This window comes from Schistocerca nitens, chromosome 7 (assembly GCF_023898315.1).
Source record: "Schistocerca nitens isolate TAMUIC-IGC-003100 chromosome 7, iqSchNite1.1, whole genome shotgun sequence".
Lineage (NCBI taxonomy): Eukaryota > Metazoa > Arthropoda > Insecta > Orthoptera > Acrididae > Schistocerca > Schistocerca nitens.
This window is the reverse complement of record NC_064620.1, coordinates 333,178,786-333,250,874: the sequence shown is the minus strand read 5'-3', so window position 1 is coordinate 333,250,874 and position 72,089 is coordinate 333,178,786.

Genomic DNA, 72,089 nt, shown 5'->3' with positions numbered 1-72,089 from the left:
ATCATTGTTGGTACTGTTTTTTGTAGTTAAATGTCAGGTATTGACACACTTGTGGTTAAAGTCTTTAGGACGTACACTGTCCAATCACATTACTGTGAGCACCTGTCAGAAATCTGAATAACCAACTTTTGCAGCACGGAACGCTGCGACGCGTGTAGGAGCAGAGTAAAAATGAGATTCCGGAAGGTACCGACAGGGGTGTGGAGCCATACCGACTCCAGTTGCATGACCAGCTTCACTATGTTTCTCGATTGAGGTTCCATGGCATGAAGAGCCCAGTTGACGTGGCCCTTTTCCATTGGGTACAAATCCTGGGAGTTTGGTGGCCAGGGGAGTGTGGTAAATCAGGCTGGTGCTCTTGGGACCACAAACGTACACTGAAAGCTATCTGATGTGTTGCATTGTCCTGCTGGTACATCCCACTGTGCCGAGGAAAACCATTCTGTATGTAGGGTTGGCATGGTCCTCAAGGACAAATGTATACGTGTGTTGATCCATTACGCTTTCCAGAACGACGATGTCACCCAGGGAATGCCACGAAAACGTTCTCCACACCATAGCGCTCCCTCCTACGACGATTGTTGCAGGATGTTTGCTTTCAGACGCATCACGCCGATGGAGCGTAAAACGTGATTCATCTGAGAAGGCCACCCGCTCAGTGGACGTCAAACTGCTGTGTTGACGCTCAAATTGTAGCCTTCGTCGCCGAAGAACGTCAATCGGCTCTCTTATGTAGGTGCCTGCTGCAGAGGCCCCATACGCAGCAATATTCGCTGAACGGTCGTTGAAGATGCGCCGTTTGTAGCCCCTCAGTTCATTTGGGCGGTCGGTTGCTCAACTGCACGTCTATTCGCCCGCACACATCTCTACAGCCGTCGTTTACTCCTGTCATCTATGACCCGTGGTGCACCATCATTGGCTGAGCGGAAGTTTTCGATAGCGCCATTTTGCTATGTCCGGTGTACTTTAACCACAGCGCCACGCGAGCAATTTACATACTTATCCGCTTCGCAAATGCTCTCATTGTTGGCCCTTCTGAACGTCAGATAAATCTCCCCGTTTCCGCACTACAACGACTGCACAGTTTCTCTACATCCCCTGGTCACACTTCATGTACCATCCACTGCTCGTGCTGCCACCTGCCGTCTGTGAGTGGTTATTGCACGTTGACGTCGAACATAGGCTGTAGTCACATTAACGTAACTGACCCTTTAGTGTGTTGTAAGATAGTCTCATATAATGTACCTCGAGTGTAAAGTAGTCGGCAGAATTGAGAGATTGCCTGGTTCGTTTATCTTGATATTTTCTAAGTGATCCCGTGACATTCTAATTAATTTAATTCTTTTTTCCCTTGTCTTATTCCATGTCCTCACAGGCTCTTCATGTTAGTCTGGATTTGGCAATGTTAGTAGTAGATTGGTCAGATGCCCCTCCTGTCGCCACCCCTTGGGACGGAACTTGTATATCTTGTCTGTTTGTGTGTAGTGTTCTGACGTGTGAACACTTTTTGCAACGTTTGCATATCGTATAAGTGAGGGAAGTACGTTGATACCAGTCCTGTATTCACCTAGTCTGATGGGGTAACTGCCTGAAAATCAGATCCAGGCCGATCGGCATACTGTGTTCAGTTTGCTAATCCGCCAGGAATTGAAGTGGAATGATCATATAAAATTAATTGTTGGTAAGGCGGGTACCAGGTTGAGATTCATTGGGAGAGTGCTTAGAAAATGTAGTCCATCAACAAAGGAGGTGGCTTACAAAACACTCGTTCGGCCTATACTTGAGTATTGCTCATTAGTGTGGGATCCGTACCAGATCGGGTTGACCGAGGAGATAGAGAAGATCCAAAGAAGAGCGGCGCGTTTCATCACAGGGTTATTTGGTAACCGTGATAGCGTTACGGAGATGTTTAGCAAACTCATGTGGCAGACTCTGCAAGAGAGGCGCTCTGCATCGCGGTGTAGCTTGCTCGCCAGGTTTCGAGAGGGTGCGTTTCTGGATGAGGAATATATTGCTTCCCCCTACTTATACCTCCCGAGGAGATCACGAATGTAAAATTAGAGAGATTCGAGCGCGCACGGAGGCTTTCAGACAGTCGTTCTTCCCGCGAACCATACGCGACTGGAACAGGAAAGGGAGGTAATGACAGTGGCACGTAAAGTGCCCTCCGCCACACACCGTTGGGTGGCTTGCGGAGTATAAATGTAGATGTAGATGTAGAAGGACCTGGAGCAGGCGTACCTCCTCAAATCACAGAAGCGTTGTGCTATCTGGATGAGTCTAATGCATTATGAGGATGTTATGGAATATTTGACAATGTGTATTAATTATGTCACTCACTATTGAGGTGTTAGTTTGTTCGATTTTGTGAACATGCTAGTGGACATGGACCAATGAATTGCTACGTCTCTGGCTGATTTGTCACAATGCAGCTGGCAATGTTCCGAACATATGACTACAACTAGGGTGGCCTGTAGTGTCACTGGGCTTTATTTTAGCTTTAAGCACATTGACAACGATTCTACTATTGAGGGGCTGTGTGAGTACGTATGTGGGGGGAGGGGGGGGGGAAGGGAGGTCTTGTAAAGCCTTGGTTCTGTTTAATCTTAAGCAGGTAAGTATATGAGATTATTACCCAATATCTGTTATATATCCTCCCAAACCTCTGGGTCGATTTCAAACAAATTTAGCACAGAAACAACAGTATAAGCACTGTGGTATTTATAACCTCCTAGCTCCAACGGGAGTAGAGACATGGGCAGAAACATGTTTGTCCAGTCCCTAAAGTAGAGGCTATCATGCACGACAGGCATGTTGTTTTGGAACAACAATGGTCTTCCAAATCAACCTAATTTGCAGGGCAGCGTACATGACAGGGGCAAGAAACAGTTTTTCTGGGCCCTGACATGCAGGCTGCCCTGCATGATAAGCATTTTGTGTTAGTGTAGTATCGGCCTATTTTATAGATCTGCATTGAATGGTGTTCTGTATTTCAGTGGCAAATAAATGGTTTTCAAGGGGCTGATGTGTATCCTGCCATGCATGACAGGTATGTTGTGGGAGTTAATGGTGACATGCTTAACTGAAATGTATTGAAGGGCTCATGTACTGATGAGTATGGTTGGTGACTGTTTGAGATGGACAGAGGAGGGGATGGACAGAGTGTGGGAAAGAGGAAATAGATGGAGAGAGGGGGCAGGTGGGGAGATGCAAGAGTCAGGTGGACGGTGTAGAGAGATAGTGGGCAAGTGGGAAAAGAAGAGGGGGAGATGGAGATGGAAAGAGACTGGAACTGGAAGATATGATGAGAGGGGTTGGGAGGTAGATATGGTCAGAGAGAGGGGTTGGAGAAAAAGGGCAAAGAGATGGGGAGGAGATGGAGAGAGAGAGAGAGAAAAAGAGAGGGAGAGAGAGAGAGAGAGAGAGAGAGAGACAGACAGACAGACAGACAGACAGAGGTACATCTACATCTGCATCTACATCCATACTCCGCAAGCCACCTGACGGTGTGTGGCGGAGGGTACCCTGAGTACCTCTATCGGTTCTCCCTTCTATTCCAGTCTCGTATTGTTCGTGGAAAGAAGGATTGTTGGTATGCTTCTGTGTGGGCTCTAATCTCTCTGATTTTATCCTCATGGTCTCTTCGCGAGATATACGTAGGAGGCAGCAATATACTGCTTGACTCTTTGGTGAAGGTATGTTCTCGAAACTTTAACAAAAGCCCGTACCGAGCTACTGAGCGTCTCTCCTGCAGAGTCTTCCACTGGAGTTTATCTATCATCTCCGTAACGCTTTCGCGATTACTAAATGATCCTGTAACGAAGCGCGCTGCTCTCCGTTGGATCTTCTCTATCTCTTCTATCAACCCTATCAGGTACGGATCCCACACTGCTGAGCAGTATTCAAGCAGTGGGCGAACAAGCGTACTGTAACCTACTTCCTTTGTTTGTCTGCAAGGCTTTGGCTATGTTTATGTTTGCTGTGAAGTTCCCTTTGCTTCCGCAGCAGTTTCCTAACTCGGTTGTTGTACCACGGTGGCTCTTTTCCATCTCTTACGATCTTGCTTGGCACATACTCATCTAACGCATATTGTACGATGGTTTTGAACTTCGTCCACTGATCCTCCACACTATCTGTACTTGAGACAAAACTTTTGTGTTGAGCCGTCAGGTACTCTGTAATCCGCTTTTTGTCACTTTTGCTAAACAGAGAAATCTTCCTACGTTTTTTAATATTTCTATTTACGGCTGAAATCATCGATGCAGTAACCACTTTATGATCGCTGATTCCCTGTTCTGCGTTAACTGTTTCAAATAGTTCGGGTCTGTTTGTCACTAGAATATGTTATCGCCACGAGTCGGTTCTCTGTTTAACTGCTCAAGGTAGTTTTCAGATAAAGCACTTAAAAAAATTTCACTGGATTCTTGGTCCCTGCCACCCGTTATGACCGTTTGAGTCTCCCAGTCTATATCCGGCAAATTAAAATCTCCACCCAGAACTATACCATGGTGGGGAAATCTACTCGAAATATTTTCCAAATTACCCTTCAGGTGCTCAGCCACAACAGCTGTTGAGCCAGGGGGCCTATGGAGACATCCAATTACCAAGTCTGAGCCTGCTTTAACCGTGACCTTCACCCAAATTATTTCACATTTCGGATCTCCGTCAATTTCCTTCGATACTGTTGCACTTCTTATCGCTATAAACACGCCTCCCCCTTCACTGTCCAGCCTGTCTCTGCGGTATACATTCCAATCTGAGTTTAGGATTTCATTACTGTTTACGTCTGGTTTCAGCCAACTTTCTGTCTCTAGTACTATATGGGCGTTGTGACCGTTTATTAATGAGAGCAGTTCTGGGACCTTTCTATAGACGCTCCTGCAGTTTACTATTAGCACATTAATATTGTTATTCTCTGTTGCATTTTGCCTACTCCTACCTTGCCGCGTCTCAGCAGGCGTCTTGTCGGGCCTAGGGAGGGAATTCTCTAACCTAAAAAACCCCCATGTGCACTCCACACGTACTCCGCTACCCTTGTAGCCGCTTCCGGCGTGTAGTGCACGCCTGACCTATTCAGGGGGACCCTACATTTCTCCACCCGATAGCGGAGGTCGAGAAATTTGCACCCCAGATCTCCGCAGAATCGTCTGAGCCTCTGGTTTAAGCCTTCCACTCGGCTCCAAACCAGAGGACCGCGGTCGGTTGTGGGAACGATACTACAAATAGTTAGCTCTGATTCCACCCCGCGAGCGAGGCTTTCCGCCTTCACCAATTCCGTCAACCGCCTGTACGAACTGAGGATGACCTCTGAACCCAGACGGCAGGCGTCATTGGTGCCGACATGAGCAACAATTTGCAGTCGGGTGCACCCAGTGCTCTCTATCGCCGCCGGTAGGGCCTCCTCCACATCTCGGATGAGACTCCCCGGCAAGCAGACAGAGTGAACACTGGCCTTCTTCCCCGACCTTTCCGCTATTTCCCTAAGGGGTGATGACCCGCCTAACGTTGGAGCTCCCAATAACTAATAAACCCCTCCCCCCGTGTGCCTACTCCGACCTTGCTGAAGGAGCAGCCACATGTCCACTCACAGGCAGAGCGGGCGATGCCACGCGTCCAGCCTCCACATTTACCCTCCACCTCGTGCGCCGCGAACGCCGCTGAACCCGCCACTCCCCTTGGGGAGAGGGTGGCCCAACCGCGCCCGGTACCCGCGAAGATGTCTCGACAGCAGGGACAGTGGGTGAAGCATGTAACACCTGGGGTGTACCTCGCGACGCACCAGACTCCGCACTGCCGCTACACTCCGAGGCAGCAGCCTGAAGACGGCTGACCGCGGCCATCAACACGTTCAGATGTTCGCGAACAGTGGCCAGCTCCTCCTGCGTCCGTATACAGCAGTCATACATTCTATCCATCCTAAGGAATCAATTTACTGAAGAGAGTTAATCAACTTTTAACTAGACTGCTAATTCACTAAAGGCGGCTGTTTATTGACTAAACTGTGGTTGCTAGCCACTTCTTGTAGAAAACAATGAAAATAGCACTACCTGTCTCTGGACTGTATTGAAAACAAACACTAGCACTACTGGCACTATGGCTGACTAAAGGGACTCTCTCTGACTGTAATAAAAACAAACACGAAATCTATGGAACACTATTACTAGCACTCGACAGTTAAAGCTTCCTAAAAGCAAAAACACACGGAAGAACAAGTGAAAAGTAAGAAAAATACAGTTAATACTTAAATTAAGGTAGCTCGCTGCACAGCAGACGGATTAGGATGAGGTGGCTGACAGAGGGAGGAAGAGGTGGGCGCAGAGAGGAGATGTGTTCAATATATGCATCAAATGGATACACATGCGAAGCTGTGGGGAAAGAGATAGTAGCAAATAAAAACTGTTTCACATACAACTATTTGTCAAATTTCGTGAACGGTTCACATACAAAAGGTTGTTCGAAATTTCTCGAAATTAGAGATAAGGAGAACCAATCTGTAACTGCTTGGAAGAAAATTTAACAGCCGATATTGCTTTCATTGCTATTTATTCCTGATGACCGGTTTCAACTGCAAAAACTGTCATCTTCTAATCTGTAAAGTGACACATTTACTTAGATTGTTGTACAATCATTATTTATATTTGCCATTACAAATGAGGAAATGGGATTTATCAGTTTTGATACCTTTAAAAAACTTTTCGTGATACGTCCTGCTCAATTACGACTCTAATACACAAGGCCTGTTGGCATTATTGTAGAGAGTATGTAGCACAGTACACTCAGGTTGCCACAAATAGAAACAAGTTTAACAAATAAAGACAATACACAAATGAGATTTTCACTCTGCAGCGGAGTGTGCGCTGATATGAAACTTCCTGGCAGATTAAAACTGTGTGCCGGACCGAGACTCGAACTCGGCCCCGACGCCCCGAGTTCGAGTCTCGGTCCGGCACACAGTTTTACTCTGCCAGGAAGTTTCAAAGACAATACAGTTAAACAGCACCTTGTGCAACTAGGGATGCCTAACACATAACATTCCGCTGACCCATGTTGAATGTTATTTTGTGTAACAGTACACATTTGTGCAAGTTTTTACGTTTACATGACGAGTTAAATACATCATGGATCCGTACTGTTTGAAGCACACAGTTCAAAACAGTTGAACGTGCAACTGCTTTTCAACAGAGGTGAAATGTGTTCTTCAAAGACTGCAGCTCCATTATGTAATTAACTCTTCATGTAAACATAAACAAGTGCACAAACGTGCACTGCTAGGCAATTCAATATGTAAGAAGCGTCACTGAAATGTTGTGTATTTGGACATCCCTAGTTGCACGAGGTGTTTTCTAACTGTATTGTTTTTATTTGTGACAATCCTGTGTTGAATGTGCTACGTTCTAACCATCGGACTATTTGCAATGGCAAGTATAAAGAACGACTGTACTTTATATAAATGCTTCACTGTACAGTGTTGTAGCCTGTCATCAGAAATAAACAGTACTGGATGCGATCTTGGCTATTAAATTTTCTTCTTTCTTGTGTGTCTATGTTCGTGAGACCGGAGGCCTATAATTGAAAACTCATCCGGGCGCTCGCACAATTGGTCCCACTTAATACAGTTCCCAGTGTGGGGAAGGGTTTTTGATAGGCGACTGCGTGGCAGGGCGGACGGAACGGTGACAAAAAAAGTCGTCAAGAAAAATGAAAAGGCGGCCGGCTCTCACCTGTGAGCCGCTTCCGCATAAAAGAGCACGCACCGATTTGTATCTATTGTGTGCCAAAGCCTCTCGCGTCGGGCTCGTCTGAAAGGGTATAAAAAGCCAGGTCCTTTATGTCGGATAGGCCCGAGCGCCTTTCAGGGACTGATTGTTCGGCCCTCGCCCCGGTAGCGTTCCCAGGTGAGGGGGGTGGTCGGCGTCCACACCTTTCTGGATGATGATTACTTTTCTCAATGCCTGTTGTCTACCGTTCTGACGCGATGTAGGTTTTAGGCAAGCAGACATTCTGTAAAAAATGAAAGTTATACGTGAAGAATGCTTGAACGACTATTTCTCTGTCAAAAATGGTTCAAATGGCTCTGAGCACTATGGGACTCAACTGCTGTGGTCATTAGTCCCCTAGAACTTAGAACTACTTAAACCTAACTAACCTAAAAATGGTTCAAATGGCTCTGAGCACTATGGGACTCAACTGCTGTGGTCATTAGTCCCCTAGAACTTAGAACTACTTAAACCTAACTAACCTAAGGACATCACACACATCCATGCCCGAGGCAGGATTCGAACCTGCGACCGTAGCAGTCGCACGGTTCCTGACTGCGCGCCTAGAACCGCGAGACCACCGCGGCCGGCATTTCTCTGTCCATTTCTTGATATGTATATAATAATGTTATGTCTGCTTCATAGCTTTTGCGCGCTCAGAGAAGCTACGGGAACGCAGGCAGCTAACGTGCCGGGCGGAGTGGCCGTGCGGTTCTAGGCGCTACAGTCTGGAACCGCGAGACCGCTGCGGTCGCAGGCTCGAATCCTGCCTCGGGCATGGATGTGTGTGATGTCCTTAGGTTAGTTAGGTTTAAGTAGTTCTAAGTCTAGGGGACTGATGACCTCAGCAGTTAAATCCCATAGTGCTCAGAGCCATAGTACTCAGAGCAGCTAACGTGCTCAACCTCTGTCGATATTTTGACAAGTGAATATGTACTAGTACACCTGTATTGCTCTCCACCTGAGATCAGTTATACGATTCCGAGTGCGCCTGTTTAGTTAGCTGAATATATACATATACAGGGTGTTACAAAAAGGTACGGCCAAACTTTCAGGAAACATTCCTCAGACACAAAGAAAGAAAATATGTTATTTGGACATGTGTCCGGAAACGCTTACATTCCATGTTAGAACTCATTTTATTACTTCTCTTCAAATCACATTAATCATGGAATGGAAACACACAGCAACAGAACGCACCAGCGTGACTTCAAACACTTTGTTACAGGAAATGTTCAAAATGTCCTCCGTTAGCGAGGATACGTGCATCCACCCTCCGTCGCATGGAATCCCTGATGCGCTCATGCAGCCCTGGAGAATGGCGTACTGTATCACAGCCCTCCACAATACGAGAACGAAGAGTCTCTACATTTGGTACCGGGGTTGCGTAGACAAGAGCTTTCAAATGCCCGCATAAATGAAAGTCAAGTGGGTTGAGGTCAGGAGAGCGTGAAGCCATGGAATTGGTCCGCCTCTACCAATCCATCGGTCACCGAATCTGTTGTTGAGAAGGGTACGAACACTTCGACTGAAATGTGCAGGAGCTCCATCGTGCATGAACCACGTGTTGTGTCGTACTTGTGAAGGCACATGTTCTAGCAGCACAGGTAGAGTATCCCGTATGAAATCATGATAACGTGCTCCATTGAGCGTAGGTGGAAGAACGAAACTAAAATGAGCTCTAACAAGGAAATTAAGCGTTTCCGGACACATGTCCACATAACATCTTTTCTTTATTTGTGTGTGAGGAATGTTTCCTGAAAGTTTGGCCGTACCTTTTTGTAACACCCTGTATAAAGTAAACTACTGGACCGATTTCAACCAAACTCGGAACAGATATCCCTTACCTCCAGGTAACCACCTCAGTGGGGTAAGAACCACCAACCTATCATAGTTCAGCAGATACAACGTCATAAACAATGGGATGGGTGAAAAACTGACGCATCATGCGTGACGTTCAAATTTATTATTTCAGTACTACTAAGTCTATTCGCAAGATACTTTGTATACAGTAGCCACATATGCCGCTGAATGTACCTGCCCAATTTTATCATTGTGCGACACTATAGTTAGAGATATGACGTCATAAACACTGAGATGCACGAAGAAAGGCCGTACTGAGCATGAAGTTTTAATGCATTTTGTTCTTTGCTACTGAGACATTCCTACAATCGGGTTAAATTAAGGAAATCCCTGGCGCTTGGCAGCGCTTGTGACAGCTTTCAACTGCGGAGCGCAAACGGCTGTCGGAGGAAAGAATAGCCCTCTACACATGGTGAAAAGTATTTAAACCGACAAACTCTGGGAGGTTTTAGGGGACATCAAAACAAATATTTTTCCCTATTGTCATTTTTTCCTATGAGGAGTATTTAAACCGGTAGAGGAAGATTTCTCTGGCAGCAAATTAATTAAACCAACAAACACTTTTCAATTTTTTTATGATCAAGAGACAACACATAAACACAACTCAATTTAAATTACAGTAGATTTTCAAAAATGCCTCCATTGACACGTAAACAAGGGCTACACCGGCGGATCGTGTTCTGTCTGATACGAGCAAAACCCCCAGGAGTATCCTGAATTGTTCCTGCTGCTGCTGCTGCTGCTGCTGCTACCCGAGCAACCAGATCCTCTTCTGATGCAACAGGAGTTGCGCATCTCTCCCCACATAAAAAAGTCCAGAGGGGACTTATCTGGGGATCGAGCAGGCCATGGCACAGGACCACCTCTGCCAGTCCACGTTTCTGGGAACTGTCGGTCCAGGAATCGATGCACACGACGACTGAAATGTGCCGACACCCCGTCATGTTGGAACCACATGCGTTGTCTTGTAGAGAGCGGGACGTCTTCCAGCAATTCTGGCAATGCTCTGGCGAGAAAATTGTAATAGTGCCTGCCATTTAATGGCCGAGGTAGCAGATACGGCCCAATTAAACAGTCCCCAACAACACTGACCCACACATTAACGAAGAACTTGATTAGCGCTTGTAACTGTAGCATGTGGGTTATCCTCACTCCAAACATGTGAATTGTGTATGTTGAAGACTCCATCACGCCCGAACGTTGCTTCATCGGTAAACAATACAGAGGATTGAAATGTAGGATGCATTTCACAGTGTTCCAGGTACCACTGCGAAAACTGTGCTCTCTGTGGATAATCAACTGGTTCCAGGTTGTGTATGCGCTGTAAGTGAAATGGACGTAACAACTGCTCTCGAAGGACTGTTCTTACATTCGTCTGATTGGTCCCCATGTTACGTGAAATTGCACGAGTGCTGATTGAGGGATCCCGCTCCACATGCTGCAAAACAGTTTCCTCAAATTGCAGCGTTCTTACCGTGCGACGGCGTCACGCAGACGTTGGTACACAGCAGCAAAGGTCGTATGATGCGGGATACGGCGATTAGGATATTGTTGCTGATAAACCCGCTGTGCAGCTCGTCCGTTGTGGTGCGCTACGTAGTACGCACCAACCGTATCAGTGTACTCACTCCAGGTGTATCGCTCCATTAGTAAACACAGACAATGCACTACTACACTGGTGGATAGCAGATGCCTACAACTGAAGAGCGTAATACGCCCTCTAACAACTGAAGATCGTAATACGGCCTCTAACAACTGAAGAGCGTAATACGGCCTCCACCGGTTTAAATAATCCTCATAGGAAAAAATGACATCAGAGAAAATTATTTGTTTTGATGTCCCCTACAACCTCCCAGAGTTTGTCGGTTTAAATACTTTTCACCCTGTATACACTATCAGATCAAAAGTAACCGGACACCCCAAAAACATACCTTTTTCTTATTAGGTGCAGTGTGCTGCCACCTACTGTCAGGTATTTCATATCAGCGACGTCAGTAGTCATTAGACGTCGTGAGAGAGCACAATGGGGCGCTTCGCGGAACTCACGGACTTCGAACGTGGTCAGGTGATTGGGTGTCACTCGTGTCATACGTCTGTACGCGAGATTTCCACACTCCTAAGCCTCCCTAGGTCCACTTTTTCCGATGTGATAGTGATGTACAAACGTGGACGGACACATACAGCACAAAAGCGTACGGGCCGACCTCGTCTCTTGACTGATAGAGACCGCCGACAGTTGAAGAGGGTCGTAATGTGTAATAGGCAGATATCTATATAGACTATCACACAGGAGTTCCAAACTGCTTCAGGACCCACTGCAAGTACTATGACAGTTAGGTGGGAGGTGAGAAAACTTGGGTTTCATAGCCAAGCGGCTGCTCATAGGCTACATATCACGCCGGTAAATGCCAAACGACGCCTCGCTTGTTGTAAGGAGGGTAACCATACGACGATCGAACAGTGGAAAAACGTTGTGTGGAGTGACGAATGTCACAATATGGCAGTCCGATGGCAGGGTGTGGGTATATCGAATGTCCGGTGAATGTCATCTGCCAGCTTGTGTAGTGCCAACAGTAAAAGGAGGCGGTGGTGCTATGGTGTGGCCGTGTGTTTCATGGAGGGGGCATGCACCCCTTGTTTTTTTGCGCGGCACTATCACAGCACAGGCCTATATTGATGTTTTAAGCACCTTCGTACTTCCCACTGTTGAAGAGCAATTCGGGAATGGCGATTGCATCTTTCAACACGATCCAGCACCTGTTCATAATTCACGGCCTGTGGCAGAGTGGTTACACGACAATAACATACCTGTAATGGACTGGCCTGCACAGAGTCCTGACCTGAATGGTATAGAACACTTTTGGAATGTTTTGGAACGCCGACTTCGTGACAGGCCTCACCGACCGACGTCGATACCTCTCCTCAGTGCAGCACTCCGTGAAGAATGGGCTGCCATTTCCCAAGAAACCTTCCAGCACCTGATTGAACGTATGCCTGCGAGAGTGAAAGTTGTCATCAAGGATAAGGGTGGGCCAACATCATGTTGAATTCCAGCTTTAGCGATGGTGGGCGCCACGAACTTGTAAGTCATTTCCAGCCAGGTGTCCGGATACTTTTGATCACTTAGTGTAACTGTGAAGAGACGTTGTCGTAGAGACTTCTACAAAACCGCGCTGTAGACACTCGAAGCATCTGCGCCTGGCCTAGAGAACCTCACCGGGATCATCTCACGACTATACTGCCTAACTTTGAAGTTTTTTTCACGAATATATGGAAACGAAATATTTTTCGATATTACAATGCAGAAAAAGTTAATTCTTTGTTTTCGTTTGTAATAGAAAAATGGTAAAATGAATATCTGGTTACTACCAGGTTTGTCAGCTAGTAATTGTATAATATAGGGTAGCCAGGTTAATGTAACTCCACGATTCTTTTAACAACGAAGAAAAATAAAAAAAATGTATCAAACAAATTTTGTTTGAACTACTATGGGGACATTAACCATCAAGATTGCTTTTCTTGTAACTTTGTTCCTTTTTAAGCAACGCCTTGCATTTTTTATTCGGTAATCCACTTTCTCTCCTCGAGACCTGTTCCAAAACTTACAAGTGTGCCATTTATGTAAACAACTCGTTATTAAAAACGTAGCACAAGACTGACTTTGGCTCTTCTGTACTACTGGGTGGTTGTAATTACAGTGCAGCTGCTCATAGAGGTCGCATGTGGGCTATAATTGTCACACGGTAGCGAAACTTCGTAGACTGCTAATGCGTTACTGTGGAACCGATTTACGCTGGGAAAAATTAGTTCCCGTTTTGGCCACCAGGTGCAAATTTGACACTGTACAACATGTCGTCGGCGTCTCTGGCTAAAATGGCTCTGAGCACTATGGGACTTAACACCTATGGTCATCAGTCCCCTAGAACTTAGAACTACTTAAACCTAACTAACCTAAGGACATCACACACATCCATGCCCGAGGCAGGATTCGAACCTGCGACCGTAGCGGTCACACGGTTCCAGACTGAAGCGCCTAGAACCGCACGGCCACACCGGCCAGCTGGCGCCTCTGGTGCTTGAACAAATTGTGTAAGCAGCGGTTAATAAATACTATCAACATTGTGCCTTTCTCACTCGTTTGACCTTTTCGGTCCATATACCGTTCCTAATCCATCACATATGGAAACATTTCTATACGTCTTTTTTACCTTCCCAATGGCAGGATTGCACCTGGTGGTCAAAACTGGAACTAATGTTTTTCCCGGCGTAGATTTTTTCCACATTAATGCATCAGAATATGTACCAAGTTTCGCTATCATACGGTAAAAAGAGCCCATACAGTACCTCTGTGAGCCGGCCGCGGTGGTCTAGCGGTTCAGGCGCTCAGTCCGGAACCGCGCGACTGCTACGGTCGCAGGTTCGAATCCTGCCTCGGGCATGGATGTGTGTTATGTCCTTAGGTTAGTTAGGTTTAAGTAGTTCTAAGTTCTAGGGGACTGATGACCACAGATGTTAAGTCCCATAGTGCTCAGAGCCATTTGAACCATTTAGTACCTCTGTGAGTAGCTGCACTTTAATTATAACCAACGGGTAGTACACAATGCAGGACCCGAGATAACGTACTCGCCCCCTTGCTAGTGTTGCCAGTAAACAAATCGAAGCACAAGGATAATGCAGACCAGTCATTTAGTCAAAAGTCTCCAATCAAAAGTTTGTGTGAATGCAACGAGCACAAACGAAGAGAAGGCAGAAATGCTACTCATCCATGGGGGACGTAAGCAGAAAAGTATTGACGAGTGTACAGTTTCCTCGTGTTTCTGTTTCTTTACTGTCAATTCCAGCAAGTGGATGAGTCATGTTACCCTGGAGATCTGCTCTGTACTCTGGATCAAGAGAGTAAAATTTATTTTGTGTCGCATTGTTAATAATGTCATGTTAGCTTGAATAGTAAATTGTGATAAGTTTTCTAATAGATCATGAGGAAAGGAAGTGGATTATCGAATAAAAAATATAGGTTGCTATTAAAAAGGATGTACTACTATTCGGTTTCAATCATTGTTTAATACATTGACCTAGGTTTCGACATCTCTAAGGAAGTCGTCATCAGAATGAAATTTTCAAAGCTGCTATTCGTAGCCCGCATCTCGTGGTCGTGCGGTAGCGTTCTCGCTTCCCACGCCCGGGTTCCCGGGTTCGATTCCCGGCGGGGTCAGGGATTTTCTCTGCCTCGTGATGGCTGGGTGTTGTGTGCTGTCCTTAGGTTAGTTAGGTTTAAGTAGTTCTAAGTTCTAGGGGACTTATGACTACAGCAGTTGAGTCCTATAGTGCTCAGAGCCATTTGAACCATTTTGCTATTCGTATCATCGAAACGAACAAAGTTACTAGGCAAGCAATCATAAATATTGATGATGTCTGTTCTGTCGGCCATGTCCGATTGAACAAACACCATTAATATTTATTTAAACCACGTTTATCTAAAATTTTACAGGTGCGACGACTATTTGAAGAAAAAGTTTTAGCGTCGATGCACAACCAACGTGAGAACTCTTACGTGAATCAGAAATTTGCGAGTTGGGGGTTAATGGACGGGGATCGTTGTGGTGCGGTGAGCGAGAAGTTGGGAATTAAGCCCTGACGGAAGGCGTGTCCCATTGGACGAGGCGATTAAGGCAATTGTTCTAGACAAGCGGAGCATCCGGGTTCGACATCTGGTTCCGCACAAAATTTGAACTCTAGCATTTCTACAAATGCTGTGTGCTTCTGGAAATTATTTCCTGCCAGCCTCTCTCCTATCCCGTTTCCTTTCCGTCATTTTCACCCCAGTTTTTCATGTAAAGGCAATCATGCTGCCTAATGTCAACCTGGTAGCTAAACAAAATTGGCTTATTTTGCTAAGTCACTCCGAAGGTCGGAAGTCAGAGTCATAGCAATGTATCTACAAAACTGATCACTTTCACCTATCTGTCTTAATGTTAAAGCTAGGAATTGCTGAACGAATATGTGCGCATTCTAAAAGCTATGAAGTGTCACGATTATCAGCAACGTGAATTTGTTGGTAGCACCGATAGCGTTTCTATTGTTGCAAAATTTCTTTTGCCTTCATCTCAAAACATGCACTTCGGATATACGTTGTTATGACTCTAAGCCCCCATGTTGTTGTGTGACAGCTCCGACTTCGTTTTCATTGTTTGTTGGAACTACATCTTGTCGACTGGAAGCAGCCAAAGGGTATAGAGATAGAATACAGGGTTGGTAATGGTCGTTTCAATCTCAGTAGACAACCGGTGTAGACCAAAGTAAGCACTACAGTCATCATTCAACTTCAATATGCAGATGATAATGCCGTTCTTACCAATTCAAAAGATCTACAAGGTATCCTAAATGCATTTTATGAAGCAGACGCGTCCATTGGTATAAGCTTTAACATCCAGAAGTCGCATATCTTACTCCAGCTTGCACCCAACTCCATCGCCATACCCCCAAGAATCACACTACAACGCGAAGTCGTGCAGAACGTAGTACGCTTCCTACACCTTGACAGCCGTCTTCCAGCAAATGCAAATATTGGTGCTGAAATGCAATATTGTCTCAAATGTGCCAGTACGGCTTTTGGTCGTCTTCGCGAAAGGGTCTTTGATAAGCATAACATCAACATTAAAACCAATCTCTTTGTATACAAGGCTACTGCTATACAATCTCTCACATATGGGTGCGAAGCATGGACTACTTAAGAAGGCACATGCGATGTCTGGTAAAGTATAATCACCACTGCCTGAGAAGGATCCTAAGCGTGAAATGGCAAGATTGGCGTACTAACATCAGTGTTGTGGAAGAAGCAAACTCCACGAGCATTGAACGCATGATCATCAAGTATCAACGCCGTTGGACGGTCCAAATTGTTCCTATGCCTGAATCCCGTCTACAAAAACAAATTATGTTTTTCCAGCTAAAGGATGGTCAAAGAAAACTAGGAAGACTATAGAAACGATACAAAGACTTATTGAAGGACAACATGAAAAGAAATTACAATTATATTAATACCTTCAGCTGCTGACGGGTGTTGATATATATCAACTGGGACAGGTGAAAATGTGTGCCGCGACCGGGACTCGAATCCAGGATCTCCTGCTTACCTGGCAAACGCTCTATCCATTTTTTTTTCAGCACAGCTCGTTGCGTCTGGTCTGTTCGGACGTCACATGGCGTCCGTTCAAGTTGATCGTTGATTCCTTTACTCAATTTTTTTATTACAGAGGACAATCGGCCCTCTGACCGAACACGCTGAGCTACCGTGCCGGCCGGCAATCCATCTGAGCCACCGAAGGCACAGAGCATAGCGCGACTGCAGGTACTATCTCGCGCACGCCTTCCGCGAGACCCACTTTCTGACCTTGTATGTCAGCACACTACATTCATAGTGTCTCACCGCAGCACACTCATTACTCGTGGAATACGTGTGCATCCGCACAGAACAAGAAGGTCATGGCCGGTATTGCCAGAACTATATACTTATATGCACACGGTGTCTGTTCTTTAGGATATGTCCGAAAGAACAGGCTCCATATCCATATAAGTATATAACATGAAAAGAGATCAAATTGAAACTGGTAACTGGGAAACTACTGCAGTTAACCGTTCAGTATGGCGTCGCGATGTTTGGGAGGTATTCAGCGCTTCGAGCAGCTGAGGCGGGAAACCGAAACTGACAAGCATAATTCTAGGAGACAACGGCATCTCCTAAACATAAGCAGTCAGTCCCCACCAGAACAAACGTGCGTCAACAATGTGGGAAAATCTGCAACTCCATCATTGGCCTCTACAGTCAGCGAGTGATAGCCCATTATGCCCCCCCCCCCTCCCCTCTTGTGTTCCATTGCGTTCAGATCGGGGCTCTGGGCAGGCCAGTCAGTTTCAGAAATGTTGCTGTCGGCAAACCACAGATGCTGCTTTCTGATAGACTCCACTGTAATGCTGATTCAATCATCGTCTCTGAACTATTCCTCTACTGTAGGCAGTACACAGTGCTGTCGAATATGGTCATATCCTGCCGTATTCAGCATTTTCTTAAGATTAAGGAAAGGACCACACAGCAACCACGAAATATCATCGCCTCCCTCCCCCCCCCCCCTTTCTCCGTACTTCATTGTTAGCATTAAATTATTTCAGGTAAAGTTCTCTACGTATTCGCCAAGCCTAAACCATTCCACCGCATTGCCACGGCGTATAGCATGACTCATCATTCCAGACCACTGGTTCCCAGTCATCACTGTTCAGTAGCATCGCTCTTTACTCCACCTAAGGCACCATTTAGATTTGACAATAGAAATGTGTGGGTAACGAGGAACGGCTCGATAATTATATGCCTTTTTTATTTTATTTACGCACAGTCACTGGGCTAGCTACTCCGCTGGTAGCACATCGAAAGCCACGAGTGATTCCTTCATTTGATTTCATGCGATTATTCACAATCACCCTCCGCAGTCTTTGACGGTCTCTGTTCGTCAGTACATGAAATTTCGAGTTAGTGTGATGAACGTCAGCTAGCTCTAAATGTACAAAAAGGAAGTTAATGCAGACGAATAGGAAAATCAAACCCTTTATATCCGAATGCAGCATTAGTATTGTACTGCTTGACATAGTTACGTTGCCGGCCGCTGTGGACGAGTGGTTCTAGGCGCTTCAATATGGAACCGCGCTGCTGCTACTGTCGCAGGTTCGAATCCTGCCTCGGGCATGGGTGCGTGTGCTGTCCTTAGCTTAGTTAGGTTTAAGTCTAGGGGACTAATGACCTCAGATGTTAAGTCCCATAGTGTTCAGAGCCATTTGAACCATTTTCCCATAATGTCAACAGGTCTTGGGCAAAATAGTTTGACGACAGCTGAGTTAGAAAATGAATCAAATAGGCCTTAGGACATGGGCGAGAAGGAACACGCGGAGAGAGAAAGCAGGGGGCATGGAGAGTGGAGAGGTGGCGGTGACCCTAAAAATCCGGTATATATAGCAGCGCCGCGGCATGTGCGTGCGTTTGGCGGTGGTGCCTGCGACAAAGGGCTGTGAGGACTAAGCGGGGTGCGTAAATCTCCCACCCCCACCTCGCCCCCCTCCCACGGAGGCTGACAGCACGGCGCCGCACGCAATACGAGGAGCGCGTGTGCGTGCATACATTGCGTATGCAAATGGCGGGCTAGACGACGGCGCCCTTATCTGGCCGCGTCGCTTACGCCTTCATTAGTTCTACTTTAAGCTCTTGGTGGCCCGGGAGTCGGCGATAGCGGGACGCGACAGCCCTCGGGGGTCAGCTCGCCGCCGAACCCTTCCACTTGAGGGGTTTCTTCCCCGTCTTGAGAACTCTCCAGGTTTCTCCCTCTGTAAAGGACACACTCGGCGGAGGGTTGAAACTGTTGGATGATCTTCGCTAGCGACACCAGTCGAGTGCCTTTACATTTTGTGCCCTTTGCAGGGATGACAAAATCTTCTTTTCCTCCGTGTTTGGGAGCTTTTGACAAGTCGTTCCAACACCCATTCGCTGTCGCGGCCAGAATGCACGCTCTCGTAACCCGTTGAGTCCCAACAATATGAACTTAATCTCTATAATCATAGTAAGCAACAAATGCAAGAATAAATTGGCAAAAATTAAACTATCAGTTATTTAAAGGGGTTGGTTTCACTTTGTAACCACCGGAAACACAGTCTTCAACCATCCATCATTTCATGTGATACACAATGTGATCAAAAGTATCCGGACACTCCCACCTACTGCCAGGTACTCCATATCAGCGACTTCAATAGTCATTAGACGTCGTGAGAGAGCAGAATGGGGCGCTTCGCGGAACTGACGGATTTCGAACGTGGTCATGTGATTGTGTGTCACACGTCTGTCCACATCCCTAGGTCCACTGTTTCAGATGTGGTAGTGAAGTACAAACGTGAATGGACACGTACAGCAAGAAAGCGTACGGGCCGACCTCATCTGTTGACTGAAAGAGACCGCTGACAGTTGAAGAGGGTCGTAATGTGTAATAGGCAGACATTACAAACTCGTCAGGATCCATTGGAGTCACTATGACAGTTAGGCGGGAGTTGAGAAACCTTGGATTTCATGGTCGAGCGCCTGCTCATAAGCCACGCATCACGCCAGTAAATGCTAAACGTCACCACGCTTGTTGTAAGGAGCGTAAACATTGGACGATTGAACTGCGGAAAAACGTTGTGTGGACTGACGAATCACGTTACACAATGTGGCGATCCGTTGGCAAGGTGTGGGTATGGCGAATGCCCGGTGAACGTCGTCTGCCAACGTGTGTAGTGCCAACAGTAAAATTCGGTGGTGTTATGGTGAGGTCGTGTGTTTCAGGGACGGGGGGGGGGGGGGGGGGGGGCATGCACCCCTTGTTGTTTTGCGTGGCACTATCACAGCACAGACCTGTATTGATGTTGGTCCGTGGCGGAGTGGTTACACGACAAAACATCCCTGTAATGGACTGGCCTGCACGCCATCCTGACCTGAATCGTATAGAACACCTTTGGGATGTTTTAGAAAGCTAGCTTCGTGCCAGGCCTCACCGTCCGACATCGATACCTCTCCTCAGTGCAACACTCCGTGAAGAATGGGCTGCCATTCCCCAAGAAACCTTCCAGCACCTGATTGAACGTATGCCTGCGAGAATGGAAGCTGTCATCAAGGCTAAGGATGGGCCAACACCATACTGAATTCCAGCGTTACCAATGCAGGGCGCCACGAACTTGTAAGTCATTTTCAGCCAGGTGTCCGGATACTTTTGATCACATAGTGTATATTTCAATGAAAAAATTTGCATTTTTCCTAGACAAAATCCCACATCTCGAAACCTTCATGAACTCGAAACATCTAAAAAAATTATAGTCCTAAATAACAAGCAAAAATGGGAACAAATGTTAATAAATTTTGTGTCAAAACTACAAATTGCCACGGTAGTTTCATTTCGAAACCACCCGCGAAAGCAGTAGTACAACGTCAAATTTACATTACAATAACGTTAGATACACTTAAGAGAGTCGTTCAATAAGTAATGCAACACTTCCTTTTATCGGCCAATTTCGGTTGAAAAATATGCGGAATTTGTTGGGGGGACATCTTGGGATATTCCCGCTTCAGCGCCTATAGTCTCATGAAATTCCGATAGGTGACGTCGCTATACGTAGCCTTCAAAATGGCTTTCCAAGTAGACAGCTGTCACTGAGTTTCCTTTGGGAGAAAACAAGAGCAACACAGGTAATCGCAGGCGCTTGCAGAATGTCTACGGAGACCTGACAGTGGGCGGGACCTTTGCCTTTCACGGGCAAGAGCTACACCAACTGAGCTACCCAAGCACGACTCACGACCCACCCCAAAGCTTTAATTCCGTCTCCTACCTTCCAAACTTAACAGAAACTCGGTTCTCAGGAGAACTTCTGTGAAGTTTGGAGGGTATGAGACGGGATATTGGCGGAATTTAAGCTGTGGGGACAGCCCTTAAGTCGTGTTTGCCTAGTTCAGTTGGTGGAGTACTTGCCAGCGAAAGGGAAAGGTACCGGGTGCGAGTCTCGGTCCTCCACAAAGTTTTAATCTGTCAGGAAGTTTCAATTAACTGTTTGTCTGCACGTTGTGAATCTGCTTCAGAAATCAGCAAAGGAGTTGTACAAACTTGCTAAAAAATTTCAGGTTTCTTTGTGTTGAAGATTCTGAGGTGTCATCAATATTACAGTTTTAAATTGAAGGTTTTGGGCATACGTACTCCCATTAAGGAGATATATTCTCCTCAAATAATAGATATAGTGGCCTGTATTGTTCTGTATCTCTGAAGGCGGAATGAGCAAGTGGTCGACGAATGTTAAGCCGTAATCTCAAAAATGGTTCAAATGGCTCTGAGCACTATGGGTCTTAACATCTGAGGTCATCAGTCCCCTAGAGCTTAGAACTACTTAAACCTAACTAACCTAAGCACATCACACACATCCATGCCCGAGGCAAGATTCGAACCTGCGACCGTAGCAGTCGCGCGGTTCCGGACTGAGCGCCTAGAACCGCATGGCCACCGCGGCCGGCCCGTAATCTCCTTTACTACAACGAGGGCTTACAGGAGAAGATGCTGTGAAGTTTCCACGGCAGCACTGAACTATTGTAGAGAGGTGGGAGAATGATGGGGGAGAAACGTTCCAAAGTGTTTCAGTGAGACGCTGTCTTTAACTACCGCGCTTTATCGACGGACTGGCGCCAGTCGCTGCGTCGTTAACGCTGCCATAAAGTCTGTCGCTATGCCACGAAACTGCACGTCTCTATACGACGCGACACTGATGGCCGATCGACGGCGTCTTAACATTTACCGCTGTAAGATGATCGTCACTTTGCCCTCTCTCAGCAGTAAAACAGTTTCTCCCGCATAAGGCAGCCAATTATAAAACCTTCCCCTTCCGTGTAATGGTAAAGATTATCCTTTCTCCGTTGTTGATGTCTGGAATCCGTTAGTGGGCGCACTCACGACGACTTAGTAACGGTTCTAGGCGCTACAGTCTGGAGCCGAGTGACCGCTACGGTCGTAGGTTCGAATCCTGCCTCGGACATGAATGTGTGTGATGTCCTTAGGTTAGTTAGGTTTAATTAGTTCTAAGTTCTAGGCGACTGATGACCTCAGAAGTTAAGTCGCATAGTGCTCAGAGCCATTTGAACCATATTGATGTGCTTCCTGGAGTGCTTGCAATGCACTATACGGTCAATGCAGAGGTCATGCGGTGAAGGTACGAAATGGAGACACAATTTTTTAAGCACGTTTATTACGTCGCTTTCTTGTCTGTTTATTCGATACAGATTTTGCAGCTGATTTTAAATTAACTTTTCGATGAGCTACAGACTTGAAAATTTTATCGTAACTCAGATCTGGATGACAGTGCAATATTAACTCGCTTTCTTGTCTGGTGTGTGGTGGAGGACACTTTCTGTACCACTGCCATTTCCCCCTTTTCCTATTCCACTTGCGAAGTTTTCGTGGTAAGAACGCTTGCTGGTAGCTCTACGTGTGAGTTCGATTCTCTCTGTTACCTTCGGGATCTTTTCGTGAGATGATCGTAGGAGGAAGTAGTGCATTGGTTGTCGACTCGGGTGAAGAGAAAGTAAAATAATCCTAGAATCGACTACACGTCTCTGTTGTAATCTCATGAAAATGTTTGAAATCGATTGAAAAATTTGACACACAGAAGACTAAAACCCAGAAAGTTATTATTTAAATAAAAAACTTTTTAATATAATTCGTTTTTAAAACGAACTAAAAAGTAAAAAATAATTTTTCCTAGCCCCGTACAGAATCCTAATCCCACGCAGAGACTCCTGAAAATTTGTGCTTGTGAGTTATTAATAGCTGTGAAAATTCTTGTAGAATTTAAAACGAAAAACATGGGCCGCATGCAAACGCAGTTTATGCATGAATAGTTCACCTCCTTACTATTATCTATTTCATGCGCCTCACGTTAGCATTAGAAGTCGCTTCTGAGGAATGGTGTCAAAATCATTTGACATACCTTGTCAATAGCACTAATTGCTTCGTGAAAATAAAGAGCTGATTGTGTTTCACAAGAACGATACCTTCCGAACCCGTGTTGGGTGTTTGTCAATAAATAATTTTCTTCCAGGTAATTCATAATTTTGGAATACAATGTTACGTCCCAAAGTAGATCGATGTTGTTGATATTAGTCTGTAACTCAGTGGATTACTTATATTTCCTTTTTCGAGTATACGTATTGGTGTGCAACTTTAGCCATTAGGTACGAATCTTTCGACGAGCGAGCAGCTGTATATTATTTCTAAATATGGAGCTTCTGTATCAGCATACTCCGAAGGAACCTAACTCGTATGCTGTCTGGGCCGGAGGCATTGCCTTTATTAAGCGATTTGAGGTGCTTCGTTGCTCCGAGGATACGTGCTTCTAAGTTACTCACGTTGGCAGCAGTTCTTGATTCGAATTCTGGAATATTTATTTCGCCTTCTTTGGTGAAGGAATTTCGGGAAGCCGTGTTTAGTAACTCTGCTTTAGTGCAATGTCATTAGTAATATTACCATTGCTATCGAGCAGTGAAGGCATTGATTGCGTCTTGCTGCTTGTGTACTTTACATACGATCAGAATCTGTTTAGGTTTCCTGCCGTATTTCGACACAGAGTTTCGGTTTGGAGACTGTTAAAAGCATGTCGTACTGAAGATGGTGTTGGTAAACATCGTCAATCTCGTGCATTTTGAGTTCTTTTAAGTTTGGCTTGCTTTTTACTTTGCTTCTGCAACAGTGCTCTGACATGTTTCGTGTACCATGGGTCTATCAGTAGCATATCTCATTAATCTGTTCTCGCACTTTGGTGAAAGGCGGACATCCAACGTATCCATGCACCTAGTTCCTGTAGCCGAACGAGCGAACTAGTTGTTTCTTGGGGATACCTACCGGCAACCACATGAGTAGACAATTTGCAAACCGGATCAAAGATAACTTTTAGCTTCGAAACGTAAACTGAAATTTACACCCAAGTTCTACTTCAGTTCGCATAGAAGCGCTCTCTAAGCGAACTCATTACATCTGTCATTGTTTTGGAAATTTGCGGTAAGGTCTTGTGGGACCAAACTGCTGAGGTCGTCGGTCCCTAAGCTTACGCACTACTTAATCTAACTTAAACTAACTTACGCTAAGAACAACACACACACACACACACACACACACACACACACACACACACGCATGCCCGAGGGAGGACTCGAACCTCCGACGTGGGGAGCCGCGCGGACCGTTACAAGGTCCCTAGGCCGCGCGGCTGTCATTGTTTGTTCTTGATGGTGTTGAGACAGCAACGAGCCACAAACTTATTTTCAGTTCCTTTATTCAAAAGGTACCGTTACCGGTTTCGAATCATTACGATTCATCTTCAAACGGTTTTCATGCTTTCATTACAAATGCGGTGCGCTTTTTTCACAGATTAAATGTCGTAAAATGCCGGTTTGGAGCGTTTGTTTTCATAGTTTTCGTACATTCCCACTGCATTCTTATCGTTCCACACGTAAATTTTCCTCGCTGAACACTTAAGATTTGTCACAGAATAGATTTTACGTGTGCAACGGTAAGAATGCAGTGGGAATGTACGAAAACCATGAAAACAAACACTCCAAACCGACATTTCTCGACAATTAATCTGTAAAAAAAAACGCACCACACGTTTTAATGAAAACATGAAAACCACCTGAAGATGAATCGTAATGATTTGAAACCGGTAACGGTACCTTTTGAATAAAGGAACTGTAAATAAATTTGTGTCTGGTTGCTGTCTCAACACCAGCAGCATTTGTCTTCAAATAACAGCCATGTCATCATATGACAAAATTGTATTGTTTGTTGTTCTTCTTCTTGACGTTCGTGCACCCACACACACAGCCACTAATCACTCCGCAACAGTATCACGGTGTCCATTCGTATCAGCCATCGCTTCACAAGTGAAACACTGCAATACGGAAACAAAACAATACAATACTGACGGTTGTGCCTTGGTCACCAGGGATGCTAGTGACACAAATATTGATTTCCCCAACTTTACAAAGTCAAGAGGTGTACGGGGAGTTGTCGGACGCCACTTGCGTTTAACGAGTAGCGGGGGAACCTGTAGGTGAGGTGCGCAACCAGGTGATCCCCAGTGCAGCGCGACTGCGTCTGTACGCCGCGGCTGAGGCGGCGGCGGCGGCAGCAGCGGGTCGCTCCGGAGGCGGTGACCCGGTGGAGAGTCCTCGCAGATCCCCTGCTGCTTAGGCGGGATCGCAGACACCACTCGGGGCACAATGCGGCCGGGCCCGCGCAGGTGATTACCGTTTTATGGGACCGCCCCTTTGTTTCGGCCGCCTTTGTTCTTCCGGCCCGGGGCAGGGACCTCCGCGCTCTGCCTACCAAGAGGGGTGACCGCGTGCGCGGGGCGCTTCTGCAGGGGTCGCGGCCTTGGATTCTGCAGTCCGGTCGTTCAGCAGAACTTCTCTAGTGCCGCCACGCCATCAGAGGGTGGCGATGTCACACTAATACACTACTGGCCATTAAAATTGCCACACCATGGAGAAATGCAGATGATAAACGGGTATTCATTAGACAAATATACTAGAACTAACATGTGATTACATTTTCCCGCAATTTGGGTGCATAGATCCTGAGAAATCAGTACCCAGAACAACCACCTCTGGCCGTAATAACGGCCTTGATACGCCTTGATATTGAGTAAAACAGAGCTTGGATGGCATGTACAGGTACAGCTGCCCATGCAGCTTCAACACGATACCACAGATCATCAAGAGTAGTGACTGGCGTATTGTGACGATCCAGTTGCTCGGCCACCATTGACCAGACGTTTCGAATTGGTGAGAGATCTGGAGAATGTGCAGCAGTCGAACATTTTCTGTATCCAGAAACGCCCGTACAAGACCTGCAACATGCAGTCGTGCATTATCCTGCTGAAATGTAGGGTTTAGCAGGGATCGAATGAAGGGTTCAGCCACGGGTCGTAACACATCTGAAATGTAACGTCCACTGTTCAAAGTGCCGTCAATGCGAACAAGAGGTTACCGAGACGTGTAACCAATGGCACCCCATACCATCACGACGGGTGATACGCCAGTATGGCGATGACGAAGACACGCTTCCAATGTGCGTTCACCGCGATGTTGCCAAAAACGGATCCAACCATCATGATGCTGTAAACAGAACCTGGATTCATACGAAAAAACTGACGTTTTACCATTCGTGCACCCAGGTTCGTCGTTGAGTACACCATTGCAGGCGCTCCTGTCTGTGATGCAGCGTCTAGGGTAACCGCACCCATGGTCTCCGACCTGATAATTCATGCTGCTGCAAACGTCGTCGAACTGTTCGTGCAGATAGTTGTTGTCTTGCAAAAGTCCCCATCTGTTGACTCAGGGATCGAGACGTGGCGGATAAGATACCTGTCATCTCGACTGCTAATGGATACGAGGCCGTTGGGATCCAGCACGGCGTTCCGTATTACCCTCTTGAACCCACCGATTCAATATTCTGCTAACAGTCATTGGATCTCGACCAACGCGAGCAGCAATGTCACGATTCGATAAACCGCAATCGCGATAGGCTACAATTCCACGTTTATCAAAATCGGAAACGTGATGGTACGCATCTCTCCATCTTACACGAGGCATCACAACAACGTTCCACCAGGCAACGCCGGTGAATTGCTGTTTGTGTATGAGAAATCGGTTGGAAACTTTCCTCATGTCAGCGCATTGTAGGTGTCGCCACCGGCGCCAACCTTGTGTGAATGTCCTGAAAAGCTAATCATTTGCATATAACAGCATTTTCTTCCTGTCGGTTAAATTTCGCATCTGTAGCACGTCATCTTCGTCATGTAGCAATTTTAATGGCCAGTAATGTATTTAGTAAGGAAATCTGCATATTAATTCTAAGTAAACAAACCTGACAAAACAGAGGAGACAGGAGCACTTCTACGCACGAGGCACGTTTACACAGAGCATTTTTCTCGGGAACCATTCTTGCTAGTGTGCTACCGACAATGGCATCTACTGAGGGCTTTCACAAACTTCACGGAATCAGTCGAGTGAACATATTTATGTGTTTGTGCAAGGCGAGAAATTTTATTGCTCAGATATCGAAGACGTTACGGAGCATACCTCTTAGAACTGAAAATACATAAATACATATTCGTTCGCAAGAGATTATTCGACTTTACAAGGTGGATTTTTATAATCGGAAAGCCTGAAAGTTAGTGCTGCAGTTTAGAAGCTAATTCAAACATGTCGATGGGACACGTTTACGCGCATTTATGCGCTATTTGGCACTGGCATATTAACTGATACTCCAGTCAAGGAAACTATAAGACAACAGCAGTTGGAAATGCAATCCAAAAATGAAAGGAAGGAGAATGAAATGGAGAAATAATTGAACAAAAGTTATTTAAACCTAATGACTCTGAAGTAGAAAGAATAAATCTCTGAGAGCAAGGACTGATAAGGGTAAGTAATTGGTGAAAGCAAGAACAAGAAAAATTGTGGATAGATCTACTTCTGATATCATTCGTGGTCTGCCCAAATGCAGGTTTTCACATAGTAGCTCACTACGTTGACCTGCATTCTCCCATTCTCTTAATGTCAGTGTAGTTTCTACTTCCCTTAATATCGTCCATCATCTTGTATCTACTCCTTCCCTTCGATTATCTCTTACAGGTTAGTTCTTGCAAAGCGTCTGTTAGCAAGCACCCCCGTGTCAAGGAATGTCCCATCCAGCTAATGTTGCTTTCTATTATAACCTGCAGCAGTCTGATGATGTGAATCAAAAAAGCCTTTGTATTTATTACTTGAAACTATGCTGCCAATAAAAAGGAACCAAGATTGGGTCGAGTGCCTTAGATGTAAAAACTGGCCTCACGAAGATTGTGCCACAGAAAACACATATTTGTGTGCATAGATTGCAACTCGGACAATGATAATGAATCGGCCTTTAATTAACATTCAAACTTCTATCTAGGACATATTGTTCTAAAAGGTAGTAGTTCGCCAAAAAGTTTGTCTACTGCCAGTAAAATTTTGAACTTTACCACGTTAATTAGAGTAAGTAAACCTGTAATATCGATGAGACACATTTTGAGTAATTGTAGTATTATGATTTGATTCCTCATTATTGTTTCGCATGACATACCTAAGCGTGCCCCCATAGATGTGTTGTAAACTTGCCCCATACCCGCCACTTTGACCCCATATAAAATAACAAGCCGTGGCAAATAAAAGTCGTCCGTATGAGTGGATACGATTGGACATGAACGTATGCACATAACCATGCCCCAAGAGGTTGGAGCAACTGCCCCACAGTCGGCCGAACCTTGGAGCATATTTACACAGTCTCCACGCCTGACAGACTTGTTAGCAGAGGTCAGTCTGGTGGCGGCTCTACCTGGCCACCTAGGCCACCGGACCTGTCAGTGTGCGACTACTTCGTGTGGGGATCCTTCAATTCTAAGGTGTATCGCAACTATTCTCGCGGTCTTCAAGAATTTCAGGAGCGCATTTCGGATGAGACTGCAGCAGTTCCAGCAGTCCAACTTCGATCCGCCTTCAGCAGCTTGCTAACTGGGCCCAAAAGTGCCAAGAGATGAATTGTTGTCACTTTCAACATCTGCTATAGTCAGGTTAGTACTGTATTTCTTTTCCTCCGCTGTGTTTGTTTGCACTCTGGATCTCTGATCTTCGGGCCATTTTTTTTGCCCCACCCTGAATTTTGCACTCTTAAATATAATGTTGAGTTAGAAGGATAATACCAAGTTATATTTTAATAGCCATGTTATAAGACTAAACTATTTCTAACACGATAAACCTAATAAAAGAATTAAAAAATTCCTAAAAGAAATCCGCGTACATGTGCCTCGGTCTCCTTTACTAATAACCTCTCTAAAATCTAAATATCTGAACCCAAAAATATACAGTAAATCAAACAATATTTAATTGGATACACTGCTGATAAAATATTCATATTTTTTAAAAAACTGACATATTGCCAAATGGAAGCAAGCGACCTTCATAAATGTTTGAAAATAATTTATTACGTCACGATCTTTCTTTACTGTGTGAAAATATGATGTACATTCATTGACACATTTTAAACTTCATGATGTTCAAACTGCCTAGTTGTAATTTTCCTATACGTTGACGATACATTTTAGTGCACTAATCACATCTGAAGATGGCAACTTGGCGTCGAAGCCAGTAATCTGAATATTAGATATTTTAAAACAATCTTCCGTAATAAGTTATTATAAAAATATTCATAACTTATGCTCACACACTGTGGCAAGCTGTGTGTTATAAACGACATATCCTGCTTCTAACGAGACAACACGAGACACAGGTAAAAAATAAATGTTAGTATATTTGACTTTAATAACGTAGTACAAACTTCTTTTCACAATGTAAAGTGCACAATATTGTTGAATGTTGTCCGCTGACTGTCATTTATTGAGGTAAAATGTTTACTAATTTTATAAAGCGTATACATATATATAATCTTTCCATCGTGAAGTCATGCTTGGCTGCTCGTACACTGTTACTGGTTGCTTCTGACGCACATCTTTTGCTCTGTGAATGACAAACAGTGGGTGTGGTCTTTCTGCTAAGTTTGTCTGATGAGATAAAGTCGACGACAGCACGAAATACTGCGCACTTCGCGAACGAACGTAATTTCGCCCGTTGTATCCTTTATGACATAAGGGGTCACTACAGATTGAAAGTGCACACTGCTCACTCTGAAACGCTGTATGTGATGAAGAAATGTTATCTGACCTACAGCCTAGGCAACTCTGCGTAACGTTCCACTGTCGCTTCTCACTGCTAGCATTTCTCTCTCTCGCTCGTCTAACTGTCCAGTACCATTCTAAATATACGAGTAAGAAGACTAGCTGAGTAACCGGCGTTTCTCGGGTGTGAATTTCTTACAGCATTCTGTTATTTTATCTCCTCCCCCCCTCTCCCCGTCCCTCTTTCTCTTCCCTTTCTCCTTCAATTTAGTCCTCTCCCTCTCTCATTTCATCTCTTCCTTCCCCTCTCTCTGCCCATCTCTTCCCCCCACCCCCTCTCCTCCTCTGTCCGTTCTCCTCCCCCTCTCTCTGTCCACAATCTCCTCCCCCTACCTGCGTCCATCTCCTCCTTCCCCTCCATATCTGTCCACTTCTTCCTGCCCCCTTATCTCTCCACATTATCACGCTTACCCCAATAGGAGCCTGGTGGTTCTTACCCCCACAGTATTTGTTTCCAGTTCAACTAATATGTGTACAAAATTTGGTTAAATCATTCCAGGATTGTAGCATGGGCTTTTTAACCGTGGGTTTGCACACGTACGTACATGTCAAACATATTTTGCATATATCTAAAATATGTCACACATATTTTTACACATATTTGGCTTGTAACTCAAGCGAATTCCGTCTTACAGATTCAGTTTCTCGCAGCTCAGTGTTTATGACGTCGTATTTCCTAAACTATATGCCGTACAATGATATAATTTTACTGTTTCGTTCAGTGACATGTGTGAATACTGCCTGCAAATTGTGTCGAGAAAACTGTTAGTGGTAAAGAAGTAACAAACTAAAATATCATGCTACATGCGACAGTTTTAGGGCATGAACATCGAAAATGTAGCAAGTGATAACTTTTTTTCCATTCATCATTTTCTGGGGGTCGTCAGCGAAAGAAAGTTCCGTGGAGGTTTCAAATTATGTGTAAAGTTTGTTGCAAGTCACTAAGTGCCAAATACTGGAAGACTAAAATACGAGTATTCGCCCGTCGTGGTCTTGATAGGTACGTGGTTCTTGTCCCAACAGGGATTCTTTCCAAACAGAAAGCGATTTGCATGCCGAGTTCGTTGAAGTTGGTTCAGTGGCTCAGGAGGAGATGGGGAACATGTATACATACTTACATACATGCAGAGTGACAATAACTGAATTATATTAAATAAAATCGTCATAGCTTCTGAACGGTTTGCGTTAGGACGTTCAAACTGCGCGGTTGGCCCCGGGACACAATGGGAATTAGTATGGTTTGGTTTAGCGACGAAGCCCAATTTCATTTGGATGTGTTCGTCAATAAGCGAAATTGGTGAACTGGGGGACTGAGAATCCGCATTTCACGATCGATAAGTCTCTTCACCCTGAGCGGGTGATAATGTAATGTGAAATGTCCAGTCACGGAATAATCGATTTGATCTTCCTTGATGGCACGGTGACTACCGAACAGTACGTGAAGCTTTTGGAAGATGATTGCATCACCATTATCCAAAGTGACCTGATTTCTACAAGATGTGGTTCATGCAAGACGGAGCTTGACCCTGTCGAAACAGGAGAGTGTTTGATGACCTGGAGGAGCACTTTGGGAACCGCATTCTGGGTCTCGGGTACCCAGAGGCCACTGGCATAGGCCTAGATTGGCCGCCATAATCTCCAGATATGAACACATGAAACTCATTTTTGTGGGGTTATGTTAAAGACAAGGTGCACAGCAATAACCCCAAAACCATCGCTGAGCTGAAAACAGCCATTCAGGAGGTCATCGACACCATCGACTTTTCGACACTTCAGCGGATCATGCGGAATTTCGCTATTCCTCTGCACCACATCATCGCAAATGATGTCAGGCACATCAAGTGCGTCATAACCTAAATCCGAATATGTGTAGTAACGTTTGCATGTTGAATAAAGTGTGCGCACGTCGTAGTTTGTAACTAATTTAGGTTTTTTTCGTATAGTTCAATAATTGTCACCCTATAAATACGTACAGCGATTTACATAACATGAGTGGATGTTTTCACTTGGTGAGACGAGTACACCAGTGAACTAGAGTTCTGCTCTGGACACTCCTTCTATTCAATAAAAGAATTTTCAATTCGGGGTGCCGGTTTCTTTTCAGTAATCGATTTCCCTGACATTAAGAGGCTTTTTCAGTTTGGAAATGCAACGAGACGATAACAGGATAACATGTAAATAAAACATATGATGCGACTAAGTGCAATTTACTTTCAACTTACACCGTGCAAAACTTCTCGCATTGCTACAGAAAAGTACACGGTAGCGCTCATACAGTATATAACATGCCGTTACCTGCATGCAGCAAACTTTTTCGCGCGGGTGGTCAGGGAGAGAGAAATTGTGCACTTGACATCTATCTTCCTCTCGCGCTGTCTGCATCTTTCACCGGTGGATGCCTGAGATGTGGATTCCAGGAGTTCAGTAGTCGGCTTTTACCCGCCACATCCTGTAGCTTTAAACCGCAGAGCGGCGCTGCGGTCGCGTCGAATTACAGTCGAGTTTTCCCGGGGGTAAGGGAGAGAGAGATAGAGAGAGAGAGAGAGAGAGAGAGAGAGAGAGAGAGAGAGGTGGAGGGAAGGAGAGAAAACGCCCGCCGACATTTAAAGGGCGTCGGAGATTGCAGCTGACGCCCTTACAGTCTGCGGGCTTCGCTCACAGGGCCGGATATTTTTCGTTTTTGCCTCCTGTAAACGTAGCCAGACCAAACAACCCGAGGTAGCACCGCCCGCCAGGTGAGAACAGCCGTCCGAGCTAGCTTACGCCTTAAGCGCCACCCTCGTTGAATGTTCTCGAGTCCGCGACTTGATTTTCGGTCTCGTCACCTGCAGTTACCTTTGGGGACGCCCATTAATTACGTGAGCTCAAAAAATGGGAGGGAGAAGACGTCCGGCAACATCTCACAAAATCTCATTAAAGATGAGGGAGGCAATGAAAATCTCGCGTCAGAGGATATACGTTATTATAGCGGACAATATTTTGCTTTGGATAGTAAATCCCGAGCGTAGACAATATTAAAGTGCCCAAAAGTGTTTATAGCCTTTGTGAGCTGAATGCTTTAAGCGTGTACATACCCGGAATTTCCCGATCTGAAAAAAGTGCCACACCAAGTGTGAGATTTCATACTGGTAGCTTCCTGCCGCGCCGATCGAAATCACTGCGTGTCAGCCAGTGAGGGAGTCACTCGTGATATTCTGCAACGCATATAAAGTCGATGTTACTGTGTTAAGAATAAATTTGTGTCAAAACTATTACAGTATGTGTGTTAAGCTTGCCGACAAGTTGAAACAAAAGCGCAGCCAAGAAGTTAATCATTTGTGGAAGGAAACTACGCTGAAGTTCACCGACGATATTCTCTTAGTGATCGCATAAATCAAGAGACTGAAAAGCTACGTAATCGTATGGTTCAAAGGAAGGTACAAACAATGATGACTTTCATCTGCAAAGTAAGTAAAGGTCCAATGACATTTAATGTATATAATATATGAATAAAAGGTCATTTTTTTCAGGGATCTGTTGGACGGTTAGTACACTTCGCGGAGCTTTTGTCCTACAGTCTGTATGTGTCTGTCAGTCTGTCCGCTCGAATACTACTCAGGATTCCCACGGTTACATAAAATGCTGTTTAATACACTGTCTACATCAATGTACTACTTTTTTCCGTGAAATTAGAGGTGAAAATAACTACGTTGAGGATGCACTATAACGAGTTTAATAAAATTAACTGTCTTGAACGCTGCCAAATGGCTGAGAATATTCAGAAAATGTCCATTATTATAAGTGATAACATTTTCTCTCATAAAATTAATTTCAGCAACCTAGCAGTATTTTTAGTGGTATGAAGCAAAAGCATGAACATATCAGTTAAGTTTAATTATTTAAAAGCTTTAGGGTAAGCCCCACGTGATGGGGAGGTGGGAGTCCCACAACATCTTACCAAGGGGGAGGAGGGTCCATTAACGGACGACCCTTTTCCTTTCGCTCCCCTAACACAAACGTAATCGAGAATAGTTCCCTCACTTCTTCCATAAATTGATCAATGTAAATGCTTTTTGACTCATAGAATTCACACTCTACATCCATAGCCATACTGTGCAACCCGCCTTATGGTGTCAGGCGCCGGGTATTTCTGCTACCACTATCTTTTACACCTTTCTTGTTGCATACACGAGTGGCACGTGAAAAATAATAATTGTTGGTGAATATCCGTATGACCTCTAAAGGCATTGGTGCAATAATCGAATATATCCACTTTAGGCTGAAAATAAAATTTTACTATCATTCCACAGTTTGAAAATTGCTCAATCGTGTGGTGTAAGGAAGAGACCTGTCTGTGAGGATCAATAAAAAATAACATAGGGAATGTACTTTATGACGTCAGCTTATTTTGTTAAGAACAAGACATGTCCGGGACTTGCCATGTCACAGCTCCAAACAGTTGTCAGTATCTGGCATGTGAAGCACATCCAACAAGTTTACTTTGGTTGATGTTACACAACAGTTGTTCTTAGACTTCCCGTCCCACCTCTAAAGCTGTTTCCGTCTAACATGACGAGTGCTGATAATGAGAAGTTAACTATTTCAAAGTACAAGTTCTTTGAATACCCCACTGAGTGGAAGCCTGTAGTTCGCTGTGGTGTATTATTATCACAGCTTCTGTATCATGAGTTCGTCATTCAGAGAGCCTCAACTACATTGACTTCTCCCTAGGAAAAGTTTTATAAAGTGCCTTTGGTGGTTAAAGTTGCGAAATATAAGGATGTCATGAAGCTTTGCAAGAAGTAGTATGGGCCAGACTTGGTCTGTGACAGAATTGTTACGTGTACTACATACAGTTCATGAGAAGCGCAATTAAGTTCTGTAAAGGTGACTCTTATTATGGTACCCTTTTATAAATTATCACACTCCCCATAACATTCAATAACCTGTAAGGATGCACAGTGCTATTAGTTATTGTTTCCTTAGTTACATACTAAAAACAAAGTTGTTTGGTGCAAGAAGGAGACAAGTCCACGTTTCTAAAATACATTAAGTATCATAATGAATCTTTATTTGCTTATGTAATAAGACACTGCAGTGTGCTGGTGACCTAAATAAAGACTTGAAAAAGAAAGCCGGCCGACGTGGCCGTGCGGTTAAAGGCTCTGCAGTCTGGAACCGCAAGACCGCTACGGTCGCAGGTTCGAATCCTGCCTCGGGCATGGATGTTTGTGATGTCCTTAGGTTAGTTAGGTTTAACTAGTTCTAAGTTCTAGGGGACTAATGACCTCAGCAGTTGAGTCCCATAGTGCTCAGAGCCATTTGAACCATTTTTTTTGAAAAAGAAAGGCCTATTGCAACATTTTTTTCAAAATGGACAATTTTTTGTCTTAAACGAAATTACGTAAACGTGACAACTGATTTTTGCAGTAATGCCTTCCATTTCTTTAATTTTCTTGTCATGACCTTTACACGAAGCATACGTGGGAGTAAGTAATGTGTTGCCGGGCTGTTCTTGGAAAGCACGTCCTCTAAATCCCAACAGCAAGCCCATGAAGCAATCCAAAAATATTTCATCAATTTCTGTGTTATCTTCTGTGGATTTACGCAGTTATTCTATCTGAAAGTTATCATCACGTGATAATACCTGGCAGACGTTATTCTAATTTCAGTTTAACGATATTTACGTGTACAAAGAGCAATAATTAGGCCAAGAGAAGTCTGCTGGTATCAAACATAGGCCTTAATTCGAGGAATAAATTTTTGAGGTTGTACGTTTGGAGCACAGCATTGTTATGGACAGTGGGAAAACCGAAACAAAAGAGAATCGAAGCGTTTGAGATGTAGTGCTACAGAATAATGTTGAAAATGAGATGGACTGGTAAGAAAAAGAATGAGGAGGTTCCCCGCAGAATCGGTGAAGAGAGGAACATTTGGAAAACACTAACAAGAAGAAGGTACAGAATGATAGAACATCGGGGAACAAACTGTATGGTTCTAGATGGTGCTGTGGAGGGAAAAAACTGTAGAGGGAGGAGGAGGTTTGAATACACCAAACAAGTAATTGGGGACGTAGGGTATAAGTGCTGTTCTGAAATGAGGAGTTTAGCGGGGCAGAGAAATTCATGGCCGGCCGCATCAAACCAGAAAGAAGACGCATACCTTAAAAACGGAAAAAAATCCGATAAAGATTTCGCCTGCTTCTGCTTTTCGGTAAATCTGCAAGTTCAGTCCTTATTTTTGAGCCATATCTCTATTCTTTCCATCATCAGTACGCCAAATACTTCTGTCTTGGATTAAACTTGTCAGTTTCTCACAGTCCTTGTTTCGTATGTGAGAATGTCGATCAGTTCGACCGAAGAAAACAGTCTGATCTGAATATCTGTACGTACTCGTATTGTGACACTGCGCACGTGCAGGCATACTGATTTGGAAAAAACTGCCGCCTTTGGCCCATGTCGTTCGACGACGGAATCCACCGATGTCAGAGCCATTGTGCCTTCGCCGTGGCATTCTGGCTTCGAACACGGGACGTTTTCAAATAGGAGAACCCATCCCGTGAGTTTAGGACACTCAGCTTATTATCATCCTCACTGCATTCCTCATAATGCAAAATACAACTGGTAATAAAGAAGCAAAACAAAAATAAAGGATTAAGCTGAGACAATGAAATTTTACAGGGCGATGCAAATAAAAGTGGCCTAGAGAGCGACTGCAGCCATGAAATCCGGAGACGCCTGTTGCTCGGTAGACAGGCGATGTCAAACCTTGACAAGGTTATAAGGTCCAGAGATATAACACTAGCAACAAAGATCCGTATTGTGAGGGCTATGGTCTTTCCAGTTGTGATGTATGGATGTGAGACCTGGACCATTAGAAAGGCTGAACGGCGAAGAATTGACTCCTTCAAATTGTGGTGTTGGAGGAAACTTCTTAGAGTTCCATGGACTGCAAAGAGAACCAACAGATCAATATTGGAGCAAATAAAACCAGATTTCTCCCTGGAAGGTCTAATGTTAAAACAAAAGCTGACCTACTTTGGACACACAATGCGAAGGCATGCCTCGCTGGAAAAAGCATTAATGCTGGGGAAGATTGAAGGAACTAGAAGAAGAGGACGTCAGAGGATGAGATGGATCGATGGCATCACAGAAGCAATGTGTTCCAACCTGGAAGATCTACGGGAGAAAGTGCAAGACAGGAAAAAGTGGCGTGATTTGGTTCATGGGGTCACGAAGAGTCGGAACCGACTAAACGAATAGAGAGAGAGAGAGAGAGAGAGAGAGAGAGAGAGCAAAGTTCCAGGGTACACAGAAACACAGCGGCAGAAAGAAATACAGTACTAACGTGACTGTAGCAGATGTTGAAACTGACCACCATTCATCTCTTGCCACTTCTGGACCCTGTTCAGCAAACTGCAGAAGGCGGATCGAAGCTGGACTGTTGGAATTGCTGCTTCCTCATCCGAAATATTCTGTTTCAGTTCTTGAAGACTATGAGGGTTGTTGCGGTACAGCCTAGTGCTCTGCACACACAGTAATCTACCCTGACAGATCAGGTGACCTGCGTGGCCAGCTGGGGCCGCGAGCAGACTGACCTCTGCTAAGAGCTCCGTCAGGCGTGGGGATTGTGTAAATGTGTTCCTGTTGGAGGTAACTGCAGGTCTCTTCCTCCTCCATTAATGCTGCATACATTCACGTTCTATCGGATCCACTCGTCCTGGCCACTTTTATTTGCCCCACCCTGTATTAGAAGGGAAAAGTTATTCCCTAAACATTTTCAGGCGAATGCCTGAATGGTTAACTCATTGCCCACGGTCGACGCATCCCAGCATCCTTCTCCAGTTGGTTAGAATTCCGTTAAACATTTCTATGTCGACAGAACGATAAAACTCTACCCGTTATTTCAGAACTTCGATGATTTCAGTAGTCCGTAACTGTGCAACAACTACTGCTGGCAACGGGAAGAAGCTACCAGATATCGAGCAACAGCAGCTCCCATTCGTCGCAGACCAGTACGTCCTCTCCGCCTTGCAAGACAGAGTGGAGAGTGTACCGTGCCCACAGACGGCCCCACCGGCTGCAAGCCTAGCCCCGGCACGCCTCTCCGGCTTCAAAGGCGCCGCTGCCCCCTCCGTGAGACAAGAACTCCCTCTAGGGGCTCTAAATCTCCATTGTGAGCACGATACTGGGTCTGTTGTACGCAGCATACATGTGACGAAAATACACTCGAAGACAAAAAGAAAAAGAACTACAGACCACGAAATAATTATCCGGATGGGACGCAAATCGGTAGATGTGTTGTACGTATACAGACAAACAGATGATTACAGTTTCAGTAAAATTGGATTATTTAATCGAGGGAAAGAGGTTCAGAAATTGAGCAAGACGATATCGCATTGGTCCAACCTTAGTACTTATGCAAGCAGATATTTGGCTTGGCATTGACTGATAGAGTTGTTCTCCTGTGAGATATCGCGCCAAATTCTGTCCGACTGCTGCATTAGATCGTCAAAATACCGAGCCCGTTCTAGGGTCCTTCCCATAATGCTTCAAACATTCTCAGCTTGGGAGGGATCTGGTGACCTTGCTGATCAACGTAGGATTTGCCAAGCACGAAGAAAAGCAGTAGACGGGCCTTACCTTGCTGAAATGTAAGCCCAGGACGACTTACCACGAAGGGCAACAAAACAAGGCTCTTCTGAGATATCCTGTCTTCCAGGAGAGCAAGGTCTTTAAAGGTTCGCAGGGAAGCTTCAGTTTCGTACCCGTGGTCTAGGGGTAGCGTCTTTGATTCATAATCAAAACGTCTTCGGTCCCGGGTTCGATCCCCGCCACTGCCTAAATTTTGATAAATAATCAGCATTGGCGGCCGAAGACTTCCGGCATAAGAAGTCAGCCTCATTCTGCCAACGGCCTTGTCAAAGAGGGCGGAGGAGCGGATAGAGGTTCAGGGCACTCTCTTGTCCTAGGGGTGGGAAATTGCCCCTAAAGGCGGAAGAATCAGCAATGATCAACGACATGAGGATGCAGAAGGCAATGGAAACCACTGCATTAAAGACACGTAACGTGTATCCACAGGACATGTGGCCTGTAATTGAAGAAGTGTCATGATGATCTCTCCATTGGCAAAAGATTCCGGAATAGTCCCCCATTCGGATCTCCGGGAGGGGACTGCCAAGGGGAAGGTTACCATGAGAAAAATATTGAATAATCAACGAAAGGATAACGTTCTACGAGTCGGGGCGTGGAATGTCAGAAGCTTGAACGTGGTAGGGAAACTAGAAAATCTGAAAAGGGAAATGCAAAGGCTCAATCTAGATATAGTAGGGGTCAGTGAAGTGAAGTGGAAGGAAGACAAGGACTTCTGGTCAGATGAGTATCGGATAATATCAACAGCAGCAGAAAATGGTATAACAGGTGTAGGATTCGTTATGTATAGGAAGGTAGGGCAGAGGTTGTGTTACTGTGAACAGTTCAGTGAACGGGTTGTTCTAATCAGAATCGACAGCAGACCAACACCGGCAACGATAGTTCAGGTATACATGCCGACGTCGCAAGCTGAAGATGAACAGATAGAGAAAGTGTATGAGGATATTGAAAGGGTAATGCAGTATGTAAATGGGGACGAAGATCTAATAGTCATGGGCGACTGGAATGCAGTTGTAGGGGAAGGAGTAGAAGAAAAGGTTACAGGAGAGTATGGGCTTGGGACGAGGAATGGAAGAGGAGAAAGACTAATTGAGTTCTGTAACAAGTTTCAGCTAGTAATAGCGAATACCCTGTTCAAGAATCACAAGAGGAGGAGGTATACTTAGAAAAGGCCGGGAGATACGGGAAGATTTCAATTAGATTACATCATGGTCAGACAGAGATTCCGAAATCAGATACTGGATTGTAAGGCGTACCCAGGAGCAGATACAGACTCAGATCACAATATAGTAGTGATGAAGAGTAGGATGAAGTTCAAGACATTAGTCAGGAAGAATCAATACGCAAAGAAGTGAGATACGGAAGTACTAAGGAATGACGAGATACGTTTGAAGTTCTCTAACGCTATAGATACAGCAATAAGGAATAGCGCAGTAGGCAGTACAGTTGAAGAGGAATGGACATCTCTAAAAAGGGCCATCACAGAAGTTGGGAAGGAAAACATAGGTACAAGTAAGGTAGCTGCGAAGAAACCATGGGTAACAGAAGAAATACTTCAGTTGATTGATGAAAGGAGGAAGTACAAACATGTTCCGGGAAAATCAGGAATACAGAAATACAAGTCGCTGAGGAATGAAATAAATAGGAAGTGCAAGGAAGCTAAGACGAAATGGCTGCAGGAAAAATGTGAAGACATCGAAAAAGATATGGTTGTCGGAAGGACAGACTCAGCATACAGGAAAGTCAAAACAACCTTTGGTGACATTAAAAGCAACTGTGGTAACATTAAGAGTGCAACGGGAATTCCAATGTTAAATGCAGAGGAGAGAGCAGATAGGTGGATAGAATACATTGAAAGCCTCTATGAGGGTGAAGATTTGTCTAATGTGATAGAAGAAGAAACAGGAGTCGATTTAGAAGAGATAGGGGATCCAGTATTATAATCGGAATTTAAAAGAGCTTTGGAGGACTTACGGTCAAATAAGGCAGAAGGGATAGATAACATTCCATCAGAATTTCTTAAATCATTGGGAGAAGTGGCAACAAAACGACTATTCACGTTGGTGTGTAGAATATATGAGTCTGGCGACATACCATCTGACTTTCGGAAAAGTAGCATCCACACAATTCCGAAGACGGCAAGAGCTGACAAGTGCGAGAATTATCGCACAATCAGCTTAACAGCTCATGCATCGAAGCTGCTTACAAGAATAATATACAGAAGAATGGAAAAGAAAATTGAGAATGCGCTAGGTGACGATCAGTTTGGCTTTAGGAAACGTAAAGGGACGAGAGAGGCAATTCTGACGTTACGGCTAATAATGGAAGCAAGGCTAAAGAAAAATCAAGACACTTTCACAGGATTTGTCGACCTGGAAAAAGCGTTCGACAATATAAAATGGTGCAAACTGTTCGAGATTCTGAAAAAAGTAGGGGTAAGCTATATGGAGAGACGGGTCATATACAATATGTACAACAACCAAGAGGGAATAATAAGAGTGGACGATCAAGAACGAAGTGCTCGTATTAAGAAGGGTGTAAGACAAGGTTGTAGCCTTTCGCCCCTACTCTTCAATCTGTACATCGAGGAAGCAATGATGGAAATAAAAGAAAGGTTCAGGAGTGGAATTAAAATACAAGGTGAAAGGATATCAATGATACGATTCGCTGGTAACATTGCTATCCTGAGTGAAAGTGAAGAAGAATTGAATGATCTGCTGAACGGAATGAACAGTCTAATGAGCACACAGTATGATTTGAGAGTAAATCGGAGAAAGACGAAAGTAATGAGAAGAAGTAGAAATGAGAACAGCGAGAAACTTAACATCAGGATTGATGGTCACGAAGTTAAGGAATTCTGCTACCTAGGCAGTAAAATAACCAATGACGGACGGAGCAAGGAGGACATCAAAAGCAGACTCGCTATGGCAAAAAAGGCATTTCTGGCCAAGAGAAGTCTACTAACATCAAATACCGGCCTTAATTTGAGGAAGAAATTTCTGAGGATGTACGTCTGGAGTACAGCATTGTATGGTAGTGAAACATGGACTGTGGGAAAACCGGAACAGAAGAGAATCGAAGCATTTGAGATGTGGTGCTATTGACGGATGTTGAAAATTAGGTGGACTGATAAGGTAAGGAATGAGGAGGTTCTACGCAGAATCGGAGAGGAAAGGAATATGTGGAAAACACTGATAAGGAGAAGGGACTGGATGATAGGACATCTGCTAAGACATGAGGGAATGACTTCCATGGTACTAGAGGGAGCTGTAGAGGGCAAAAACTGTAGAGGAAGACAGAGATTGGAATACGTGAAGCAAATAATTGAGGACGTAGGTTGCAAGTACTACTCTGAGATGAAGAGGTTAGCACAGGAAAGGAATTCGTGGCGGGCCGCATCAAACCAGTCAGTAGACTGATGACAAAAAAAAAAAAAAAAAAAAAAAAAAAAAAAAAAAAAAAAGGTGAGCTTCTGTGAAATTTGGAAGGTAGGAGACTAGGAGACGAGGTACTAGCACAAGTAAAGCGGTGAGGACGCGGCGTGAGTCGTGCTTGGGTAGCTGAGATTGTAGAGCACTTGCCCGCGAAAGGCAAAGGTCTCGAGTTCGAGTCTCGGTCCGGCACACACTTTTAATCTGCCAGAAAGTTTCATCTCAGCCCACACTCCGCTGCAGAGTGAAAATCTTATTTCTCGCGTTGTTTCCAAGTTCTCGTCCAAAAACTGTAACAGAATTGATGAATAAAACCAACGAGTTTAAATTTCATAGAGTGGCTAACACTCGAGTTGCAGTGTTTCTTGCGGCGACCAGCGGCAACTTGACCGCTATATTGACGGTGGTCAGAACATGACACGAGCCTGTCTGTCGTTTGTCTGTGTGTACAGTGAACTGCTTTATTTAGTTTGTTTGGTGAATCGTTTAATTTTTGTTTGTAATTTGTTTAGAGAAATATAAATTCAACACGCCTAAAATGTGTTTAACGGCCTTGCCGCAGTGGTAACACCGGTTCCCGTCAGATCACCGAAGTTAAGCACTGTCGGGCCGGGCTAGCACTTGGATGGGTGACCATCCTGTCTGTCGAGCGCTGCTGGCAAGCGGGGTGCACTTAGCCCTAGTGAGGCAAACTGAGAAGCTATTTGATTGAGGAGTAGTGACTCCAGTCTCGGAAACTGACATACGGCCGGGAGAGCGGTGTGCTGACCACATGTCCCTCCATATCCGCATCCAGTGACTCCCGTGGGCTGAGGATGGCACGGCGGCCAGTCGGTACCGTTGGGCCTTCATGGCCTGTTCGGGAGGAGTTAAGTTTAGTTTTTATAGTGTGGTTAGTGTTCATTTGCACAGAAGCTAACGTAGAGATGTACGGTAAATATGAAATGGTACAAATTGTTGCGAACTACAACGGGTTCATCTGCTCAAATCACTTTTAAGAGAACTGTGTGTACGACACAAATGATCAGACGCGCCTTTTATTCAAGGTAAATAAAAAAGAAAAAAAGATTAAATCTCACAACCAGGACGCAGAAAGCGAGCTTTCGACAAGTCGATCAATAATACTCTTAATGATTCATCAGTAGCACGTAGTAAGTCAGTAATTTAGTAATTATACAGCTTTTACTTTTTTTTTAGCTGACCACAAAGCATTTCGAAGATTACTCCATAACCATCAAGTAGTACCTGCTCATTTTGCACTGATTTACGTTTGCCTTGTGAGCAACAGGAAGTTATCATGGGTGGACGAAAATGTGTTGTGTCGTCTTGCAGTTTCATCTACATCGAAAAATTTATCCGTATTTCGACTGAAACTTCCCTTGTCGCTGTCAATGTACGCAGAAATCACCGCTGTTTACTGTTTCTTGAGAAAAAATGAAGCTATCATAACGGCTCATCCAACAAACCCTAACAGACACAACTTCCAAAGTCAAAGTCAACGGAGAAATCTCACAACCTTCTTCCATCAAGACTGCCGTCCGGCAGGGCGACGGCCTCTCCCTACTTTTCAACGTCTTTTTAGTCAAAATCTACAACGAATGGGAGCAAGAACTGAAAATCTAAACATCTGGAAACACATCAGGCTAGGAAAAGAAAAGGATAACATCGACGTCATATGCCTAGCCTTCGCTGATGACGTCGCGATCCTTTGTGGTGATAAACAAATAGCAATCTATCAGACTGAAGTTCTCAAAGAATGGGCCGAGAAAGTTGGACTGCAAATTTCTTTGATTACAGCCGAATTCATGGCTACAAAACACATCAAAACACAAAATTCAATCACAAAATATGGCACACTAAACAAGGTTAACCGCTTCCAGTACTCAGGAGAAATTATTGAGCCTACAGGTACAGAAAGATTACACAAAAAACATGGTAACTTAAAATGCGGAAAGCGTATTGTATAGCTGCGAGCATCTAAAATAAAAAAAAGAGTAAACAACAACACAAAAGTTCGACACTGCACGTCTGTTATAAAAACTGAAACACTGTACGCCAGTGAGACTCTAAATCTTAATTACGAAGGAGACCTCGAAAATATCAAAAAGTCTGAAAGAAAAATCATCCGATAAATCCTTGGCCCACAACTCACAGACGAACGATACCATCTACAACCACATACAATTACAGAAATGTATTCCAACATCGGAACAGATTTCCGCAAATGACGACTAAAATTCATACATCATGAAACTAGATGACAACCGACAAGCAAAGAAAATTTTGACGTACTGACAAACTGTAAACGGCAACAGTCTGGATAAAACAGGTCCAAACTGATGTAAAAAACGGCAAAATCTCACCGACAGACATCGGAGATCGAAACATCTTCAGACATAAGGTCTACAGCTGGGAAATTTCGTCACAAGACGAACCCAAGGTACCTAGAAGGAAGTGGTTAGATGAAAGTCGAGCCAAGCATAGCGAGATGATGAAACAGTTCTAGAAGAACAAGAAAAATAACAGCCACAGGTCATAATTTGCTTTATGTGATCCTCTACGGGTGTAAACAATCTAATAAATAAATAAATAAATGAAGCTAACATGGGCTATTTGAAGTTAGTCAATTTCAAGGCAGGCGGCATAGCAGACGACGTCACTGAACACAGATAAAATGGCAGGCGGGTATTCAATTCACTTCAGACATGACGGACGTATTGCTACTCTATGGAATTTAAACTTGTTGACTAAAATCCAAAGAAGCCGCTCCAGATGTGGGTAGCCTGGATGTAAAAGTTTCAGATTTCCGCAGCACACTAAATGTAAAATAGGAACTCTTCGTTGCATTTCCATAATAAAATAGCAGACGGACCATATACGCAGGGAATTGGAAAAGTAAGGTACGCCTGTCGTCCCACGCTAAGACCATTGCACACGAGTGGCACGTTGTCAGAGGACTGTACACGTTTCGGGTGTCCTGCAGGTACAGCTCTGCTGTGGTATAGATGCGACAGCTGGAAACGTACTCCAAAGTTAAAGAACGCGGCCGGATGGGGTGGCCGAGTGGTTCTAGGCGCTGCAGTCTGGAACCGCGCGACCGCAACGGTCGCAGGTTCGAATCCTGCCTCGGGCGTGGATGTGTGTGATGTGCTTAGGTTAATTACGTTTAAGTAGTTCTAAGTTCTGTGCTCAGAGCCATTTGAACCATTAAAGAACGCGGAACAGTACGATTCCTGTTATCAAAACGTTTAGCTTGCACAGAGATCCACCGTCAAACTCTGGCGCTATCTAGATGAAATGCAGTGTTGTGTGCAGGCTTGGTGAAACGATAACAACAGTTAGACCTAGGCCGCAGAGACGCGGACGAAGATGATCGAGAGTAGAGGTCATCGACCACAGCCGACTATGTCCAGGCAATCGAGGTACTGATTCGCTGCAGTCCTAGATTTTCCGTCGGTGAGAACGTTTACAGAGTGGTTCTCGAATAACTCCTGCCACTAGCCCGAACGGCGCTACTCGGAGCCCTGCCCCAGATGTAGGCCGTGTTGAGCGCGTCGCTCGGACACTTAAGCGGCGCCTTCGCCTCCATCGCCTTGACAGAAGCGCGCCCCCCCCCCCCCCCCCCGCCGCCACGCGACTCCCGGCAGACAAGTGACGGCTGTTCGCCTCTCGGGCTGTCAGCCGCGATGTCGCATCTCCCCCGGTTCTATTCCCAGACACACGCCACGGCGACAGCTGAGCGCCGCTTTCACCGGCCTGCCAGCTCCGGGGCCGCGTGTGTTACTGGGGGTCTCTGCCGTCACCAGCCGAAGCTGTACGCAATGGGCATATGCTAAACGGCTTCCCAACCGCATCTACAAAACACGGTGAGAGAACCTTTCGAAAACGTACTTCGTCGAAGTCGAAGCAATAACTCAGTGTCAATACATACATGTGGCGGCGTGGGGCGAGTTCGTTCTTCCTCCTTCTGACAGTACGGTCCACCCATCTCCATAGGTGTGATGCCCAGTCCAATTACGTACTGTGATTCCCTCTTCCACTGATAGCGTATTCTCTGCGTAATACTGTCTTAATACATCTACATCCATACTCCGCAAACCACCTGACGGTATGTGGCGAGATTACTTTGAGTAACTCGATCGGTTCTCCCTTCTATTCCAGTCTCGTATTGTTCGTGGAATGAAAGATTGTCGGTATGCCTCTGTGTGGGCTCTAATCTCTCTGATTTTATTCTCATGGTCTCTTCGCGAGATATACGTAGGAGGTGAAGGTATGTGAAGGTATGTTCTCGAAACTTCAACAAAAGCCCGTACCGAGCTACTGAGCGTCTGTCCTGCAAAGTCTTCCATTGGAGTTTATCTATCATCTCCGTAACGCTTTCGCGATTACTAAATGATCCTGTAACGAAGCGCGCTGCTCTCTGTTGGATCTTCTCTATCTCTTCTATCAACCATATCTGGTACGGATCCCACACTGCTGAGCAATATTCAAGCAGTGGGCGAACAAGTGTACTGTAACCTAATTCCTTTGTTTTCGGATTGCATTTCCTTAGGATTCTTCCAATGAATCTCAGTCTGGCATCCGCTTAACCGACGATCAACTTTATATGCTCATTCCACTTTAAATCACTCGTAATCCCTACTCCCAGATAATTTATGGAATTAACTGCGCCGGCAGGTGTGGCCGTGCGGTCTAGGCGCTTCAGTCTGGAACCGCGTGACCGCTCCGGTCGCAGGTTCGAATCCTGCCTCGGGCATGGATGTGTGTGATGTCCTTAGGTTTGTTAGGTTTAATTAGTTCTAAATTCTAGGCGACTGATGACCTCAGACGTTAAGTCGCATAGTGCTCAGAGCCATTTGAATTAACTGCTTCCAGTTGCTGACCTGCTATATTGTAGCTAAATGATAAAGGATCTTTTGCTTCAAATGGCTCTGATCACTATGGGACTTAACATCAGAGGTCATCAGTCCCGTAGAACTTAGAACTACTTAAACCTAACTAACCTAAGGACATCACACACATCCATGCCCGAGGTAGGATTTGAACCTGCGACCGTAGCGGTCGCGCGGTAAAGGACCTTTCTTTCTATGTATTCGCAGCACATTACACTTGTCTACATTGAGATTAAATTGCCATTCCCTGCACCATGCGCCAATTCGTTGCAGATCCTCACTGAAGCGCCAACGAAACTGATATAGGCGTACGTATTCAAATACAGAGATAAGTAAACAGGCGGAATACGGCGCTGCGGTCGGCAACGCCGATGTAACGCAACAAGTGTCTGACGCAGTTGTTAGATCGGTTACTGCTGCTACAAAGGCAGGTTACCATGATGTAAGTGAGTTCGAAAGTGGTGTTACAGTCGGTGCACGAGCGATGGAACAAAGCACCTCCGAGGTAGCGATGAAGTGGAGATTTTCCCCTACGATCATTTCACGAATGTACCATGAATATTAGGAATCAGTCAAAACATCAAATCTCTGACATCTCTGCGGTCGAAAACCGATCCTACAAGAACGGGACCAACGACGACTGAACAGAATCGTTCAACGTGACAGAAGTGCAATCGTTCCGCAAATTACTGCAGATTTCAATGCTGGGCCATCAACAAGTGTCAGCGTGCGAACTATTCAACGAAACATCATCTATATGGATTTTCGGACCCGAAGGCCCACTCGTGTACCGTTGATGACTGCACAGCACAAAGATTTACCGTCACCTGGGCCCGTCAACACCGGAAACATATTACTTGGTCGGACGAGTCTCGTTTCACATTGTACCGAGCGGACGGACATGTACAGGTATGGAGACAATCTCATGAATCCATGGACACTGCATGACAGCAGGGGCTGTTTAATCTGGTGGAGGCTCTGTAATGGTGTGGTGCGTGTGCAGTTGGTGTGATATGGAACCCTTGATACGTCTAAATACGACCCTGACAGGTCAAACGTTCATAAGCATCCTGTCTGATCGTCTGCCTCCATTCATGTCCACTGGGCATACTGACGGACTTGGGCAATTCCAGCAGGACAATGCGACACCCCAAACGTCTAAAATTGCGGCAGAGTGGCTCCAGGAATACTCTTCTGAGTTTAAACTCTTCCGATGGCCACCAAACTCCCCAGACATGAATATGCCTTACAACGTGCTTTCCAGGAGAGATTTCTACCCGCTCGTACTCTTAGGGATTTATAGACAGCCCTCCAGAATTCATGATGTCAATTCCTTCCAGCACCTAAAATTTCCGCTAAAGAGTTTGCCTTCTCGTTATTTTCAGTAAACCTGCGATTTCAGTCCATAGATTCCGAACTATATCCCGATTATGATATTTTTATCCCTCAGGATGCCACAAACAGTGCGTTTGACTAAACTTACCAGTTTCTTACAATCCATGTTACGTGCCGTGTCGGCCAATATGATTGAAGAAATCAGTGTGATCTGAATTTCACCAACTGTCGTCCGAAATCTGTACGTTCGGGCGATGCGATCGGCTGCACTGTTACCGCGCACTTAGTGGCGTACTAATTTGAAAACATCGGCCGCCTTTGGCCGGTGTCGTTCGTCGGTGGAATACACAGATATCGGTACTGCTGTGACCGCAGCCAGGCCAGACAAGCCTCTATTACGAATTCGGCTGTTAGCTTCTGTAAGGCCGTCGGCGGAGAATAGCAGCCCCCAGTCCGTAGCGTCTCTGGCACACGGAGATTTGTAAGGCTTCTACGCGGCACGGGCATCTACCTAAAAAGAAGTATCGGGGCCTCACTGCAGCCATCGTGGGGCGCGGTCACGATCGGGTCGGACGCGAATTACGGGGCGAATCTGCGCGGCGTGGTTTTTGTGGCCGGTGGCCGCGCTATTTGCAGCGCGCGCACGTTCGCGCCGGCTCCGCGAATGCGGCGCTGGCGCGTGGGCCGCCTGCTAACGGCCTACGTGTGCTCACCGCGTGACGGATGGCGGCCGCTCGTAAGCTATGCGAGCGCCAGATGATGATGTGTAGGGGGCGCGACCTCCGGTGCTGCCGTCTCCTCGCCCGGTTACGCCCGTCTTGCGCCGCCTGCGTCCGACGTCCCGCGAAGCTCCATCTGTCTCGGCCGCCCGCCTACCGCCAAAAAGCCTTGTCTGTCTTCAAGCCCAATTGCTCGCTGCCACTTGAGATGCGTAGCGCGTTCCACAGATGACGAGTATGGCTGGAATACGACGACGGTGTCATGGAAACCTCAAATGCCACTCTGGAAAAAAAAAAGACGCACCAAGAAGAAATTATCCGAATGGAACGAAAATCGATAGATTTGATGTGCACGTACGGACAAGCAAATGATTAAAATTTGAGAAAAAATGGATGATTTATTCGAGAGAAAGAGGTTCACAAATTAAGCAAGTTAGTAACACGCTGGCTCACCTCTGACCCTTGTACAAGCAGTTATTCGGCTTGGCATTGGCTGATAGAGTTTTTGGTTGTACTAATGAGAGATATCGAGCCAAATTCTGTCTAACTGACTCGTTAGATCATCAAAATCCCAACTGGTAGGAGGGCCCTGCCCAAAGTGCTCCAAACGTTCTCAGTTGGCGGAGAGATCTAGCGGCCTTGATGCTCAAGGTGGGGTTTGGTAAGCATAGGACAAGCAGTAGAAACTCTCGCCGTGTACGAGCGTGCATTATCTTGCTGAAATGTAACCTTAGGATGGCTTGCCATGAACGGCAACAAACCGGGGCGTAGAATATCGTCGACGCACTGTTGTGCTTGTTAAGGGTGCTGCGGATGACAACCAAATGGGTTCTGCTATGAAAGTAAATGGGACGCAAGAGCATCACTCCTGGTTATGGGGCCAACGGTGAGCGACTGTCCGATTAGTATCCCAATGCTATCTGGGGAGTTTCCGTCAGGGCTCACTTCCAAGTGGGATGCATCAATGAAGGCAATTCTATTCCAGTCAGTGAGATTCCAGGCCGACGACATGTCTGGAGACGCCCCGGAAGACGGTGGGACACCCAACTGACTGTCGCTCGCCGTAAGGCCCGATACATCTTCGTAACTAGTACAAACTCACAATTTCGAATTTAATAACTAATTGTATGCGTTTAGGAATATGTATGAGGACTACGAGAAATGATTTCTTAGTTTTTAGTGCGATCTAAAAAGTGTTATATTGAAAACCACCAGAAAAAAACGGCGAATATGCTGCTGTTCATTAAAGGACTGAAAAGTTGGGTACCAGCTGTTTCATTCTGCCTTCCTGACCACCTTTAACAATTTTCTCAAAAATCTTAGGATGAGAACATATTTGCGCTTTTTTTAAATATACAGCTCACCTCTCACACCCACAAGCTCCCCTAACTGCAACTCTCTCGCATCCACTAGTCCATCGCTGTTAAGTCGCTCGTACCATACACTTGCCTAAACAGCCCAACTCATTGTCATTATCCCTTTGTGTTTCTCTGACTGTCACTGTCCCTTGCCTCACAGCCACAGTATCCTTCATTCTGTCCTCCTCCTACTGTCTCCTCACACTCTCACCGCGTTCGTCTTGCTCTTTATTACTACTACTATCCCATTCATTCTATCCCACTGCTGCTTTCTCTCTCTACCTCATTGTCATTTTCATGGACTCAGTCTCTCAATATCACTGCCTGTCACTCACTTCCGCTTTCTCCTTCTCTTTATTCTTCTACCATTGGTACTGTCTCCATCACTATTTTCATAGCAGTGTTCTGTCACTGTCAAGTATGTTCCACTCCCACTGTGTCGCTCTATTTTTCTAACTCTCATTCGCTCTTTCTATATTACAACAACTATCTACTATCTTCCAGTATTCATTACTTTGCAGTCTCTTTCCCAAATGTCTTTAAGCACTTAACATCTGAGGTCATCAGTCCCCTAGACTTAGAACTACTAAAACCTAACTAACTAGAGGACTCACACACATCCATGCTTGTGCAGGATTCGAAACTGCGACCGCAGCAGTCGCGTGGTTCCAGACTGAAGCGCCTAGAACCGCTCTCTTTCCCACTAACATTGTGTTTCTGTCTCTCAGCGTAAAAAAAAGCGCGAACGTGTTCATACGCCAAAATTTTTGGGAAATTTTTTAAAGGCGCTGATAGGTAGAACAAGGCAGTTGGCACCCCACTCCTCTGTCTTTTAATAAACAGTAGCATATTCGCCTTTTTCGTGCTGAGGTCTATAGCTTTAAGAAAAAATCTACATACATTCTTCTGTGATTCTGTACAAGTTCCACCACAGTTTTGATAATTGCAAATTAAGAAGTACTGAAGTGCTAAAATTTCATCAGATTGCGTTTCTGTCTTGTTGACATCTTAATGAAGGTCCTCACATAATAAACGAAGGGCTACTGATGAAGTGGTGACCTCGAAATATACTTTGGAATACTACAAACGGTACTGAAAATGCCAGCCAATTTATTTCAGTGTCTTGATTTTGCCAACAACTATGAAATGAATACCCTACTTCAGTATTATGTTATACACTCCTGGAAATTGAAATAAGAACACCGTGAATTCATTGTCCCAGGAAGGGGAAACTTTATTGACACATTCCTGGGGTCAGATACATCACATGATCACACTGACAGAACCACAGGCACATAGACACAGGCAACAGAGCATGCACAATGTCGGCACTAGTACAGTGTATATCCACCTTTCGCAGCAATGCAGGCTGCTATTCTCCCATGGAGACGATCGTAGAGATGCTGGATGTTGTCCTGTGGAACGGCTTGCCATGCCATTTCCACCTGGCGCCTCAGTTGGACCAGCGTTCGTGCTGGACGTGCAGACCGCGTGAGACGACGCTTCATCCAGTCCCAAACATGCTCAATGGGGGACAGATCCGGAGATCTTGCTGGCCAGGGTAGTTGACTTACACCTTCTAGAGCACGTTGGGTGGCACGGGATACATGCGGACGTGCATTGTCCTGTTGGAACAGCAAGTTCCCTTGCCGGTCTAGGAATGGTAGAACGACGGGTTCGATGACGGTTTGGATGTACCGTGCACTATTCAGTGTCCCTTCGACGATCACCAGTGGTGTACGGCCAGTGTAGGAGATCGCTCCCCACACCATGATGCCGGGTGTTGGCCCTGTGTGCCTCGGTCGTATGCAGTCCTGATTGTGGCGCTCACCTGCACGGCGCCAAACACGCATACGACCATCATTGGCACCAAGGCAGAAGCGACTCTCATCGCTGAAGACGACACGTCTGCATTCGTCCCTCCATTCACGCCTGTCGCGACACCACTGGAGGCGGGCTGCACGATGTTGGGGCGTGAGCGGAAGACGGCCTAACGGTGTGCGGGACCGTAGCCCAGCTTCATGGAGACGGTTGCGAATGGTCCTCGCCGATACCCCAGGAGCAACAGTGTCCCTAATTTGCTGGGAAGTGGCGGTGCGGTCCCCTACGGCACTGCGTAGGATCCTACGGTCTTGGCGTGCATCCGTGCGTCGCTGCGGTCCGGTCCCAGGTCGACGGGCACGTGCACCTTCCGCCGACCACTGGCGACAACATCGATGTACTGTGGAGACCTCACGCCCCACGTGTTGAGCAATTCGGCGGTACGTCCACCCGGCCTCCCGCATGCCCACTATACGCCCTCGCTCAAAGTCCGTCAACTGCACATACGGTTCACGTCCACGCTGTCGCGGCATGCTACCAGTGTTAAAGACTGCGATGGAGCTCCGTATGCCACGGCAAACTGGCTGACACTGACGGCGGCGGTGCACAAATGCTGCGCAGCTAGCGCCATTCGACGGCCAACACCGCGGTTCCTGGTGTGTCCGCTGTGCCGTGCGTGTGATCATTGCTTGTACAGCCCTCTCGCAGTGTCCGGAGCAAGTATGGTGGGTCTGACACACCGGTGTCAATGTGTTCTTTTTTCCATTTCCAGGAGTGTGTATATATCATAAATGTGAGAGTTTTGAGTGTGTGTGTTAGTATGTTTGTTACTGCATCACACTGAAACGGCTAGACGGATTTCGATGAAATCTGGAATAGAGATAGCTGATACTCTTCATTAACTTACAAGTTACCTTATATATACCTATCTATCAAAGGGGTGGGTGTGGGGGGTGAAAAAATAGTGTAGCCCACAACGCCGGAAAGCCGGTACTTCATTTATCCAGTATTTGAGAAGGAGAGCACTTAGTGATTTGCAACAAACTTTACACATATTATCAAATCTAGAAACTTTTTCTCGCTGACACCCCCACGAAATAATGAATGGAAAAAGTTTATCGCTTATACATTTTCGCTGTTCATGCAGTAAAACTGCCACATGGAGCATGACGTTTTAATTTATTACTTCTTTACTACTAAATTTGTTCACAGCACATATCGCAAACAGTAGCCGCATATACCACTGGATGTACCTACAACATTATACCATTGAGTGACTCATAATTCAGGAAATACGACGTCATAAACAGTAACCTGCGTGAAGATTAAACTGCAGCACGAAATTCGATAGAGAAACAGGTGAAATACGTGAAACATATGTACAAACATGTATGGAACATGTTAAATACATGTGAAATATATTAGAAATATGGGCACATGGGCCAAGCCATGGGTAAAAGAACTAATCGTAAGCCCCTGGAATGATTTTAATCAAATTTGGTACATATATTAGTTACGATCTGAAAAGAAATACTTTGGGGATAGGAATGTTGTGTAAGACATCATACACAATGGTAAGGAGAGGTGGGCTACAGCGTGGTGTGGCAATTGTCGTCGTAGGAAAGCTGGATAGGAGCAGAAATGATTAGCGAACAAGTTAACACAGTAAACACAAGATTTCCTTAACTTGTATTTCTCTAAGCGTACGAATACTCATTACAAATAATGGATCAAGAAATAGAGTCCAGCTCCCAATGCCAACAAAGAAGAGGTCCACTGTACTAAGCACAAACGATGGTGTCGTAGCCAAGAGACTCCAAGTGTGAGTCAGAGTGTCTGGCTGCCACCAGCTGACCTATATTGTGGCAGCAGAGGGCGCTCGTAGTCCAAAGCTGCAGGAGGCATGGCTCAGTGGGCATGCTCCATTGGGTCCACTGGATCCTGCATGACTGCTGTCAGCGTCCGACGGAAATTTACAATTCAGTTGCTGTGACGTTCGTTCGTTTGTATCGATCGTGGTCCCACAAAACTACCAGTCTCCTACTGGTGCCGTGGTGATGATGTGGAAATAGAAAAGGAGAGGAGGAAGGCAAGGAAGAGATGGACAGAGAGGGGGGAGGGGGAGATGGACAGAAGGGGGGAGGAGGAGTTGGGAAGAGGGAGGGAGGAGATAGGCAGAGAGAGAGGAGGAGGAGATGGGTAGAGAGAGAGGAGGACGAAATAGGCAGAGAGAGGGGAGGAGGAAATTAAGAGAGAGAAGGGGAGGGGGAATGGACAAGGGAAGAATAAGATGGGGACAGTGACAGGGTAGAGAAGGAGATGGACAGAGAGGAGTGAGGAGTTGAACAGCAAGAGAGGGAAGATGAGCTGGACGCAATAGGAGGAAGAGGAGATCGTAGATAGGTTGAGTCGGTGGAAGAGATGGACAGAAAGGGGGAAAGAAAGAGATGGGCAGAGAAAGGGGGAAAGTTGGACTGATAGAAGATTGGAATAAATATACACTACTGGCCATTAAAATTGCCACACCACGAAGATGAGGTGCTACAGACGCGAAATTTAACCGACAGGAAGAAGATGCTGTGATTTGCAAATGATTAGCTTTTCAGAGCATTCACACAAGGCTGGCGCCGGTGGCGACACCTACAACGTGCTGGACACGAGGAAAGTTTCCAACCGATTTCTCATACACAAACAGCAGTTCACCGGCGTTGCCTGGTAAAACGTTGTTGTGATGCCTCGTGTAAGGAGGAGAAATGCGTACCATCATGTTTCCGACTTTTATAAAGGTCAGATTGTAGCCTATCGCAATTGCTGTTTATCGTATCGCGACATTGCTGCTCGCGTTGATCGAGATCCAATAACTGATAGCAGAATATGGAATCGGTGGGTTCAGGAGGGTAAGACGGAACGCCGTGCAGGATCCCAACGGCCTCGTATCACTAGCAGTCGAGATGACAGGCATCTTATCCGCACGGCTGTAACGGATCGTGCAGCCACGTCTCGATCCCTGAGTCAACAGATGGGGACGTTTGCAAGACAACAACCATCTGTACGAACAGTTCGACGACGTTTGCAGCAGCACGGACTATCAGCTCGGAGACCATGACTGCGGTTACCCTTGACGCTGCATTACAGACAGGATCGCCTGCGATGGTGTACTCAACGACGAACCTATGTGCACGAATGGCAAAACGTCAGTTGGATGAATCCAGGTTCTGTTTACAGCATCATGATGGTCGCATCCGTGTTTGGCGACATCGCGGTGAACGCACATTGGAAGCGTGTATTCGTCATCGCCATACTGGCGTATCACCCGGTGTGATGGTATGGGGTGCCATTGGTTACACGTCTTGATCACCTCTTGTTCGCATTGACGGCACTTTGCTGTGGACGTACGCGCCATCCAAGCTCTGTTTGACTCAATGCCCAGGCGTATCAAGGCCGTTATTACGGCCAGAGGTGGTTGTTCTGGGTACTGATTTCTCAGGATCTATGCACCCAAATTGCGTGAAAATGTAATCACATGTCAGTTCTAGAATAATATATTTGTCCAATGAATACCCTTGTATCATCTGCATTTCTTCTTGGTGTAGCAATTTTAATGGCCAGTAGTGTATAACCAGGCATTTTTTAAAATGACTGTTTAACCTTACTTGATATCGCGAGGCGCAGCAAGTGTTTGCATAAAACTGAGCCGTACGCAGGGACAGTGTCTTCACGAGGTGCCCGCGGCCGGCTGCAGCTGTGACTGCGAGATCGCGGTGGTTTTTGTACCAGCTGACAGGTCACGGAGCGAAGCGAGACCCTTGCGTGGCTGGCGGCACGCTCTGTGATGGTGGGTCGTCGGTGACGGACGTCATGAAAATAGCGCCGGCAGACCCTCGTGGGCAGGGAGGAGCGAGAAGGGAAGGCGGCGCCCTCTGGAGATATATGGCCCGGCTGCCAGCCACTAATAACGCCCTGAGTGGCCGAGCGCGCCTGGAATGTTATCTCGCGTCAGGCTGCGTCACACTCCAGGCCGACCCACTGAGACCGATTGTGCCGCAAGCGCCTTTGTGCTGAAACTTGCCAAGGAGGGAAACAGAATTAGCTGATTAGATCTACTGTAGGTCGGTAACGTAGGAGCTGCAAGAGGGCTTTCAGATACCATGTTCATTAGGAATTTTGGTATCGGTACGAATATCTACAATTCTTGTGGCATTCCGCCTTTTCTCCGGTTTTTATGTTCTTCGGGAGCAGGTATTTAATCGACCGAATGTTTTGAGGAAACTTGAGTGCATCCAGATATAGTAACCTACTCAGGGAGAAGCCACGCAAGGACGGAGCAGTTAGCTTTAACTGAAATCCTCATAATGTTTACCATTCTAATAATGGTTAGTAGCCCATCACTTATCTCTCTGCAATCTGACTAGTCACAAGAAGTCGTAACTGACAATGCGTGAAATAATATTGATTGAAGTGAAAGAGAAATCTCACGGCCATTGAGTAAATAAACTGTCACTTCCTCGTAATGATGTTAAATGATAAATAAACCAGACCTGCTCAACTTGAACTTCAACAATAGTTAGACCCGCAGTAAATACAATCTACTCCATACATATGAAGCGCCAATCTACATTTACATCTACATACATACTTCGCAATCCACCATACGGTGCGTGGCGGAGCGTACCTCGTACCACAACTAGCATCTTCTCTCCCTTTTCCACTCCCAAACAGAACGAGGAAAAAATGACTGCCTATATGCCTCTGTACGAGCCCGAATCTCTCTTATTTTATCTTTGTGGTCATTCCGCGAAATATAAGTTGGCGGCAGTAAAATTGTACTGCAGTCAGCCTCAAACGCTGGTTCTCTAAATTTCCTCAGTAGCGATTCACGAAAAGAACGCCTCCTTTTCTCCAGAGACTCCCACCCGAGTTCCTGAAGCATTTCCGTAACACTCGCGTGATGATCAAACCTACCAGTAACAAATCTAGCAGCCCGCCTCTGAATTGATGTCCTCCCTCAATCCGACCTGATAGGGATCCCAAACGCTCGAGCAGTACTCAAGAATAGGTCGTATTAGTGTTTTATAAGCGGTCTCCTTTACAGATGAACCACATCTTCCCAAAATTCTACCAATGAACCGAAGACGACTATCCACCTTCCCCACAACTGCCATTAAATGCATGTCCCACTTCACATCGCTCTGCAATGTTACGCCCAAATATTTAATCGAAGTGACTGTGTCAAGCGAGACACTACTAATGGAGTATTCAAACATTACGGGATCCTTTTTCCTATTCATCTGCATTAATTTACATTTATCTATATTTAGAGTTAGCTGCCATTCTTTACACCAATCACAAATCCTGTCCAAGTAATCTTGTATCCACCTACAGTCACTCAATGATGACACCTTCCCGTACACCACAGCATCATCAGCAAACAGTCGCACATTGCTATCCACTCTATCCAAAAGATCATTTATGTAGATAGAAAACAACAGCGGACCTACCACACAATCGTACTCCTAAGTATCATACAGTCACGTAAACTAGTAGGTGGCAGTTTCAATCAAATCTGACCAGGCGCTGAATAGTCTGTAGAACAGCGAGTCATATATTAAGTCAGTCTCGACATGGAATCTTTAGCACCCGCTGCATTATCGCCCGGCCGTCAGCTCTACAGCCACCGATTGCGAGACTTGGTAGCGGCGCCTAGTGATACATATCGTGCTTTCTGAGCATGCCTTCCACACCATTAACCACAGACTTTCCCCAATTTTGCACTACGGTTGCACCCAAAGTTGTCCCTTTATCAAACAACGAGCAGGTCGCGTGTTGGCTTATTAAATAAATTGCCACTGTGGTAATAGTCTGTCCCTTATGTTCTATCGATACCTCAATAATATCTGAACAAGATTACCGATACCTACAGTATCGCAAACAATTTAGTGGTTATTTATCGAATTTATATTCTATCTTAACAAATCCCTCTTAATCTCAGGAACGCCTTTCTTGCTGTTATCGGTCTATATTTTGTGTGTTCTCTACTTCGGCGGTCGTCAGTTATTTTACATCTCATATAACAAGAACACCTTTAATACTTTAAGTGTCTCATCAGTAGGACAGTAGGCGCTTCTTCAGCCCCCTCTCTCAGCCACATCCCTCCCCCCCCCCCCCCCCGCATCCCTCCCCTGCTCGAAGAAAAGCTAGTTTTTCACGCATTTCAATATTTATGACGTCATTTCTCCTTAACTATCTATCGTACAATGAAATAATTTTGCATGAAATAATTTTGCGTGCTGTATGTCGATACTCTGAAAATGTGCTGTGAATAGAGTTAGTAGTAAGGATGTAATAAATTAAAGTGTCATGATCCTACGGTGAAGTTTTATTACATGAATAGACAAAAATTTAGTAATCAGTAAACTATTTTCCTTTCGTTATTTAGGGGGAGTGTCAACGAGAAAACGTGCAACGGTTTGGAAAGTTTGTTGGAAGTCGCTAAGTACTCTCATCCTCAAATACTGAATGAATATAGTCTGGGTAACTTTCACGCCGTGAGTTAACGCTACATCGACACACTCAGTTTACAGCTTTAATACCTGGAATATAGTGTTAAATCTTCGACGCAGGATTATACCCCTTAATGACTAGATTATGACATCTTTTAAATTTTTAAATTATGTCAGTAACTGTATGAAATATTGAATATAAATTTTGTGTCGTTTGACATTTACCGGCGTGATGTGTGGCTTATGAACAGCCGCTCGACTATGAAATCCAAGTTTTATCACCTCCCGCCTAACTGTCATAGTACTTGCAGTGGATCCTGGTGCACTCTGGAAGTCCTGAGTGATGGTCTGGATAGATGTCTGCCTATTACACATTACGACCCTGTTCAAATGTCGGCGGTCTCTGTCAGTCAACAGACGAGGGCGGCCTGTACGCTTTTGTGCGTACGTGTCCCTCCGCGTTTCCACGTCACATCGGAAACAGTGGACTTAGGGATGTTTAGGAGTGTGGCATTCTCGCGTGCTGACGAATGACAAAAGTGACACCCAATCATCTGAACATGTTCGAAATCCGTGAGTTCTGCGGAGCGCCCCTTTCTGCTCTCTCACGATGTCTAATGACTACAGAGGTCGCTGATATGGATTACCTGGCAGTAGGTGGCAGCAAAATGCACCTAATATGAAAGCGTGTGTTTTTGGGGGTGTCCGGATACTTTTGATCACGTAGGGTACTTACATAACATCAGATATTATAGGACGTACTTTTCTTAAATTAATAAGAATGTCCCGCAGTCTTTTAGAAAAGCGAAGGCAATAAATTAAGGAGCAGGACTCGAACCAGCGAACAAACTTCATTGTGCTCCTTAACCCATCTTTAGCACTACGCCATTGTGGGCACAAGCAATACTTAACTCTGTTTTCTTCTTGCAGCTCCTGAAGATTTTAACCGCTGGTATGCTTTTACCTCACATTTACGTAATTATAACAAATCGTACCAATAACGATGCACTGTCAAGAGATCCTGAATATTTTACGCAGGACATACGCCATGATTAAAAACCTATCAAATACGAAATTCAACTAGGTGACGAAAACCAGAACGGCTTTTCCAACTTCTCAGAACTCGATACGACTTCGAACGTCGACGGACATCCCCGATGGTCGAATCTGGGCATGTACACGGCATACTGACGTCACGGAGAAATGTCATGGAGGTGAATCTAGCATTTCCCTCTAGAAGGGGGTTACCTGTTAAACAGCGCCTCACGACGGGCTGTGAGGGCGAAGTCAGCCAAGCTGAAGGGAAGGCAGGCAGGCCACCTTTCCTGCCGGTATCCCACGGAGCAGGGACAGGGGTACCCCTGTACCCTTCTGGACGGCCGCATCCCGAAAAAAAAGGCCGGCTCTTGCAGGCACCAGGCACCAGGTCATCGGTGGTCGGGGTTGCCACATCGCTCGGGACTCCAGTACTTCGGCCGCCACTCTTGCGTAACGGTGACGTCTGCAGGGCGGGCGGGATGTGATTGCTCCACAAATGCTATTCCCGCGGCTACAAGGGCCACCCTTTAAGCTTTTACGAACCACCACCAGAGATCGCTACTAAGATGCGTCATTATGTTTCTTCTAAAAAACTTCATTCGTTATTGTTACAACAACTTGTCGAGTGGTTTATTTACGGAGAGCGTTTAAAGAAACTGTTGTTGAAAAATGGATAATTGTTTACGATGATACTAAAGGCCTAACTCGTCAAAAATGCCTCGAAGTCTGCATTTCATGCTAAAGCAATTGATAAAGGTTTCATAGAACCCATACCCTTCCGTCACAGTTTCACTCTCTAACAGTAAGTGGAATAAAACGAACGTCTAAGTGATGAACATGTCTGGGGTTCACAGTCATGAAGAAAAAATTAAAAGACATTATGGTCGCTTTTGACTATAGAAGGTTTTAATTTTCACGTTTGCAGTTTCGGCCTTAAGACCATTATAGAAGACTGTGCTTCATCACGTGTCAAGCATTAAAATCTTCCGACATGTTCATATGTAATCGTCGTTTCTGAGCCTTAAAAAATGTTGACATAGTTAACACGATTCCCAATGAGCCACTGTTCTTGTACACTGTTCACATATGAACTAAAACAGTTTGCTCGAAGACACATTCAGAGGTACATGTCTACATGTCGGAGGATTTTAAAGTCTGTCATGTGTTGAAGCACAGTCTTATAGAGTACACCACTTTACAGCGGTCTTAAGGCGGAAGTCGCAATTGTGAAAACAAAAACTTTCTCAATCAAGTACCAATATAGTTTTTTTTAACGCCTAAATCATACATATGAGCTGTGGCTTCTACTATATTTGCTAATGTGGTTTCTGCTTCAGCACGAGGGAGTAAAAAAAAGAAATTGTGCATTGGGAGGAGATAGCTGGTGTTGGAAATTTCGTGAAAAGAGCTCACCGCAACGAAAAACGTCTTTGTTTTAATGGCTGTTAGCCCAACTTGCGTGTGATATCGAAGACACTCCCTTGTCTATAACTTGATGTTACAAAACGAGCTGCCCATCTTTGAAATTGGTCGATGTTCTCCATCAGTCCCTTGTGGTAGGGATCCCCTACTGCACAACCCTTCTACAGATGAGAATGGACAAGCTTAGTGTATGCAGTATCTTTAACAGACCTGTTGCATCTGCCAATAGAACACTGTCTTTGGTTTGTTTTGCACACCACAACGTTTTCTGTTTAATGTCTCATATTTAAGTTGTTCTTAATTGTATTCCATTGCTATTTCGTTGGATTGACAACCTTTACATTGTGTGATTTATCGTGTAACCGAAATTTAACGGAATACTTTTAGTACTCATCTCGTTTTCGTAGCTTTGTAAACATTGACAGTGAATCATTTGAATGTATAGTTTTTCACAGTGAAGATAAAGGGGAACAATTAAAAGTAAGCGAAACATACTGCATACACGGTCACAAACGCGCACTCACAGATCCACAATCTTCCACATAGGATAAAATAATGTTTACCGTAACATTCCCAAGTGGTAAATGATCAAGGAAAATAATTTTTCTAGATGAAATCCTTTGAGGCTGCAAATGACAAACTGTGAAAGAAAAACCACTTTAAAGCAAAACATAGAAAACCAAAAAACCACAGCATATTGTGACAAGGTACATATATCAAAAATCCAGTCACTTTTCAAATCCGCTAGGACTTTCTTACAAATTAAAATTTACGTTTTTACAGAGAGTAAAGAGAAACTTTCCAGTCATTAAACAGAAAGAGAATTTAAAAAAAAACCTCTAATGATGCTGCAACTTCGCAGAAACATGTCTGTCTAAAAGAAAGAAAAATTTGTTAGCTCAAGGACGGTCCCATCCAAAGACCAATTTAATTAATGTTTAACTGCCCGTATTCACTTGATTTATAGACAAACGAGTTATTTTTATTCCCTTACACAAACCAAATGAATAAGCCGGTGTTTCATCCTTCCAAAACCATATTTTTGAGGTGACAGAGTCGGAGAGTGAAGAATTTTTCAGAACTTGTTTCAGTACAAGTGAAAGCGCTTACATTTTAAAGGGGAATGTTTTTCGTAACTTATTTATGGCCATGCTCGTACTACTACTACTACTACTTCTGTTGTCTCTCTTACGTCGAGCCGGCCGAAGTGGACGAGCGGTTCTAGGCGCTACAGTCTGAAACCGCGCAACCGCTACGGTCGCAGGTTCGAATCCTGCCTCGGGCATGGATGTGTGTGATGTCCTTAGGTTAGTTAGGTTTAAGTTCTAGGGGACTGATGACCTCAGAAGTTAAGTCCCATAGTGCTCAGAGCCATTTGAACCATTTTTTTCTTACGTCGAAGTCCAGTAAACAACGACTTGTGGTAATTACAGGCAAGTTATTCCTAACATTCAGCGTGCTAAACTCGGTAAAATGCATACGTCAGAGACTAACGTTGTCTGATGTGAAGACAGCGATTGTGCCTACTATGAAGAAACTGCTGTGTACTGTAAGCGCTCCTTTTCTCTGTGTGTTCGAAAAAGAGACGTCTGCTGCTGTCACACGGGGTGCGCTCAATTTCGTGCAACTATGGTGTTCGATTTATCGTGACAGTTATTTGGTGTGTCAAGTGATCAATCGCTGAATACAAGTCTTTACGTTACGAATGGTCTGCGACCTCGAATGTATTTGATACATATGCACTTAATTATGCATATCGTCGTATCTTAAAGTACACCGAAAGGAGCTACCACGGATATAATGAAATTCAATGTTTTTACTGATATAACAAAGAAAGCGTATTACTGCTCTGCGAGCACATTAGGGATGTGAGACGCAACGTCAAGAAAATGATCATTTTATTTGAGCAACATTCTTCCCTGTTTATAGTTATTCTTCGATTTTAAGAGAATGGCTATTCTGTCAGTGCTCAGCTGGAATTTTTCTGTTTTATCTTCACCTCACGGCGCATTGTTTTCCTTCTTCTCAATATGAGGTCTCTTGCCGTCATTCTCGACCCTCACACGTTCTTGTAGTTGCTCTGTTCCGAGAATTCTATCGCAGCAAGTAAACAGGGGAGCACCCTTTCTTCATACACCTGACCGATGTTGCTGGAAGTATTTGTCGCGTACGATAAGAAAGCAAACACATACAGAATTGTAGCACTTTCCTGTCTCTCGGTGGCCCTCGGCACTGTGTTGGCACTGCTGTTAACATTTTCCAGTTATTCGATGCGTATCTGTGTTATCGTCCACTCTCAGTGTTGACACGAGATAAAACGCGGAGGCGCCAGGCCGAACGAGAATTGACTGCCGCGGATTGCGCTCCGGGCTACCGCATCTCACTCTATTGTGCTTCCAGAAACTCACGATTCCCACCTGTTTGTCAGTGTAAGGTGCGTCTCGTGCATTTTCTAAATGTTTGTCATTTCGGTATCATAGTCTAGAAGTTTCCAACTAATACGTCTTGTCTTGTTCAGAAGTTTTCAAGTAATACCAGTCACGTAAGTTTGCAGGTGTCTGAATTGATCAAAAATGTAAAATCGGATGTGGCTGCGTGTTTCTAGTAGGAAACTTACTTACTTAATTTACTGTACTCGTTCAGTCCCAGAGGACCGCGAGCAGCTACAAGATCCCCTTTCAAAGTGGATTCTGTTTTGCGCCTTCTGTCGCCTATCACCCTCTAGGCCGATCTGCAGCAGGTCTTCATGGATTCCACCTCTCCGCCTTTTCTTTGGTAGTTCCTAGTGGTCTTTTGTCACAGGGAGTGAAATCCATGGATTTCAAAGACCATCGGTGTTTATCTATCCGAGTGACACCTCCTGCCCATATTAGCAGTCCTACAGTGTTTGGTCCAGTGTAGATCACATCCAGCTGACAGTTATGCGAATTCCCTTTCTCTAGCGATCTCATACGGTATCGGATCATAGTTCTTCCATATGGCTCTTCGTCCGAAAACGAGAAGATAATTTACGTCTTCTTTCCGGACACTCCAAGCTTCGCAGCCATGCAGCCCTACGGGTTGGTTCAAAAATGGCTCTGAGCACTATGGGACTTAACTTCTGAGGTCATCAGTCCCCTAGAACTTAGAACTACTTAAACCTAACTAACCTAAGGACATCAAACATATCCATGCCAGAGGCAGGATTCGAACCTGCTACCGTAGCAGTCGCGCGGTTCCAGACTGTAGCTCCTAGAACCGCTCGGCCACTCCGGGCGGCTCCTACGGATTGGATCAGTGTTTAGTACAACTAGAGTTTCAAATTCCTTAAGAGACTGCGCGATTTAAAAAGCCAACTCAACCTGAAGTATAGTCCGTTTGTGGGTTGGATCGTCACTTTGATTTCTGCGTCACACGCTGCGTCTTCTGGATAGATTACCCCCAGATACTTAAAATTATGAACCTTTTTGTATGATCGGGTTCCGACTAGCAGGGGCTGGAATGGGTTTCTTGAATTCGCTTGAGCCCTTCTTATCACCAGATACTCGGTCTTCCATTGACTCACAAGGAGACCGATAGTGATCACTGCCGCCGGCAGTTGTGACCGAGCGGTTCTAGGCGCTTCAGTCCGGAACCGCTTTGCTGCTACGGTAGCAGTTTCGAATCCAGCCTCGGGCTTGGATGTGTGTGATGTCCTTAGGTAAGTTCGGTTTAAGTAGTTCTAAGTCTAGGGGACTGATGACCTCAGATGTTAAGTCCCATAGTGCTCAGAGCCATTTGAACAATTTTCTGGTCACTGCCGCCTCCATGCTGTCGCTCATCCGCATCGGTTCTTACTTACATGCGGAAAACAGTGTTACATCGTCGGCAAATGCAAGATGTGTGATTTTATCACCTTCTACTTCGATCCCTTCGAAGTTTTTATGGAAAGCTCCCCTCATTATCGTTTCGAGCGCCAGTATCTCCTTGTCTCCACCCTGTTTTTATGTGCCGGCCGTGGTGGACGGGCGGTTATAGGCGCTACAGTCTGGAGCCGCGCGACCGCTACGGTCGCAAGTTCGAATCCTGCCTTGGGCATGGATGTGTGTGATGTACTTGGGTTAGTTACGTTTAAGTAGTTCTCAGTTTTAGGGGACTGATGACCACAGCAGTTGAGTCTCATAGTGCTCAGAGCCATTTGAACCTGTTTTCATGTAAAAACTGTCAGAGTAGGAAACGAATACTCTTATTATTTAAAAGTCATGTAGTTTACAGATAAGTGCTAAACTCATATTCAGGTAGGGTGTCCCATATTTTCATGACAGATTGCTCATCTGGCACACAAAGTTGCGTGTTTGCAATGGGCTACAAATCATCAAACGTGGGCGGTAGCTAACTGGCGTAACGTAATGTGGTCTTACGAATCACATTTTTACCTGTATTCAAATGGCGCACGTCGTCGAGAGATCCGAAAGCCAAATGAAGCAGTTCATCCTGAATGTGTGCAAGGTCAGGTTCAAGCCGAAGGTGGATCTGTGACATTTTGGGGGCGTTTTTCTTAACACAGCCCACGGCGTTGCCGCTGTTGTAACACCGGTTCCCGTCGGATCAGCGACGTTAGGCCTGTCGGAAATTTGGAAAATTGTGGTAAGGTCTTATGGAACCAAACTGCTATGGTCATCGGTCCCTAAGCCTCAGCTTGCACACTATTAAATCAAACTTAAACTAACTTTTGCTAGTAGTTCTAAGTTCTAGGGGACTGATGACCTCAGAAGTTAAGTCCCATAGTGCTCAGAGCCATTTGACCCATCAAAACGCGCCGCCACCTTCACCCACTACATGTTTACTTCACTTTAATTGCGATTACTTCGAGACGAACGAGCCTCTGAGCTAGATCAGTTTTAACTGTGGTTAACTCACACGTTTAACTTTGATCGAGGTTGGCTCAGTCGAATTTTGCTTTGGCCAGGGTTAAATGACGACTTAACTGCACTTAACTTCATATCACCGTTTGTGCAGCCGACCCTAGAGGACACTTCTTTTCAAACGCACAGCCCCTACCCCTCCTCCACCCCACCCCCCACCACGCCTCCTCATTGTGCCACCATTATCCTACCCGACAAAAGTCCAATGGTACGGCGGGGAAAGATTTAAATGCGCACCTGAAACACGATGAGTTCACCACGACTCCTCATTTCTTGCGTTAACATAGTGATGTGATAGTATCCACATTTTTAAAATTAGTTTTTGGTTTTATTTCTTTTTGTAATACGCTGCTCCTGACGCCATATCGTCTTTTAACGAAAGATAGGTGATAAGTTATGTGAGCCAGCTGCCAAACTTTTTGCTGTGTGTCTTCGTGTGGTGACATCGCTATTTTCTGTTCGCATGGTGCAGTTGGAGAATGATTCTGGGATCTGCTTGGTGGGCGTGAATAATCACCTAAGCATACCCTATCTGATGGCATACCAGGCCACGACGGTTAATACAGCGCGTGCCAGATCGGGTGTGTCGGTGTGGCCCAACACGTGCAATAGCAGAAGGTGAAGGTGGTTTGCGCGTCAAAACATTTTTCATGCATCCCTCATTTCCGCAAACCTGATGTCAGTACGCAAGTAGTTAAACTTGTTTTAAATATCCTGACGCAGGCGAAAGTTAAATTATATTCATGTACTACCCCAAAGTGGCTGCCAACGTCCAGTTGTACGTGATATGATACTCGTTGGAAAATGAAACTTTCCACACCGTCGCAATTAGCAGCAACTTTGTACTAGAAAATATTGGTGTACTTCTTCTACGAAATAACGTTCTTACATAATTTGGCAGCCTCCCAAAATATAAAGATGCTGCCGCAACGTGTATTTCGATTGTGCCATAGGATATTTAACTTCTTATTTGATTCTAAAAGTTATTTCTCACATTTATTGCATATCCCCGATGACTATTTTTTTATACACAAGGATGGCAAGCAAAGAGGAGAGTATTTTACTGTATACTTAAAATCTACTTCAGTCTCTGACACGGAAGGCGAATTTACTCGTAATCTATTAATGATCATTAATAGAGTTGGGTAAACGGAGGTATTTTCGTGACGCAGGTAATATATATATAACTACTGGAGCGGCAACGGGAGAGTTCAGCTCGCAGATGGCACATGGCAGCACAACACAATTCGAATTTTGATGCAGGAAGAAGTTATATCGCAAAAATTTTTATCTGCTGAAGATGTAGGCGGGAAAGTTTGTGTGTGTGTGTGTGAGTGGGTGTGAGTGGTTCAAATGGTTCAAATGGCTCTGAGAACTATGGGACTTAACATCTGAGGTCATCAGTCCCCTAGAAGAACTACTTAAACCTAACTAACCTAAGGACATCACACACATCCATGCCCGAGGCAGGATTCGAACCTGCGACCGTAGCAGTCGCACGGTTCCAGACTGAAGCGCCTAGAACCGTTCGGTCACTCTGGCCGGCGCGCGCGCGCGCGCGCGCGCGCGCGCGCGTGTGTGTGTGTGTGTGTGTGTTAGCTATTAGGAAGCTAAAGCTGAAACAAACTTTTGTTTCTAGTGACGTGTACAGCGCTTGTATGTTGATCTGAGGAGCGCGGTCTTGAGAAGTATCATAAGTAAAAAGAACGCGGACATAAGTGACCCCGTTCACTGGTCCTTTTATTCAGTATATCAACTAGTTGATACCTATCGCTACTGCACTTTGCGAATGATCGCTGTATCAGTCACTTCAAGATCTATGCCACTTTAAGCAATTGATAATAGGATAACGTAGTCACGTAAACTGTTGTGACGAATATGTCGCATATTTGATAGTGGTGTGTAACATCACCAGTACTGATTCATGGGACAGTTGTACGATGGCTGCACAACAGCTAAGATGTAGAAAGATTTTTAAGCCGGAAACCAAGCAACAAGGTAAATAAGTACTGTAAATTATTCATAGTTTGTGTTTTTGTGGATGAAGTAAAATACGAATCCAGTATTTTGAAAAAGGTGCGTAACAGTAAGAACTACTGTGTGGTGGCGAAACAAGACGTAAACTCTACTGTCATTACAGACAGCGGACGAGGAAACGCATCCCGGTCGTGTAAGCGACGTAGACCGTTATCGGTTTGTTTGATGGCTACAGGGAGCGGGTTACAGTCCGCAGCTGTGAAGATGACGTGCGTAGAAGCAAACACCAATATGGAAGCATGTCGTCATAAACATGCCGATTCAACCCCGGAATAGACAACGAAGATTAATGGCCGGTATTAATTCATCGGCTGTCTCGGGAAACGCGCGTTCGGAGCGACCGCGTAGTTTGTGTGTGTGTGTGTGTGTGTGTGTGTGTGTGTGTGTGTGTGTGTGTGTGTGTGTGGGTGGGTGTGTGGGTGCATGTGGGCGGGGAAAGGGCCTGCTATCTGGTGTGGACAAGTGAAAACTCGGAGCTGGTTGGACGGGAAACAAGCGACATCGAAATACCAAAAGAAAAGTAGATCTGATATGTGTGGTCTCTATACTGAACTTGTATCTACAACGGTAGGTATGTATCAGGTCGCAGCTTTTATACGGCCAAATACAATTTTGAAAGTAGCAAAGCTGTTGAAAAGTGTCATTTTTCAGGACTAGGGCTGATCTAGAGGAGTAATTGGAAATGTAGTCACTGCGCAGGGAGACTAAACCACTCCGTATCATAATGTTACTCAAAAACGCTTATTGTCAAAAGCACGATCCTATGGGGTATCAAATGAAATTTTTGACTGGATTGACGAATTTTTGGTAAGGAGGGAGAGGATGGAGAGACATCGTCAGACGTACAAGTAACTTCGGGTGTGCCCCAGAGAAGTGTGTTGGGACCCTTGGTGTTCTTGTTGTATGTTAATGACCTTGCAGACAATGTTCATAGTAACGTCAGGCTTTTCGCTGATGATGCAGTTATCTGTAATGAAGTACTGTTTGAAAGAAACTGCATAAATGTTGAGACAGAGTGGTGCAAAGATGGACAACTTACCCTGTGTGTCAAGAAATGTAAAATTGTGCACTTCACAAAGTGGTAAAACATAGTATCCTATGGCTATAACATCAGTGAGTCACTGTTTGAATCAGCCAACTCATACAAAAACCCGGGTGTAACATTCAATAGGGATATGAAATGGTACGATCACATAGGTTCAGTCGTGGGTAAAGCAGCTGGAAGACTTCGATTTATCGGTAGAATACTGCAGAAATACAATCAGCTTCAAAGAAGATTGCTTACAAATCTATCGTGCGACCCAGCCTAGAATACTGCTCAAATGTGTGGGGCCCGTTCCAGATAAGACTAACAGGGGATATTGAACGTATACAGAGAAGGGCAGCAAGAACGGTCACAGGTTTGTTTAAGCCGTGGGAGTGTGTCACAGAGATAGTGAAGGAACTGAACTAGCAGATCCTTGAAGACAGATGTAAACTATCTCGAGAAGATCTACTGACTCAAAAACCGGTTTCAAATGACGACTGTAAAATGTAAATGTCGTGTGACTAGGGCCTCTCGTCGGGTAGACCGTTCGCGGGTGCAAGTCTTCCGATTTGACGCCACTTCGCCGACTTGCGCGTCGATGGGGATGAAATGATGATGATTAGGACAACACAACACCCAGAACCTGAGCGGAGAAAGTCTCCGACAAAGCTGGGAATCGAACCCGGAGCCTTAGGATTGACATTTTGTCGGGCTCACCGGTTTTTTTTTTTAATCTCATTTTGTTCGTTCATGTTTGTTGCCTTGTTAGGGGCGGACGTCCCCTGACGCCCTTTGAAGTTCGTTGTTGATCCATTCACTCAGTTTTTTTATTACAGATGGTTGCTAACCCTCTGAGCGAACACGCTGAGCTACCGTGCCGGCGTTCCACTCAGCTACAGGGGGCGGACATGACGACTGTAGGAATATACTACAATCCGCTACGCATCGCTCACATAAGAATCGTGAGGATAAGATTAGAATAATTACTGCCGCACAAAATAATTCAAAGAATCATTCTTCCCGCGCTCCATACGTGAATGGAACCGGAAGAATCTCGAGTAAGTGGTACAATGGGACATACCCTCTGCCATGGTGGTTTCCGGAGTATAGATGTAGATGTAAAAGTCCGAGTCGAGACTGAGATACAAATCAAATAATGGACCTACCAGTTAAATAGTGCACCTCTCTATGAATTTCAAGTTGCATTCTATGGTCACTTCCTGGTCGAAGTCGCTGCAATTGGTTATTTTTTATTTTGTAAATGAATATACTGATTTGCTCCAGAAATATACACACATCAAAAAAAGTTTTGCACAACCCCAGTTCTCAGAGCTCCTGAAGATAGACATTGACTGTGGATATTGTATCACAGACACAGTCCCTTTGACTGTTCACAGATGTCACTAAACCCGCCCAAAGATGTGCACAACCATGGATGAGCAGCGCCTATTAGACGCAAGGTGTCCGACAGCTGATCAGTTCCAGTCATTCCACCAGGAAAGAGGTACACGGCTCGTGTTGTCTGAAGTTCAACTGTGTCTGGACGGTCAATACCACGGTTCGATCGCGTCCGCATTGTTACTTTATGCCTGGAAGGGCTTTCAACAAGGGAAGTGTCCAGGCGTCCCGAAGTGAACCACAGCGAAGTTGTTCGGACATGGAGGAGATACAGAGAGACAGGAACTGTCGATGACATGCCTCGCTCAACCCGCCCAAGGTCTACTAATGCAGTGGATGACCGCTACCTACGGATTATGGCTCGGAGGAACCCTGACAGCAACGCCACCACGTTGAATAAAGCTTTTCGTGCAGCCACTGAACATCGTCTTACGACTCAAACTGTGTGCAGTAGGCTGCATGATGCGCAATTTCACTCCCGACGTCCACGACGAGGTCCATCTTTGCAACGACGACACCATATAGCGCGGTACAGATGGGCCCAACAACATGCCGAATGTACCGCTCAGGATCGTTATCACGTTCTCTTCACCAATAACTGTCGCATATGCCTTCAACCAGACAATCGTCGGACACGTGTTTGGAGGCAACCCGGTCAGGCTGAACGCCTTAGACACACTGTGAGCGAGTGCAGCGAGGTGGAGATTCCCTGCTGTTTTGGGGTGGCATTATGTTGGGCCGACGTACGCCGCTAGTTGTCATGGAAGGCGCCGTAACGACTGAGCGATACATGAATACCATCCTCCGACCGATAGTGCAACCATATCAGCAGCATATTGTTGAGGCATTCGTCTTCATGGACGACAATTCGCGCCCCGCGTCGTGCACATCTTGTGAATGACTTCCTTCATGATTACGACATCGGTCGGCTAGAGTGACCAGCATGTTCTTCAGACAATAACCCTATCGAACATGCCTGGGATAGATTGAAAAGGGCTGTTTATGGACAACATGACCCACGAATCACTCTGACGGATCTACGCCTAATCGCCGTTGAGGAGTGGGACAATCTGGACCAACAGTGCCTTGATGGACTTGTGGATAGTATGTCATGGCGAATACAGGCATGCATCAATGCAAGAGGATGTGCTACTGGTTATTAGAGGTACCGATATGTACAGAAATCTGGACCACCACCTCTGAAGGTCCCGCTGTATGGTGGTGCAACATGCAACGTGTGGTTTTCATGAGCAATAAAAAGAGCTGAAATGATGTTTATGTTTATTCCAGTTTTCTGTAAAGGTTTCGGAACTCTCGGAACTGAGGTGACGCAAAACTTTTTTTGTTGTGAGTCATTTTCACAGTGAAGCATGCGGAAGGAGGGGAGGATGAGAAATTCCCAGGTTAAGATGCGGCATTACTTCAGTAATCACAGAATCGAGTCAAGTTGTCCGTATGAGTCCGCTTATCATTACGACGTTCCATCCGCTTTGTAGTGGGTGCACACACTGGCTCGGTTGTGAAGCGTTTCGTAAAGCCACTGTATCCTGTCCTACGTCCGATTGGGTCAAAGCTGTTGTAACTGGTCCTTGATGCCATGGATACTTGCACTGGTACGGGATTGAC